This window comes from Epinephelus lanceolatus, chromosome 23 (assembly GCF_041903045.1).
Source record: "Epinephelus lanceolatus isolate andai-2023 chromosome 23, ASM4190304v1, whole genome shotgun sequence".
In the NCBI taxonomy this organism is placed as follows: domain Eukaryota; kingdom Metazoa; phylum Chordata; class Actinopteri; order Perciformes; family Serranidae; genus Epinephelus; species Epinephelus lanceolatus.
In genome coordinates this window covers 30,024,880-30,079,276 of record NC_135756.1, presented here as the reverse complement: position 1 = coordinate 30,079,276, position 54,397 = coordinate 30,024,880, and the positions used below count along the sequence as shown (strand labels likewise).

General features: G+C 40.8%; 3 protein-coding genes across 3 annotated transcripts; 2 read left to right on the top strand and 1 right to left on the bottom strand.

Annotated features, from left to right (window-relative positions):
* The first annotated feature begins 14,695 nt into the window (after positions 1 to 14,695).
* krr1 (KRR1 small subunit processome component homolog) lies at positions 14,696 to 32,564 on the top strand. The gene is made up of 10 exons (XM_033615032.2): positions 14,696 to 14,820; positions 15,653 to 15,828; positions 17,492 to 17,626; positions 18,988 to 19,113; positions 22,594 to 22,677; positions 24,823 to 24,879; positions 28,465 to 28,635; positions 28,959 to 29,036; positions 29,880 to 29,976; positions 30,086 to 32,564. Exons 1-10 carry the CDS (start codon positions 14,745 to 14,747, stop codon positions 30,235 to 30,237), a joined length of 1,152 nt encoding a protein of 383 aa, XP_033470923.2. The 5' UTR covers positions 14,696 to 14,744; the 3' UTR covers positions 30,238 to 32,564.
* Positions 32,565 to 34,839: 2,275 nt separating this feature from the next.
* Positions 34,840 to 43,306, bottom strand: glipr1a (GLI pathogenesis-related 1a). The gene is made up of 6 exons (XM_033614514.2): positions 43,050 to 43,306; positions 38,509 to 38,754; positions 38,280 to 38,398; positions 35,680 to 35,765; positions 35,483 to 35,509; positions 34,840 to 35,267 (listed from the first exon to the last, which is right to left on the bottom strand). Exons 1-6 carry the CDS (start codon positions 43,218 to 43,220, stop codon positions 35,113 to 35,115), a joined length of 804 nt encoding a protein of 267 aa, XP_033470405.2. The 5' UTR covers positions 43,221 to 43,306; the 3' UTR covers positions 34,840 to 35,112.
* Positions 43,307 to 50,941: 7,635 nt separating this feature from the next.
* Positions 50,942 to 53,222, top strand: LOC144461775 (uncharacterized). The gene is made up of 2 exons (XM_078165295.1): positions 50,942 to 51,274; positions 52,049 to 53,222. Exons 1-2 carry the CDS (start codon positions 50,979 to 50,981, stop codon positions 53,097 to 53,099), a joined length of 1,347 nt encoding a protein of 448 aa, XP_078021421.1. The 5' UTR covers positions 50,942 to 50,978; the 3' UTR covers positions 53,100 to 53,222.
* The last annotated feature ends 1,175 nt before the right edge of the window (positions 53,223 to 54,397 follow it).

Here is a 54,397-nt window from a genome sequence, read left to right as displayed (position 1 = left end):
CTATATTGAACTACACAGCATAATTTAGTCTTTGCTGGCCTACTGAATCCTATAATTTCCTGCACACACTAGCTGATAAAACCTTCTTTCTCCAGTTGTTGGGAACAGGAATGTTATTTCTTTACATTTCTAATGCCAGTTATGGCATTTCTTTGGAGTAAGGCAAAGGAACAAGCCGACCATTTTGATGTGGTCTGTGAGCTCCTTCTCTACAGCACCTCCTCTGTGTAGACCCTCCTCCACTGTACCTCGCTGTTTTTAATTTATTGACCTCCTTTCTTTTGATGTCTCTCTGCAGTGTTGACCTCTCAATATTTTTGTCTTTTGCCACTGTTATGATTTTCCACCCTTTGTAAAATTGACTGCTGTCTCCATGAGACAGAAATGGGGTGGGTCAACTTACCCACTGGCTCATGTTACCCCACTGTCCCCTATGTCATATACCCACTAAGAAAGCTCCAGTCGTTCTGTTTAGCCTTATTCGTAGGGATACATAACACTTTACGTACCAATTGTTTTCACAAATACACAGAAGAAAGGTACATTAAAATGAGTTTTGCAAAGGCAGAGTTCAATGTGGACAATGTTGAGCTGAGTACTTAGATGAAACGAGTGTCCAGTACTTTTTACAAGTACGAGTATCATCTGAGTAAAATGTGTTGGGATCTTAACCTTAACATGAGCCTGACCTCGTAACAGATCTCCAATCAAATAGAAATAATAATCAGAAATAATTGATAATAATAATTATTAATTATGTTAAATAATGTGACTTTTGTGAATTTACATTAATCACCTTGTGGGGCACCATTCCTGAAAAGGGAACAATGATAGCCAGTCAGTGATATCAGTCTCATAAAATACACTAAACTATCAATTTGGAACCTATGATTAATAATTAAAATAATAACCTTAACCAAAATGACCATATTAATAGTAAAGGCTGAAGGATTTCAGGGTTCTTGACATAGCAGAGGATGACTCTTCATTCACTCTTGTGCAATATTAAACAAACAGCAGGTATGATGAAGCAACAAAACACACAAATTCTAAGTAACTAACAATACAAGCATGGGTGTGTATATGTGTGTAGGTTTGTGTGTGTGTGTGTGTGTGTGTGTGCGCGACAGAGAGCGAGAGAAAAGGGTGGATGTGTCGTGTGTGAAACAAAGGCTGCCTGGCCTACAAAACAAAATGGCTGACAACAAAGTTTAGAGTTCAGAGTTTAGAGTTTATTTATTTGCACAAAGGACTACAAGGGGATGTCGGGTTGATGGGGGACAGGGCACCGATGTGGCAGGCCTTGGGTATAATAGCTTAAAAAGGATTCAAATTTCGAATAAGTCATCAACCATCTAAGTAAACCTTTCTTATATAGCACCTTTCACAGTTTGAAGTCACAAAGTGCTTTACAATAAAAATACAAACAGTTAAATAAATAAAAAACACAGCAAGTACAAACAGAGAGATACAGTGCAACAGAAACAACAATCTATATACAATCTATATAATTATTTACAATTGTCCAAACGGCTACCTAAAAAGGTGTGTCTTCAATTGCACCTTAAAAATAAGGACAGAGGCTAAGGATCTCAAGGAGTTCCAAAGCTTTGGGGCCATGGATTGAAAAGCTCGGTCACCTCAAGTTTTCAGCCTCATCTGAGGCACAACCAGGAGTCCCTGGTTAGAAGACCTCAGTGACCGGCTGATGACATAAGGGTTGAGGAGCTCGCAAATGTAAGCAGGGGCTACTTTGTGGAGGGCTCTGTATGTCAGGACCAGGACCTTGAATTGGAATATAAAGTGTGCAGGGATGCCAGGATGGGGGTGATATGGCAAGACGTATGTGACCGAGTGAGCAACCTGGCAGGAGCATTCTGGACAAGTTGTAAACGGTCCAGAGATGTTTTACTGAGGCAGGTGGACAGTGAATTGCAATAGTCAAGCCGGGATGAAATAAATGCATGCTACCGTTTTTTTTTCCCGTTAAAGGGTTTTTTTTGCGGAGTTTTTCCTTATCCGCTGCGAGGGTCATAAGGACAGAGGGATGTCGTATGCTGTAAAGCCCTGTGAGGCAAATTGTGATTTGTGATATTGGGCTTTATAAATAAAATTGATTGATTGATTGATTGATTGATAGCCATTTCCAGTTCTGAGTGTGAGACGATGGACCTGAGTTTGCAAGGTTTCTGAGGTGGAAGAATTTTGTCAAACAGCATGTTTTGGTCAAAAATTACCCCAAGGTTCCTTAGGTCAGACCTGATGTTATGTACTAGTGACCCCATGTGGTTGACCACCTTAGAGACCGTAGAGTCATCAGCAGTAATGAGAACCTCGGTCTTGTCTGCGTTTGGTTGGAGGAAGTTGTTGGCCATCCAGTTCTTGATAGCAGACTCTCTGAGGACACAGTTTTGCTGTCTCCTACGATCTCAACCAAGTGGGAGTGGGGAAAAGCCCCTCACTTTGAAACAGAAGTGGATCTTGAGAAATCTGGATTTCCTCAAACCATTAGTGATTCCCCGTAACACTGAGACTAGCCTTGTTGTATCATCTGTGGTGCAGTGAATCCGTTTCACCCAAGCCACTACTAGAGGAGATGACACAATGCTGATTAAGCTGATCGGCTCCTCTAACATCTCGCGGTATTTTTCAATATATATCATTTTTAGTTTGCATGTCAACCGGCGACATTCCCGCGCTGGTGCACAGGAAATGCTTCCTCACAACAAGAAGGGAGGGGGAGGAAGAGCAGAGAGTGTCATAGCAAGAGGTAGAGCGTAAGGTAGAAAGAGAAAGCAACATGGCGGAGAAGCGGCCGAGACACGGTTCAGAAGTGGATCCTACCACAAAGAAAAAGCCTGGACGTTCGACTGAAGGTCTATTAGCAAAGAAGGAAAGTGACCGACGGAGAAGGCAAACAAGGATTTGTATTGGCGTCGCTTTTCCTCGGTGGAGAGCCCTGAAGGAAGAAATTGGGCTGAGGGCAGACACGGATGTTGCCTTGCTGCTGTTGGATAAGTAAGTGACTTGGTTTATAATTATATTATGAGTAGTATGTGTTGCTGTTACATGTACTGGACCTAGTACTTTATTATTTTCTTGGAAATGGTGCTATGAACGTAACGTAATGTTAGCAGCCTGGTGTTCGCCACGTTGTGTAGCATTGTGTACACGGTGTGAAGCAAGTGTTACTCTGTACACGGTGTGAAGCGAGTGTTATTCTGTGTACACGGTGTGTGGCGACTGGCGAGTGTTACTCTGTGTATGGTGTGTGGCGACTGGCGAGTGTTACTCTGTGTAGTGTGTGGCGACTGTTACTCTGTGTACATGGAAGTGCCGCCGGCTTATTAGTTGTAATAACGCATTATCCGCTGGGAGGCGACAGATGTTACGCACTATAGCTTTAATATAAGTAATAATAATAACAACAACAATAATAATAATAATTACTAGTCCATACCCATTGGTAGCTTTGTCACCTTCTACCTATGTCAATCCTCAATGCTTTTGTGAAGTTTCACGTAGATTGACCACGTCAGTGAGTAGAAAAACGTGGGACAGACAGAATGACACTGCAGTTTCCGTGATTATGTACAGCATACCATACCATGACTTAGTCATACCAAAAATTAGGGAAAGAAAACCAACATTCGGCCACAGGAGCAGCCACAGCGATCGGTAGCATTCTAGCCATTTTTAAGCATTTTTCTGTTGTTATAGCGCCACCCAGTTGCCAATTAGAGTTAAATTTCTCCAGTCACCTTGAGGCGTCCTGTTCTACATATCTACCAAGTTTAGTAAAAATCAATATGGCGGTTAGGCCTAGATAAGAAATTAGCTCTCTAGCGCCCCCATTTTGTTTGATCGGGTCAATAATGGAGGGATCTCCTCAGATTACGTGTGGTCATATGCCTACAAAGTTGCGTGGTGATCGCTGAAACCCTTGAGATGTTACACACCTTTATGTGATGAGCCACGCCCTCCGCAATATTCATTGCCTTATAGAAGCTCAGTTTTACTAAGTTTTCCAACTTTTACCAAGAGGGAACTTTAGATATTGGTCCCTAGATTACGTTCACCGAGTTTCATGCAGATCAGTCAAACTTCCTAGGAAGAGATCGATTTTAAGTGTTTTTCAAAAAAATATCAAAATGGCGGAAAATCTATATAACCGGAAGTTATGGGTTCTTGAGGCAAATTTGTCCCTCATGAGGAGAGGCATCTCTGTGCAAAGTTCCATGTCTCTACGACATACGGGGCATGAGATATGCCCATTCAAAGTTTGCAATTTCAATCGGTTGCTATAGCGCCCCCTTTGGCCAATTGATGTAATATTGCTTCATTCGCATCCTCCCATGACCCTCTACCACTGTGCCAAATTTCACATGGATTGACCGAGTCAGTGAGGAGAAACACGTGGAACAGAGACACAGACAGACACACCCACAGACAGAGTTTTCGTCATTATATAGTAAGATTATAATAATTATAATAATAATAATAATGACAATAATAATAAACTTTATTTATATAGCACCTTTCACACAAGAAATGCAATACAAAGTACTTTACAATTAGGCTATTACAAGCACTGAGTGCGTAACATAAAAAATTGACATAATGGACATTGGTCATAAGAGGACATTACAAAACAGTTTAAAACATGGATTAACTGATTCATAAAATCATAGAATTGTAAAACTATAAATCACAATTTCAAGTAAGATTTTTAAAGAGTTTCAGCAGCATGAAGCGTAAAAAGAAAGAGTTTCAGACCTGTATCAGGGACGTCAGAGCTAGTTAAAGACTAAAGTGAAAATGTATTAGCTGTCTTTTAAAAATAATAGCCAAACTGCAGAGTTTTAACTGAGCTGAAGTCTCCCAGGGGTGTTTTTTTGGAGGCCAGGAAAATGTGGGTTACAGTAGTCGAGTGGGCTTGAAATAAAGGCATGAATCAATTTCTCAGCATCTTTTCATTTAGAAATGGTCGTACCTTGGCTATGTTTCTGAGGTAGGAAAATTATGTTTTCGTCACCTCGTTACATTGGGACTTAAAGTTTATCTGATCACACCGAGACTTGTTACTTCAGATTTAATCCAGGGAGTTAAATTACCCAGATTATTAAGCAACATTTCTCTATTTGTTTTAAGGCCGAGAAGCCGGATTTCAGTTTTGTCTTCGTTTAACTTTAATAAATTATTACTCATCCATTTATTTATTGCTAAAAGACAGGTAATACTGGAGTTTATTGCTGCAACACCATTTGGCCTGGCAGAGATGTAGAGTTTCATGTCAGCCGCGTAACTATGGAAACTAACATTCCCTAGTGATGTCACCAAGTGGCAGCATGTACAGTGAGAGTAATAAGGAACCAAGGCTCCCTTGTGCAACCCCAAAACAGAGGTCATGTTTCTCTTTAGGTCTTTCTCCCTTTAATGTTTGTTTTGAACCAGTTAAACACACAGTCAGAAAGACCAACTAACTTTTCAAGACAATTTATTAAGATTTCATGATCGATCATATCAAATGCTGTGCTTAGATCTACGAGGACAAGAACTGAGACCTTATTTTCATCAGAATTTAGTCTTTTTTAGTGAGAGCAGTTTCGGTGCTGTGGTGTGCTCTAAAGCCTGATTGAAACTCCTCCAGGATCCTATTCTCTTTAAGAAAGGAACTTATTTGCAGGTTGGCTATGGGCCTTTAGCTGGTCAGTGCATTTTCATCTAGGTTAAGGTTCTTTAGTATGGGTTTTACAACATCTGTTTTGAAGGCACCTGGGGGTCGCCTATTTGAAGAGATGTATTCATAATCTTCAGGACTTGACCTGAAACACTGTCGAAAACCTGCTTAAAAATGCTGTAGGTACAGGGTCAATACAAGAGGTTGAGGAGTTACACTGAGTGACAGTCTTACAAAGCTCACATAATGTAATACAGTTGAATTTCCCTATGATAACACCTTTTTTACAGGGTTTACTGATCTCATCTGTGTTTACATCAGCAGTAATACCAGCTGTCATTGAAATTATTTTGTTTTTGAAGAACAATGCAAGTTCTTCACACTTTGATGCAGAGAAACTGCAGACAGGTGGGGCCAGTGTTGAGTAGCTGATCAATGGTGGAGAATAAAGCCTCTTTCACACAGAGCGCGATTTTCGATTTCACCGCGGGGTAGGGCGCAGAGCAAGCGGAGAGCAAGGCGCGCAAGACAGGATTTGGGGGAGTACAGGCTCGTTCAGGAGCTACAGCTTCATGGTGACTGCCTCCGGATCTACTTCAGGCTCTTCTCTGCTACTGGACGCGCCGAGGTGTCGTCACAGCGCGTTGCGGTGAAATTAAAAAATTTTCAATTCGAGCGCAGGCTGGTGGCGCGCAGACGCTGCGGCATGCGCCCTCGGCAGAGCGGTGTGCTCTTGCGCCACGGTAGCACATGCACAATGAATGGGTTCGTCGGTGGAGGTCTGCGCTTTGCGCGCTCTGTGTGAAAAGGGCTTAATAGAGTTCCCAGTATTCTCTGGAAGTAATCTTGTAAAAGTAATCCTTTCTTGCTTTGTTATGGGCACTCATGGCTTCTTTGTATATATTGCAGCTAATGTGAGCTTAGTTTTCCTCCATTTTCTTTCAGCTGCTTGAAAGCTTGTCTTAGTCTCTTTAACACTGTTATTGTTTAACCATGGGGAAATTCTGTCATCTTCTTTTTAACCTTTAGTGGGGCAACATGTCATTTACGGAGCAGCCATAACTATATGGCCCTAATGATCTCATTATATTAGAGAAGTTCTTCAGCCTTGCCATCTAGAAACCTCTTTTGAAGCGGGACTTCACCTTTAGTCTTTGTTGAGAATAATTTGATACCAAAAAACACAGTGATGGTCAGAAATAGGTAACTCAGATACTGAGACATTGTCAGTGTTAACCCCAGTTGATATTACTAAGTCTAGAGTGTTACCATGTTAATGAGTGGCTTCATTTACATGTTGAGTAAGTTCAAAGCTGTTGAGTACATTCAGAAACTCAGTAGCTGTGGAATCATTCTAATGTTTATATGAATGTTCAGGTCTCCATTCAAGATTAATCTATCATAGTTAATGATACTTGGTGAGACCAGCTCTAAGAATTCCCAGAGAAATACTCCAGGAATATGAATATCTTGGTGGCCGATAAAATGTATTGATGAGCACTGATAACACTGCTATAGTATTGTCCCTCTTGCATATCTCTGTATTGTCGTTTGGGTACGGCAGCCCATGAGCACTGATAGAGGTAGGCACCCAGCAATCTGTAACCAGTGATGTTTGGATGTTCATTTTCCACCTTTTCTTTCCAGTAAAAACAACATATTCCTGCATATCAAGAGAGTTAGCACCCAAAATGTCCCAAATGCCAACCCTTTTGTCTGATGTAATCTTAGTTGCTTAGAGTTAAAACATTAAATTGATTAGTGTTGTCTCAACTTCTTGTTCAGCCAGTAGCAACTCTGTGCTTAAATCATACCTACCAACACCTACAGTTCCTGGCTCCTCTGCTGTGGCAGTCAGTGAAGATGGCATTACTCCGCCATAAAGATTAATGATTCTCCCTGAAGACCACTTATCATAGTGTTATTGCTGAAAAAAATCCTGCTTTGTCTGTGGTACAAAAGAAACAGATTGTAAGTCAATTTAAAGAGTATCACAAAAACATTACACAAGGGTAGGTCACAAATGTATCTGGTATATTGTAATAGAGCAAGAACACAGTCGTATTTATTTTATTTTTCTATTTGGCACCAATGTAATGAGGGTTTTTCATATCATTGTAAGTAAACTTGTTTCTGAAAACAAAATGAGTCAATTTGTCACAGTTTTGCAGGGTAAGAAAGCAGGATTCAACCTGGCAATTGACCACAACCTCTATGACACCCATGGGCGTGGTAGTGGGGGGAAAAGTGGACCTGACTACCCAGGGCCCGAGTAGGGAGAGGGGCCCATGAAAATCCTGATTTATTTTTTTTTTTTTTGATGTTTTTATTTCGAATGAATTGGGCCCTCCAATTAATTGGTGTCATAATTTATTTCAAATATATTGATAACATCAACTGAGAGAATGAACTTTATGTCACAGTCCTCCCACATATTGGACATTCTGGGGGCCCCCTCTTGGAGGCGCAAAATGGTTTAGTCCGCCCGACAGCGACCGGCGACAAGTGTAACGTCAGTGAGCCCAGATTGAATGACCTGGGGGCTAGATATCATGCTGCCCAAAAAGCAGAAATCGGGGTATCAAAAGAAGAAAGAGAGGAAAGAAAAAGAAAGAAGGCAGAATGAGGGGAGGCAGCTGTTGACTGCTTTCTTTCCCAAAGGTGAACCGAGTTTGTTTGTTATGCAAAGTCCAATTAAAGTTAACGTAGTCCACTCCAGACAGCTGCTGCTGATGTTTGTATGCTCATGTGAAGCCTTTAGCTTAGCTAGTTGCCAATCAGGCTGCTTGCGGCTGTAAGTATAAAGACAACTATGGGCCAGCTAACGTTAGTTGTCAACATTAACCAGTTTCAGAAACAAACAGTGGTGCTGCCGCAGCCGCAGCAGCTGGAGCAGCAGGAGCAGCAGTGGCCAGTCCTGGCGGCTCTTCTGAAGATGAGGCTGAGATTAGAGATGAGCAAAGACAAGGTGAGATCGTTGTTCAAGTATTCAAGGGCGAGCTCCCCCCTCCGACCCCCCCTTACATTGGTATGTTGGTTCGCGAGGGAGAGAGAGAGAGAGAGACAGAGAGAGAGAGAGAGAGTAGCGAGAGAGATAGAGAGAGAGAGAGCGAGAGAGAGAGCTGCTGACTGGTAGAATTGCTGCCTAAATGCGAGTTGTTTACCTTAAGTTTAAAGTAAGTTAGCCTTTTGGTTCAGTGCGTGTGCTATAGCCTATTGTCTACTAACACAGCAGAGCTGAAAGTGAAACTCTGTGCTGAGACTTAATAAATGATCCACCTAGCAATATTTCTGCTGCATATATCAACATGTAAATAGCCTACCAATATCACTGTAGGCTCAAGTGCACACTAGTAATATATTAATTGAGCAATAAAGCAATTTATTATTTTTGTCTGGTAAAAAGCCTTAGCATTGCAGTGCAGTGCTGTGCTTAAAAGCTATTGTAATGCTAAATAAATTCATGATGTTACCAAAGCCAATGAATAATCATGTTAAATAACTGTGATCTCAATATCAATCAAAAATAATTGTGATTAAGATTTTTGCCATACATTTTTGCCATAGATAGATAGATAGATAGAGAGAGAGAGAGAGAGAGAGAGGTGTAGGTGGTGAGAAGAACATAGAAAAACAATTAGCTATTCCTCTCAATCTGGCTGAAAAATGGCTTAAAACATTTTTGCCTCTGCAACTTGCTGACCATGATGAATACTGTGTGTTATAGCAAATAATTAGGCTAGTCTAAGCATCTATTGTAGGAAAGCATATCTGATGTTTACTTCACGTTTGACTTTTAATGAACATATTTGCAACCTTTCACATTATCTTTGTACTTGTTCTAAATGGTAGATGTCAAGCGCTGTCAAGCGCCCTCTTGTGGATACTTACCAGTTATGACTAGTTGACAGCCTTAGAGCTCAGCCCATAGCAACACAAAAATGAGCCCCATTTAAAAGACAATCTGTCAACATAATAAGCAATGCTTGGCCATATGTTTCATTATTTTTAGCAGTTTATCTTGCACTGAAATGGCTCTAGAAATACAAAGTGAGCTTGCTTTAAAAAGTAGGTTGGGTTATTTGTATGTTAAGAGGCTAATACCAATTCTTTATTCTTGTAGATGTAGAGAGTTCTGCATCAGATGCTGAATGCAAGGAAAGGTGTAGCTTAAAACCCTATTTATGCTTTTTTATTTTAAATAAATACCCCTTTTTTTTCTTTTCTTTTTTTTTTTTTTGCTCACGCGCCTCGTGCACTGGCATGGATAGGGGCCCACTGACATTGAGAGTGTACAGGGCCCAGAATTTGGTGCTACGCCCCTGATGACACCAGAATCTGTTTTGCAACTTATGGTATGAGAGATAAAACAATAGACTAGTTAGCACCATTATCTCAACTTCCAGTTCAACCTGTTCTACTGTAGCCAGCAGAAACTTGAGCACCTTTTGTCAAAACACCTCACAGTTTTGAAACGGTCCACTACTCAGTCACTCCATCCATCCATCTGGTTTTACCTGCTTAGCTGGGGCCGTGTCGCAAGGGCAGCAGGATGAGCAAAGGTGCCATGGTTTTTAATTTTTTCGTTTTAAATAAAAAAAACTACAAATGATAAAACACAGCTGTTTTTCCGTTTTTGTTGTCTGAATCAAAAAACGAAAAAATGAGAAAACCAAATTCAAATAACGGTCCGATTTTGGTTTCTTCCAATGCCTGTTTTCATCTTTCCTCTTGAAAAGAACGTGAAGAAAATAAGACAGATGAGCTTCCCGGAAGTCCAAGTAAATATGGGCCTTTCAAAATAAAAGCCAAGAGAATACAATAGCCATTCTATAACGTTATGCGAGCACATACCAGGGTAACATCTGAGGAAAAATACATTAATATAAATTAATCCATCAGACAAATTAATAAGTAGATAAATACACCAAAAAAACCAATGGACCAATGGAAACAGGGATTGATTACATGTAGATAAATATTGCGCATTTGATTCATCGACGCAGCATGAGGAAAGTCTTAGATTAATGATTTGCATTTTTTGGTGCAATACAGTTGGCAATATAGTTTAACCAATAATTACCAGCAATTACTGTGTGTGCAGAGTTGTTACTGTTAGCAGTGATATTTAACTGGGTTTCCACCGTAATGCGCTGTTGCCTGAGCGAAACAGAGTGGAAGTAGGTTAAGCTGACTCTCCACCAGTAGATGGCAGTATGAGTACTTAAATGTATGCCTGGTTTGTTTCTTTGTGAACTGTTGGCTTATTTTCCAGGTTATTGATGCAGATGTATTTAATACTGTTCATTTAATTTGATATTTGATGTTTATGGTTTATTTACAACCTAGCTATAGACAGCATGTATTTACTTTTCATTTCAGAACCACACGTAGGACTACCTGTATGGAAGAATGAGTATGTGTTGATAGTGAGGCAGAAATTAAAATGAAAAATAAACAAAAAATACAGACACATTTGGGTTGTTCTTATCGGACACGATTCAGTGGATCAAGCTTCAGTTACCAGCCAGTCACAGCACCACTTGTACACCATACTTTCATCATTTACTCTCAGCTCAGAGTCAAACCTGCATGTCCTTCTGTTCCAACCCTGCTGTTAGCATCTTAATTTCTTAATGTAGGCTGTTTGGTCTAAAGAATGATTTACAGGACTGCGGAAATAGGACACAGTCAATACAAAGGCACAATTTACTGACCCTCCACAGAAACTGTAGCAAAAGATGAATGAATGATGAGAGGTAATCATAGAATGAGTGGCAGGATTAGTTTGAATTGTTTTATTGTTATTTTATGTGCAGTGGTAGACAACATAGATGCTTTATCTAAGTTCTCAAATATTCTCAAAATATTTACATACAGTTTGACTGCAACTCAAAGAAGAACTCAAAGTGAGACCTGTTTTGTCTGACCAACAGTCCAAACCTCAAATTGATTATTCATGTTTTGTGTGCGAAATGTTGTTTCTGTGAAATAATTGGAGTGGAATAAAAAGTACAATATTGTCAGAAAATGTTGACTTTTTCAACTGTATTTGTTCTTTTTTTTCAGCTGTTTCAGCGCCAAATACAATAAAATTTGAATTTTAATATGAATACTGCCTCAGTTCATGTTCATTTTTATGGTTAATTTTTAATTAATTCACTTACAGCATGGTGCAAACCATGTTGAGCTTCAATCCATCAAGTCAAATCCAACAAGTCCATCACAATTAAAACACATTCCACTACTCTTCTCAGGTACACAATGCTTTATTCAACAAAGACTTTGGGCTTCCCTTCATCAGGTTGGTGTCTAATGCCACTTCTGGTTTTCTTATATACAGTCATTAATTGTGTATGCAAAATAATCATCATCCTTTATTATCATCATTATTTGGAATGCTATATCTCAAGTACACTTTGAGGGAATTTATTCAAATTTGGCACAAACGTCCTAATTGGAAGAGGGCGGTTAAAGTTTAGGTAAGATGTTTTCTTTTATACACAGTGAAAATAAATATTTTTTTGTAAACAGTGGCGGTCTATATGGAGCTTGGGATTAACACTTGGCTGATTAGTCAAACAGTGGTACATATGAATAGTGTTCACAACATATTCGAGTATCACAGCTCATAAATCTGGTACATATAAGCCTGAGCAGGTGATCTCTCTCAGGTCTGCAGTGTTTTCAGTGCTGGATGGTGTCATCAACGCATCAGCAGAGCTCCTTGTGGTGTGATATTGGGCTGGATTAGCAGGATGTGGTGCAGGATGAAGCCTGGTGAATACGAGTGAAGTGTCAGGATGGAAGTCTCTTCATGAAATGATGGTGGAGACAATGATCCTGGAGGGGAAGGCTTGTTTGGGTCTCTGTGCTACTCTCTTCGCAGACTCTGTTACCTTCTGTAGTCTCAGGTCTTTACTACCTGTGTCTGTCTATGTTGACAGTCCTAGGGCACTGGATTTTATAAACTGTGTTTGGGGAAAAGCTGTTTCTCACTAACCAATTTCTAATTTGGTTCAATTAGGATCACAACATCAGCATCACTGGCTGTCTTTTCCTCTCCAAATGTCTTGCTAGGCCGGCTGATGGTGGCCTCCCTGTGTGAGTCAGTGGTAGGTGGGGTGGGGTTGGCCGCTATGGCATGTTGTTGTGATGGCCTGCTGTCAGTCAGGTTGGAGGTGGAGGGCTGTGATTCAGGGTGAAGGGAGCTGTTGGTGGTGATGGAGATTTGTTGCTGCTCCTTCAGGCTGAGGATGGTTTGCTGTCTCAGCTCCTCTCTCATAGCATTGAGTTATCTCCTTGTAGCCAGCCTGTCTGTCCTGCTGCAACTCCTGGACCTGTCCTCTCAGCTCCTGCAGGGAGGCTGTCAACTCATTCCTCAACTGGCTGTTACTGGTCTGCTGCCAGATGCATCAATGGCTGTAGACTGGTATAAGATGGGATCAATCTCATGGGTGTCAGACTTTGACAGCAACCATTTTCAGAGTATACAGGACCAAGAAGCCGCAGAGAGATAATTTGCTCAGCAGTGCCCAGATGTGAGCATACTGCTGGATACAGACAACTCTTAAAGCAGTGTTCACACTATATAGCACAGTAGTAAATCATTCTTTAGACCAAACAGCCTACATTAAGAAATTTCTGATGTAAGCCGCTAACAGCAGGGTTGGAACAGAAGGACATGAAGGTTTGACTCTGAGCTGAGAGTAAATGATGAAAGTATAGTGTACAAGTGGTGCTGTAACTGAAGCCTGATCCACTGAATCGTGTCCGATAAGAACAACCCAAATGTGTCTGTATTTTGTCGTTTATTTTTCATTTGTATTTCTGCCTCACTATCAACACATACTCATTCTTCCATACAGGTAGGCCTATGTGTGGTTCTGAAATGAAAAGTAAATACATGCTGTCTATAGCTAGTTTGTAAATAAACCATGAACATCAAATATCAAATTAAATGAACAGTATTAAATACATCTGCATCAATAACCTGGAAAATAAGCCAACAGTTCACAAAGAAACAAACCAGGCATACATTTAAGTACTCATACTGCCATCTACTGGTGGAGAGTCAGCTTAACCTACTTCCACTCTGTTTCGCTCAGGCAACAGCGCATTACGGTGGAAACCCAGTTAAATATCACTGCTAACAGTAACAACTCTGCACACACAGTAATTGCTGGTAATTATTGGTTAAACTATATTGCCAACTGTATTGCACCAAAAAATGCAAATCATTAATCTAAGACTTTCCTCATGCTGTGTCGATGAATCAAATGCACAATATTAATCTACATGTAATCAATCCCTGTTTCCATCGGCCCATTTTTTTTGGTGTATTTATCTAGCCTACTTATTAATTTGTCTGATTAATTAATTTATATTAATGTGTTTTTCCTCAGACGTTACCCTGGTAGGCTATACAGTGCTCACATAACGTTAGTGTCATAGAATGGCATTCTCTTGGCTTTTTGTTGAAAGGCCCATATAGCCTACTTGGACTTCCGGGATGCTCACCTATCTTACTTTTCTTCACCAAAATCGGACCGTTATTTGAATTCCTCGTCCTCTCCTGACGACCACTCATAATTTAATTCAAATGTAATTTTGGGGAAAATATCCATCTTCTTGGTGTAACGCTATAGTGTCAGTTTGCGTCAGTGTAGCGAGTGTTACAGTTGGTTAATTAACGGTTGTATTTATATTTATAACACCTGTGAGCGGAGTGATTTTACTGTTACAAGTCCCTGTGACGTTATACTCTATATCAGCATATCAGCACTCATGGAGTGCTTCTCGTCCAATCAAATTACTCGGTCGGAACTAACTGTTGTATATATATATATATATATATATATATATATATATATATATATATATATATATAATAGGAAATAACGTAAAATTATTCTTATTTTCTTATTTTCTATTTCTTTTAATCAACATTACATTACATTATACATTAAAGCCATGATAGTACACACTCTGACACAGTAGGTGGCAGTATGCACCTTTAAGTTGGTTTGCGATCCGCCATTGAACACACCGAAGGAGAAAAACAATGGCGACCTCCACGACGGAAGACAGCGTGAGTGAAGCACAAACAGGAAAAAAGTCGAAAAAGACGAAAAACCAAGGTACGTTATAGCTGCTGCCGATTTAAACACGATTAAGTGACACCCAGCGGTGCATTTACTGAGAGGCAGAGCTGAATTTTGTCGGTTAAGTGGCGTGTTTACGTGTCAGTTGCAGGGCACGTTTACATTAACGTTAACGTTACCTTTAAGCTAGCTAGTGAGCCGACGTTAACTGGAAAAAGAGTTCCCTCTGTTGGTGTCGTCTTGATTTAACAACAAGAAAAAAACAGGAAGTTAACAGTCTAAATTTTGTTATTTGTTTGATTATTTTCTTCTGTAAGCGTTTCAAGGACTGTACAGCATCCCCCAAATGCCCGCTGTAAACTAGTTACCATAACTCAGCAGCACAGATGTACTAGGTGACTGTCAAATACTCTTGCTGTCTTGAGATATCGCAAACACACAGGTTGTTGCTTATTGTCACTCACCCATGTTCCCCTTCTTCCTGCAAAGTCGGTGTGGAAATAATAAAGTTTGGTGTTGTTTTATGAAACATGCCGCTTGAAAAGAGGATCCCTACTTTTAGCTACTATTCACCGCTGCTGCCTGACACTCTTCAACCTCCAATCTTCCCCTGTACATATTTGACAAAAAGCTGTAGTGCATTGTACACAACTGTAGGCTCTGGAGTAACTGAAACTTATAATCAAAAACCAGTATCCTAAAGCACACCATAACACGGTGCTGGATTTGTACATTGGTGTATTGGACATGTGGGAAAACCATTTCCACATTGTCAATGTCCCTGACATTGTTACTCAGGAGATAGTAATTGAGTTGTATGGGGAGAAAATGTCAAACTCTCCTTGCCTCTGATGTCTCCGTCATTCAGTGGATGAATCTGAACTCCTGACTGTTCCTGATGGATGGAAAGAGCCAGCTTTCACCAAAGAAGACAACCCCCGTGGTCTGCTGGAGGAGAGCAGCTTCGCCACCCTCTTCCCAAAATACAGAGAAGCCTACCTGAAAGAGTGTTGGCCGCTTGTGGAGAAGGCTTTAGGAGAAGCAGTAAGTTCACAAATAGTGCTGAAAACAGACCACACCATTCCTGAGTCAGAATCAGGTTTATTGGACAAAATATGTTGGCATGCGTAAGGAATTTAAATTCATTGGTCACTTAAAGATACAGTTGTTAACTTTAATGAAAATAACTTTGACTAACTTTATGCTGAAGAAAAGTACATGAGATAGACTGAAAAAAAGTGTCTAACCCAGCTGTAAATCCTGTCAGTCACTCCATGAACTGTGTGGGCAAACAGTTAAACTAATCAGCGCCGAACAAATAAGAGTCAAGACTGTGTTACTGCATTGACTTTTTCTCTCCTCACATGTTTTCATTAACATATTTTAGTGCACTGTCAAGTTGTGAAATGAAAAATTTGGTCCAGCTGAAGGGCTGTGCTTGCTGCTCCCATTTAACTGTATCCAACATGGTGATTGGGTCACAAACTCTATTGTTTTACAGCTAAACAGTACACTAAAATATGTTTGTGAAAACATTTGAGGTAGGCAATGCAGTAACAGAATCTTGATCTGTATTTCAACAGCACTGCCAAGTTTGACAGTTCAAGAGCAGTCTATGACATGACTGATAGCTGGGTAAGAGACTCCTCAGCTCTGATTTGGTTGTTGTATTAAATAGACAGATAATCTGCATAAAAACAACCATCCTCTGCCTATTCTATTGCCTTGTAGCCTTTCTAATGGCCTTCCTACATGTGAATGAAAACGGCCAATGAGAACCGAGGAGTCTAATGCAGCTGTCAATTATGTCAATCACTGCTCTTGAACTGTCAAACAAGACAGTGCTGATCAAATATGAATCAAGAACAATGGCATAACATGTCAATAACAATCATTTACCATCTCTGTTACATGGTGGCTGGTCTCGTTCTCTGCTCAGAGGGTAGGGAGCTCCCGAATGTCATTGTTTTCCCACTTTGCGGACATTTACAGCAGCTATTTTCCTTCTGTGAGTAAGTTGCTAACTGCTAGCAGCTACCTTTTAATTCTCCTGTGGTGGGTTGCACACATAAAATCTCGTGAAAATGTTGCACGTCGTGCTGCCCATGATCCCGTCCTTCCAGCTGTCCAGTTCATACAGACACTACCTCCAGTGGCGACTTTTAGGCGAGACAACTTTGTCCCCCATTCCATAATTGCACCTCATTATGTAAAACAGCGAGGTGGCATAATGGTGTAGTATTCCTGCCTTGAGCAGGCAGTGTAAAAGGGGCTTCTGTTACTGCATTGCCTATTTCTTGCTTCAAATGTTTTCAGAAGTGTGTATTAATGTACTGTTTAGCTGTAAAATGAGAAAGTTGGTCCAGCTGGTGGGCGATATTTGGTACTTAGGTCAACTGTTTCCAACATGGCGGTCGGGTCATAAAATGTCTTGTTTTACACTACTGTACATGTGAGATGAAGGACGCTAATCATTGCTATCAAAGTATCATTTTAGGATACGTATTATTAAAAGATAATTCAAAAATAACATATTAAAAGTAATATGTATTTTAAAGCCCCTACTTGACCCCCAGTGTGCTACTACTTCACCTCCTGTAGGAGTGGTCAGGCTGAATTGAAGCCCCAAACTGTACAGTAAAGTTTTTTTAATTAAGTACCTGGTGTTGTTCCCATCTTTTGTAACATGGATATTTGTTCTTCTCAGCATGTCAAAGCCACTCTGGACTTGATAGAGGGAAGCATCACAGTTTCTACCACTAAGAAAACTTATGACCCTTACGCCATAGTGAGAGCCAGAGATCTCATCAAGCTGCTGGCCCGGAGTGTCCCATTCGAACAGGTAATGACCACAGGACACTGCTGTCATGAAGGTTGTAGTCTGTTGATTACTGTCTGTCTTCATTTTGCAGCATATGCTATATGGAGGGGTGTAACTGTTCACAAATTGCACAGTTCAGTTAGATACAGCTGTGTCACGGTTCAGTAAGTTTTCATTACCATATATAAGTAGAAATGGCAGAGAAATTTTTATGTTATTTTAATTAATTTATTTATTGAAAATTAACAAAGTATGATGTTTTTTGATTTTGAACAATGACGGAGCTATAACTGAGTGGCTGGTAAAACAGCTTTCTCTTCATATGCACCATACGCCTGGAATGAACTCCAAAACACCTTAAATCTGGAGTCACTTCCACCTTTCAGCATATTTAAAAACCTTTTAAAATCAACCTTTACTGAACAGTGTCACTGCTTCTAACTTGGTGCCTTTCAGTAGTATGTCTGTTTTGCCTTTTTATGTGTCTTACTGAGTGTAATGTGTTCTCATTGACTTTGTGTTCTAGTATGTGAGACTTGTGTTCTCGTGGTTTTAGTATGTGTCCATTGTCTTGTCTTTTGTGTACTTGTAACTTTTGCTGCCAGTCTTGTCCAGGACTCCCTGGAAGAAGAGTTACTGTAACTCAGTGAGACCCTTCCTGGTTAAATAAAGGTTAAATAAAAAAAAAAACTGCGCAGAGGCGCATTTTTCAGCTCAGGGTTCATGTATGTTACTGTGCTACTGTGTTAGCTGCTAAGTAGAGTCCGCAGCTGTGGGGCGGCTCATTCTTTGATTCGGTGTGTACTGCCATCGTCCTTGTAATTCACAGCAAAACCAAAGTGGCTACTAACACCAGAGGTGTAGGTAATCTTTTATTCTATTTCTGGTCTGATAATGGTGTTACTAACCATTTTGCTACAAACTAGCTTAGTGTAGCTGCCTCCCAGCATATCTCACTGGAGTAGAATGTTTTGGTTTGGAGGTGGGAGGGGCAGACAGCATGTTGCCTGTTACGTTGTATGGACTGCCTTGTGATACTGAGAACATTGTATTTAGTACGGTTTTAGCTGTATATTTTATTTTCCAGATGTACTGGGATAGTTCAACATATCGAGAGCCTGTACCAGAGCCTCGTACTGTGTATAGTTACACCTCAAGCTATATGTAGATTTTGTTTCCTGAAGGTTGCTCCCTTTGCTTTTAGAAGCACTTTGGGGTTGCATTTTTGATGTATGAAAGGCGCTATATAAATAAAGTTTGATTGATTGATTGATTTAGAAACTTGTGATACTTGATGACAGCAGTAGCAAACACATGAGTGATGCTGAATTCTAATTATTAGGTTATTTTGTTTCTTTGCACATACTGTTTTTTGCTTCCAGGCTGTACGGATATTACAGGATGACATGGCATGTGACATCATCAAAATCGGAACCCTGGTGAGGAACAGAGAGCGGTTTGTAAAACGAAGACAGCGTCTAATTGGCCCCAAGGGCTCCACCCTAAAAGTGAGTCCCACATTTAGATTCAGCTTTTATCCCACTGTTCATCATCATCATAAGCAAATATCAAAGTTAACTATTAATAGCAGTGTGGGCTGGGGAGTTCGCACCAAGTAAAAACAAGTCCAGCTGCTTAAAGATAGAAATGAGCAGCAACATATCGCGTGGGTGCATGCGTCTTCTGTTGACAGTGTCGCAGCTTCAGTTGATCATAATTGACGTGCTCTGCTGACAGTGTGCTGCGGCGAACGTGTGGTGCATTGCGTTCAAATCCTTTGTATTTTATTCGTTATAGTACCACGCTATCTGTTCATTAAAGGTGTGTGTGAAAGTATGTTAAGGTGTGTGGGTATGGGTTAGAAAAGGGGCGAAAAGAAAAGCACTCAAAGCAAAGCAAATGAGCTTAACGAGCCCCACCTTCTTACGTGTCATCAGCATCACTGCAGTCCACACTCTGTAGCTCACCCAACCTTGATAGCCTACCAACACTGAGGGCTGCCCTGCCACAGACGGGCAAAGTGACTTGAATGAGTGGAGCTGTGTGTTAGACGTAAGGTAGCTGATATCACTGAAGTTACAATAAACATCACAATACTCTTTGCTGAAGTTGAGATGATGACCAGATGATCATTTATAGGGTAGGCTAGATAGCGTGGACCTGCTAATGCACATTTAACCCGCATATGGCCCATTTATAATAGTCAGCTGTCCATCTGTTTGTCACTGTCTCTCAAGTCTGCATCATGCACTTGGATGAATGCGACCACCTCTAGTTTTAACTGGCACACTGAAAAGATTGCAGTCTAGAGCCCTGACATTTATTTAAGTACATGCCTACTAACTTAGGTGAATGCTTGAGGTAGTTCAGGGTGTAAACTACTAGTTTAATCATGATTTGATATATTGATTCTTTGGACGATTCAATATTTGTCGATATCACAAAGTCTGTCACGATACGATTTCGATTTGATTCGATTCAGGGGCCTATGATCCATAGAAGATTTTATCATATGCCCATTTAGCACAATGTGTTATATTAGAAGCTGCCACAGCTTTCTTCTTTGCTTTTGGCCATAAAGGACAAAACAGTACATTAATAATAGGGATGGGCAACACAAGCAAAAACACTGTTCGAAAATCGTGGCAAGTATTCGACAATTTTTCGAATGACCCCCCCCCGAGCTACGCACACAGAGATCCATTCATCTTTAAAGGGCCGAACATACTCGGGCGGAACGGACTCCACGGAGGTCCACGCGGACTCAAAGCGGACGTCCGCAAGCCCTGTGCGCGCACACCAGTGACTGCTCGGCATGTATTTTTCACATCGTGGGGATTTTTCACGGACATTTAACTACAACGCGGAAGTGCGCTCGACTATGAAAGCCTGAATGACTGCGGACATACCTCACAGAGTAGTAGTCTCTGCATGTTTCTCCTGTTTGTAGAAGAGCATCTCACACCGCTGTAGCAATCCCAGACTGCCCTCGTGCGGTTAGGAGCTGAATTGCATGTCAAATAAAGGGGGGAAAATAAGACGGCGAATAGTAATAGTTGCATTAAAAAATCGATTTTTCAAAAATAAAACGATTATTCGAAAATCGAAAATCGTGACCCATCCCTAATTAATAATTTAACTGGTTCAGCGCAGTAAAGTTCACTTTACATTGACTTCACTAACACACATTAAACAGCCTATGGGAAAAGTTGGCCTTCAGGGCTTTCTGTCAGAATGACCTTTCTGGAAGAAATCTTCTCGTTTTAATTCAAACCATGATTTTTTTTTCCTAAAACAGGACTGTCTGGCTTAAAGCCCTGAAGGCAAACTTTTCCCAACAGCCATAAACCATAGATTAACAACAGGACCGTTAAAAAAAAGTATTTAAGTCAGCTCAATAATAACTGTCAAGGTTCATAGAGACCTAATATAAGTCACCTAATATAAGCTTAGGCACTTTAACATTGCATAAATTAGCCTAGCAGCTAGTAAACATGTTCTCTACTCATAGCTTTACAAATTACATGCGTTATTTTTTACTCACTGTTAGTCGAACTCGGTGCACCTCCTGACAGAACTGCATGGCTGAATTTCAGCCCACATGCATGGTTTTTCATCCTAACATGGTTGAAACAAAGCAGCTAATGTAGCCGTGTTGCTGCAACACGTTAGCGGGCAAGACGCCCAGCCAAGCAGGTGCGTCGTGTTTCCTGAGTATGTGGCCTTGCTTACATACAACATGTGCTTTGTCTGTTGACCAGTCTTTTCTCTGAAATCCAATTATTTCCACACTGCTGATTTATTCCTGAGTCAATCTTATCCTCATCTTCTCTTGGCTCCTTGCCATTATCTGCCTGGAGCTGTTTGACCGTGACATAGAATTTCAAGATAAAACTGATGATATGGATCAATGTTTTCAGTTTGCATCGATGGTAGTGGATCGCTGATGATTGAATTAATCTATAGATCATGACTAATGGGTTGTTACACCCTCGGAGCTGGTTGTACTTGAGTATTTTCAGTTTATGCTAATTTATACTCAATTACATTTCAAAGGCAATTATTGTACCTTTTACTCCACTGCTCTACCAGGCCTCTCTTTTGTGCATCAGCATGGCGAGGTCCCAACACAAACTCATAGCTGCTGGGAAGCAGTGCTTATCTCAAGACTACTGCCTTTTTAATGTTGGTGATTTGTCAAAAGTTTCACCTCAGGCCTTTCAAGGCTGACTAGGCTCCCAAATGAGCAGTGAAAACACAGTCGAATGCTTGTCACACACCTTTGGAATATAGCTCTATCGCAAGCATCTAAGGAGTCTATAACAGACTTGGAATAAGTGAACACTGTTAATACTAGTTTGTTTTGAGGTCTTTCAAATTGTTTTTCTCAGTAAAAAAAACAACAGCTTAATCAGCTCAACCATCTAACCCTGTCTTCAGGGATGACCAGGAAAAGGCCGCTAATATACAGATTGGAATTGCTGCTGGAAATGGCAGGCCAGAAGGTAGTGATGCAAAAATAACCTTTATAGTGACTTACTTCTGACAGACATACAAAATAGATCTCATGATATGACCTAGACACCTGATACATTCTCCTGAAGGTAAAGGTTGCACAGGTTGACTGTAGAGAATAGTTACAATGAGGTAGTAGAGCCACTGTGGGGAAAAAGATTTTGAGAATAAATTCAGAATATTTTGTGCTTTCTTTCTGAAACTAATACTCCAATACTCAATCATAGGTTGTATAAAGAGGGAAAAGTCTGAACTGTGCTACAGTGTGAACAAGGTAATCAGTAAGCAGTCTGTCTTTGGTAGCTGTGGTGCATTTTAGGATAAATGTCACTGGGTGGCAGTGTTGCTTCAAATCAGCCACATTATCTGAGTGTTTGTATCATGGGAACAATACAGCAGTGCTGTTATCAGATCATTTCTTTTTAAATCATGTGTTGAATTCTTCACTTTGCTTTCCTGTCCCTTTTCTCCAGGCATTAGAGTTGCTGACCAACTGCTATGTGATGGTGCAGGGTAACACGGTGTCGGCCCTGGGGCCCTATAATGGCCTGAAGGAGGTAAGAACTTCACAGAGCCTCTGTCTGTTCACAGGAGTCTACTGGTAAAAATAAAGTGTAGAAACTAAACTTCAGGAGGTGATGATGAGGCAGAAACTACCAGTGGAAACACAGTTCACTGTCTGACCAAAAAGCTAATTGAAAACAAACCTTTACTCATTGTAAGATGAATAATACCCATGAAAATGTGTCTACGCTCAGTAACAGTATATGTGTGCTAACCATCCATAAAATCCCAACAACAAAGAAAACATCTGAAATGTGAGTCCACTGTTCTGTGCCTGGGTGTTTTCTCTGTTGCCTGTGCAACACAAACTCCCCTCAGGGTTAACTAGGCTCTGATGAGCTCATCTAGAGGTGAGATGAAACCATAATTATCCCTGTTTTGAAATCTGGGTGGCTGCAGCAGTAAATAGTTGCAGAAAGACAGACTTAAGAGTAGATCCCAAAAGTGGTCAAGATTAAAAAGACAAATAACTTATTATGAAATAAATAATCCCCCTTTACATACTTTTTATTTCACAATGGCATTTTCATCGCATTTTATTATAGTGGTGTTGTCACTGTCCTCTCACCTTTGAGCCAACCATATGCCCCATGCCTCTTAAACCGGCAAGCTCATCAACCAGTGGTGCCAACTTGGCAATTTTCACGCTAGATTTAGAGACTTTTCAGTACCACTTAGCAACTTTACTCCAAAAGCAACTAGTGACAAATTTAGCAGCTATTCAGACCATCAGGAAAAAAGTGAGAAATATATTCATATACAGTACAGGCCAAAAGTTTGGACACACCTTCTCATTCAATGCGTTTTCTTTATTTTCATGACTATTTACATTGTAGATTCTCACTGAAGGCATCAAAACTATGAATGAACACATGTGGAGTTATGTACTTAACAAAAAAAGGTGAAATAACTGAAAACATGTTTTATATTCTAGTTTCTTCAAAATAACCACCCTTTGCTCTGATTACTGCTTTGCACACTCTTGGCATTCTCTCCATGAGCTTCAAGAGGTAGTCACCTGAAATGGTTTCCACTTCACAGGTGTGCCTTATCAGGGTTAATTAGTGGAATTTCTTGCTTTATCAATGGGGTTGGGACCATCAGTTGTGTTGTGCAGAAGTCAGGTTAATACACAGCCGACAGCCCTATTGGACAACTGTTAAAATTCATATTATGGCAAGAACCAATCAGCTAACTAAAGAAAAACGAGTGGCCATCATTACTTTAAGAAATGAAGGTCAGTCAGTCCGGAAAATTGCAAAAACTTTAAATGTGTCCCCAAGTGGAGTCGCAAAAACCATCAAGCGCTACAACGAAACTGGCACACATGAGGACCGACCCAGGAAAGGAAGACCAAGAGTCACCTCTGCTTCTGAGGATAAGTTCATCCGAGTCACCAGCCTCAGAAATCGCAAGTTAACAGCAGCTCAGAGAGAGACCAGATGAATGCCACATAGAGTTCTAGCAGCAGACCCATCTCTAGAACAACTGTTAAGAGGAGACTGCGCCAATCAGGCCTTCATGGTCAAATAGCTGCTAGGAAACCACTGCTAAGGAGAGGCAACAAGCAGAAGAGATTTGTTTGGGCCAAGAAACACAAGGAATGGACATTAGACCAGTGGAAATCTGTGCTTTGGTCTGATGAGTCCAAATTTGAGATCTTTGGTTCCTTTGAGTTATTATGGAAATAAATGATGAAATGATAGAGGTGGGAATCACCAGAGGATCAAAAATACAGTATTATCACGACACTTTAGTCACAATACAATATTATTGAGATTTAAAATATGTTGTGATATACTGAGTATTGCGATAAAATATATAGCTATATATTCACTTAAGCCATTTTTTTGCAGCTGTATCAAGTGGACTGAAAACACAATTGATTATACTATTATATTAGGCTATCTAAAGTTTAATTTGTATTTATAATACAAATTGTATTCCCCCCACACCCCTGTGAAATAATATTTCATAATATTGAGTTGTTCTTAAATTATTTCACAAGTACATTCTCAGTCTATTTTAATGTCATTTTACTATTTTTGTCTGTAATTATGAAATTGAAATAAAATGTTTACACAAATGACAGAGGATGTAGAACCATGAAATTGTTCATGTTTGTGTTCTCTGTTCAGGTACGCAAAGTGGTGATGGACACGATGAAGAACATTCACCCCATCTACAACATCAAGGTACGTTTAACCTTCTGACAGACACCTTGCTGGTTAGGCAGCATTCCACCAGCCCACAGCTTAAAAACAATACTACTACATAGACTGAAACATTCGAACAGACTGCAGTCATGCCCTATGAAGATGTCTCCATCCTTGTTCTTGATCTCCTGACTGAGATAAATCTCTCTGGGTTTGTACGCCAAGGCTGGCTCAACCTGGAGCTGAGGGCATGAGGGAGCCACAGGTGCTCTTATCTTTGTTTTATAACTTGACTTGATCAAAGAAGACTGCAGAGCAGCCATAGTGTCTGTCTTACAGGGATGCAAACAGCTCGCTTTTCGGTGACACTCGCTTTTTTCATGTCAATTTGGGTGACTTGTGGGAATCGTGTAGATCCGAGGAGTTCTTTTGGCGTGGAAAAGTCTGGTTAATAATTCCACTAACAAACGCAATGAGCAGATGACAATGCTGCACGCAAAAAACACTGTGTAGTGCGCACGCAAGCATGAACCACTTGTTTGGCGTCCACTTTGTTGGATGATGTGCTGCTGGATCAAAGATCATAGAGCGGTCCGTGTATGGCAGGGTTGTCAGGTCTGCTTATTACCCGCGACTTTGGGCTTGTTTTTTTGTAGAGTCACTTACAAATATTGGTAGTCGCGGGTTGCGTTTTTTGGGCTTGTTTCTAAAGTGGAGTTGCTTATTTGGGCTTGCTCTCTAAACGTGGCACTTCTCTATATATATATATCCGTCTAATAAGTTATTTAAACGCATGATTGTATGTCGGACTGCAGGATGTTTCCACTAGGACCCTACAATACCAGAGTAGCGACACACATTGGTCAAGCAGAAAGTTGGCCACTTGCCCTCAAGTGGCGGGATAGCGTGTTACATATCTGACCAAGAACTGACTTAACTTCAGTATTGCTGCATTGCTGCCGACCAGGAATTCTTGTGCGTTTCCAAAGTCAAGCAAACCTAAAAGCATAATCTCCCATAATCTACCGTAATAGGAGCATCGGTGACCCATTGACAGGTAAAAAAAAACAAACAAAAAAAACAGTTGTCTACCATAATGTTACTCTCTACATTTTGAAATAAACAAATTATAAGCATGACTTAATATGACCAAGACACCTAAAAGTAAAAACAAGGCCGTTTTCATCAACTTACAAGCAAGTGCGTGTCAGACATACTGTAAGTGAATGGGCTTTCTGGTCGGAAAGGTAATGCCCTCATGCCCCACTAGAGGGCGCGTGAGGCTTAACTTCAGTCTACCACAGGAGTCAATGGAAGTGTTGTCAATCTGGTGTTGTAGGGTCCTAGTTTCCACAGCTCTGCTCCCTCCACTCCTCTCCTCTCCGCATACACACAGGTGACAGTCAGTCAGTGAGACTTTTCACATTTAAATTGCACAATTAATGGAGGTTCTTTAACTATTTCGCTAACAAGTGGGCGAAATATGGAAAGAATACAATAAAGATTTTTTTAGAAAGAGAGAGGATTAAAAGATTCAACTTCAAGAGAGGGACGATTCAGAGGCATTGTGCAGACAGTGGCCTCTGGCTATTTTTAAGGTTATCATTTTCATGCCAAACAACGCAAACATTCCATAAACATTCCGCATTTTATATAAAATCCAGAGTGAGCAAATACCTTGTAGCTGGTAAAAAAAAAAGGAATTGTGGAAAGAGGTAGGTTGAACCGCACTCTGTTTTGGTAGTTTTGCTGAAACATTCAACTTTGTTCATTTGCAGAACGAGGGAAATTGAGTGTTAGTGTAGGCTGATCAAACGTCCTCTTTTGCCTGGACATGTCCACTTTTCACGTCCTGTCCGGGGGGTGTTTATAAATTGATGATAATATCCGGTTTTCGTGTGTTTTCGTGTGTGTGTGTGTGTGTGTGTGTGTGTGTGAGCGCGCGCGTAATCCCCGAGAGGCTGCCTTATCGGTGGATCTCCAACACTCACAACGAGGAAGCAGCAGACACCGGTGGCGCAGCATTATTCTAGCTTCCAAGATGCCGAAGCGCAAGTGCAGCTTCATAGATGAACTGCAGAAAAAATTTACCAACTTACCGTCCCGACCCGGTCTGGATATATGGGAGGCTGAGTGCACCGTGTGCAAAGCTGGCACATATGATTCTGTGTCTAATAAAGGTGCCGGGGAGCTCAAAGTTAGATTTTCTAATACAGAAGAGGTATTATTTAGAACATAATTTCATATTATTTATTTATTTATTTGTCCAGTAAGATTTGAAAAGATAACAATTATTTTACAAGTTGATTTTTCTAATACAGAAGAGACATTATTTCTATCGTTATTTCATTCCAGAGATTTTACATTGATTTTACATTTATATTTAATTTTGTACAATTGAAACTTGTAAAAATATTATTATTTTAGGCATAATAAAAGCAAGTTGAGTAACCTCTGAGAAGCCTATCCAAATTTCTGTCTCTGAGAGATATTATTTTGTAATATACCTGAATTTTCTATCCATACATATAAACTTTAAATATATTAAAATTATAAGACATCTTTTGAGGCTATCTCGTGGCCGGGGCAAGTGTCCTCTTTTTTGGAAACCAAAATATGGTCATCCTATGTTAGTGTATTTTAATATTCAGAATTTCTTCTTTTTTTTTTAATCATACAGTCCAGATGTAAAAACTGTTATCCACCACTTAACCAAAGATATGCATATGGCTCTTAGTTTGAAACTGACATGTTATTTGTAGTAGGCCAGTCTACCCACTTTGTTCGGTGTAAGGAGCATGAAGAAATGTATAAAGATTTGGACCTCTAGCAAGATGGTCATGATGGCTCAATGGATTTTTTTCTGTTTGGAATACACCATATTCTTCCAAATTAGTGTACGTGTATTTAAATATTTAGCTTCAACAAGCTCTCTCTTTTTTGACCATACACCTGTTTGCATCCCTGGACTTATTTAATACCAGTACCAGCTACAGTTTGTCATGTAGGATAATTACACTTAAAAACAGATACTGTTCAGATACCAAAAAGAGCTGACAATACAGAGGGCTCACACACTATCAAAATGCCTGTAGCTAGATGAAAACATCATATCTCAGCATGTCAAAGCATTATTTTAGAACCCTATGTCTACCAGAGAGAAAAAGTTACATTGTGCTCTGTCTCTATTGTCACCATTTCTTGCGCTTCTTCCGCATTAAAGGCCTACCAGTGCCTTCAGAAGAAACCGCCGTTATTATGACACGATTGCGAAAGCAAAGTGTTAGTATGACCAGTAGCTTTGTCTTTAGCTTATTGCAGCAAATGAATAGTGCAGAAATAGAAGAAATTGGGCTCCTGCTGTGACAACACACTGACCAGTCCTGATAAATGAGGCAATGAAATACATGGGGCATTGTCATGACACCGCATCTGAATGAATGAAGTGGAGACTGTATTTCAGATGGTCATAATAAAACTACATTTTAGTGCAGATAGGGCATATGGCGTGACAGTACAACATCACCTCACATCACGTAGTATTTTTGTTACATGTACTCCCACCCCACCAACACAACTATCCCCCCAACCACCCACCCCCTCCAAATTCTCTGACACCATTAGACACTGATGATCAAACGGGAGCTGTCCAAAGACCCTGAGCTGCGGATGCAGAACTGGGAGCGCTTCCTGCCCAAGTTCCGCCACAAGAACCTGGCCAAGCGCAGGGAGCCTAAGAAGAAGAGCGTGAAGAAGGAGTACACACCATTCCCTCCATCACAGCCAGAGAGCACGGTCAGATGTTTGCTTTTATTTTAACATTCATAGTTGAATAACTGCCGCTATCTGGTCTATGAAGAACAAAGTGACATTAGTTTCCTTGCTTAAGATAACAAGTAGCCTATCACATGTATACACACTTGCTCATATAGTGTTGTGTTGTATCATAAAAACCTCAGCTGAAAGCAGCTATTTTAAAGGTTTTTCTCACAAAAAAGGTTGATGGTAATATTAACTAACAACACAATGGAATGTTTTTTGTCGGACCCTGTTACAGAGACTAATTTGCATATTAAGACTATTTTAACATTGATTTTAACTCTGGATTATCTTTGCAGGTTGACAAGGAGCTGGCCACAGGAGAATTCTTCCTGCGTGAAAGTGTGAAAAAGAGGAAGAAGATGGAAGAGATCAAGGTGAGCACTGAGTGGATTTATCTACCGCTGGGCTGCAGTGCCTCTTCACATGAGTGTTATCACTGTAATGATATTCGGCTGTTTCCTGGCCTGCATTCCTTCTATTGCTTATAATTCTTTTCAGCCAAATGTAACGCGTGTACACAGGTTTCTTAAACACAGGTCAAAAGGCCATGGACTGCCTTCCCAGTGGTAGTAGACCAAAGCTTTGTGCACAACTCTGCAGCAGACAAATATGCCTTTCTTTGGGTGTGTGTTTTGGATTTGTTACATTCAATGTCACGGACAAGGCCAGAAAACAGGTAAGTAAACCATAGAAAGCAGCATGGAGGCCAGTAAAAACTTGATAAAGGTTACTACTTCTTATATATCTCTTAATTATTCAGTCTCTCTGTCAAACTCGGTGCAGACTAATTTGGATGGATGTTTAAGTGCTGCTTGGATGGAGATGGACAGTATTTTGTGGTGGTGCGTCATTGCATCTCCATGTTAAGGGGCTAAAATAAGTACATCACATGGGTGTTGTGTTTCCATCACTGCAGATCAGAGCCAGAGCCGATCAATACCTGTGATCACTACAGAGGCATTTAACCATGGTGTGAATGCTGATTGTAACCTTTCCCATTACATTAAAAAGCCAGATGTTAACAGGTATTAGCAGGTTTCTGTGCAGTGGAAAAAAGGCTTCAGTTACAGTTTCACTGAACAGCTAGATAAACATGGTCTAATTGAATGCAGAGTCTCTAAAATACGGCAGAAACTCACCCTAAAATAGTTAAGAAAGAGTTGCATCATATTCTGAGAACTGACAACTTTGTGACTGTCGTTGTTCCTTTTTATCAGGTGAAACAAGCAGAAGCACTGACCAAGAAGCAGGAAGAGCGGAACAAAGCTTTCATTCCTCCTAAAGAAAAGCCTTTAATGAAGAAAACCACCAAAGGTATAAATGGGGAACAAATCTTTACCTGAGAACAAACAGAAACAAAATTTGCTCTGTAATAATCCAGCTAACCTCTGTCCTCCCCTTGTTAACCTTGTTTTTTCCACAGCTCCCACAGAAGGCAAGCTGGACATCGAAGCCATTAAAGAGAAAGTGAAAAAAGCCAAAACCAAGAAGCTGGGGGCTCCACCAGTAAACCCAGCTCCGCCCACCAGCACCACCGACAAAAAAAAAAAGAGTAAAACAAAAAACAAAGGCTAATCACAGATTAACACCATCACAGTTGTGATGTGTACCATGTAATATGGTATTCGTCGGGCAGTTGGGCAGTTCGAGCAAGATCAAGGACTTTGTAAGGACACTGGAACATGGGATGTCGGACATATAGTGTGTGCTTGGATCAAAATGAATTCCATCACAAACTGTCCTGGATGTTTTTATTGAACTACTTTTGCTGTGAGGATTTCCTGTTGATATTACCTGAGTATAATTTTCTGTCTGGAGACCAATTCTCACTCAAGGTAGATGAACCTATTGTCCAGATTTTGTATGGTCAGTATTTATAGGTTTCAGAATAGGTGTGTACAGGAGGAGGCAGACTCAATCAAATGGAAATGTAAAATTAAAGAAACATTTTTATAACTTAGATCTATTATTTGCAAGTTTTCCGTAATTCCTTTTGTCCTTTTTAATCATTACAGATGTATTATCCTTGCCAGACATTAGCCTGGAAGGGATCATGAGTCTGGTTGTGCATGGATCTGTGTATGTGTGTGTACGCAGTTAATCTTGCATACTACTGGACCAATCAGCCTAATATTTTGTTTGCACATGCATGACTGTGTGCTCAAGAACCTCCCTGGGTTGTGGTGATTCACAGTTGTTGAAAAGCCTGTTTTACTGACTGTTGTATACCATCATGAACTGCTGACTCCTCCTAACTGGCCATTAGGGATCACAAGTATTCCACAAATCATCTCTGCTTAAAACAAGAAGCCTTACCGTCTGTTGCAGGCCACATTTTGGCCTTTGTTGTGGCTCAAAAACTGACATCCATAGAGAAGCCTGGTCTTATTTTGAGCTGGAGTTTTGAAACCTTTGCCACTATCTTGATTGTAAGAGGGTTGAGGGACAATTCCAAGAGGAGTTGGGCCATATTCTAGCTGCCATGGCTACCAGCAGGTTTTGTTCTGGTTGCTGCACAGCGTCATACCACACTAGGAGCGTTTCAGAAGGGGTGCGTTTTCCCTTCCCAGTTTAGTTAATTTGGTCATTATTTCTGTGTACTTCTACCATAAGTGAGTAGGCTGTGTAGTTAAGAGATTTCTTGTTTTTTTTGGATTGTCTGTTTTGGTTGTTAATTGTTATTTCCTACTTTGTTGTGTCGTAGCCTACAGACAAAAGTTAATGTAGTTAAAAAGTTCAGTTATGAACGACATGGATCTGAAATTTGTGGCTGTTTTAATTGATAAGATATATTCATCCTCATAATTACATCATATCTTTATTTCACATACAGTGCTTGTTGGCAGGAGAACGTGATCTGCTTGGCAACACATTGCCCAGAAGTCACAAATAGGCGAGGTGCGTATTTTTAGTAGTTTCTGGGATGGGCTGCAGTGTCTGCTGGAATTTCATGAAATGTCTGGCTGTGATCAGCTTGGGCAGCCACCTGCGGAAATCTGCTCTCTACTGAGTGCACTTTTCTTGTTTCTTTACTTTTCTTTTGTGTATTTACTCATCCATACAGAAAGCAAATGATTGCCATTCATTTGGTGTCTTATTTGTATACACCATCAAGTCCAATATTCACTTGTTTTAGCTCCTTTTTGGTGCTTCACCAGCTCTTGATGGAAATATCTGACGTGTTCGCTGCTAAACTGCGTTCACCAGCTAGACGCTAACTCTGTCTGATGTTTGGTGCTGTGCAGGTAGTTTACACTGAGTGTGTCAAAGTTGCCTGTGGTGAGCAGTGGCAGTGAACCAAGTGCCCTGCAGACTGAGTTAGGTGATAAGCCTGTGGGTTCATCTACTACTTTTACATTTCACGGGTTCATCTACTACTTTTACATTTCACACAGTCCTTTGACCTATTTGTTAAGATACAAATATGAATAACTGCATCTTTAACCTAATGTAACTGTGGGTCAGGGGTGTCAAAAGTACTGCCTGTGGGCTGGTTCTCATGCAGCCCTTTGGATGACTGTATGAAAGAGATGATCGTACCCAGGATATTCTTGTCCACCAATTTCATCAGCCAACCATATTCTGCCATACTATCCTTACAGACCTTTCTTTGACACTTCAGCCACCTCACTAAGATTGAAACTAAAAACCAGCACAAAAATGACAGTTACCAACATAAGCCAGCATGTTCTGAACTGATGCACAAATATATAGACAGGCATGATGGGAAATGAGGGCGGTCCCATCATTACTAGACTCTCAGCACTGGCACCGAGGTGTGCACCACAGCTGAGACGGTGGAGCAGAGTCAAGCCATGTGCTCACAGTTACTGTTGCAACTTCTGAAATACATAACCAGAAAATTAATAAACACATTCAATTTCATTAAAAATCTTTTACAATTCTGCTGCTGGCAGCTGTCATGTCACTCATGCTTATCATATCTGTTTGCAATGTGTTACATTGAATAATGCCTTCAAATGACCCAGATATAGCTGATGGGGGAGTTAGCAATAGACTTAGCAAAGTTAGTGGAAGGATGTGTGGCTATGTTCTGTTTTCAAAGTAAGGTGTTATAAAATACATGCAACATTATGGAAATACAATTAATTGGATTATATTCAGAAGAAGTGTAAAATCAATTACCAGTGTCCCTTATACATTAAAAGTAAAAACCACTAACTTGTTAGGTAAATGTCTTTATTCTTTGATTTTTTTAAAAAATTTAAAAGATTACTTTTGATGTGGACATGTCTGACAGCATACAGAAACAAACTGAAGCATTTAGAGATATTTCCAGAGTAAAAGTCCTACATTTCTACCTTGAAAGTCTGAAACTTGAAGTGTCATTTGACAAAGAAAAGAGGCTCTCTCTCTCTATATATATGTGTATATCTATCTATCTATCTATCTCTTATATACAGTCAGGTCCATAATTATTTGGACAATGATACAGTTGTTGTCATTTTGGCTCTGTACACCACCACAATGGGTTTTAAATGAAACAATGAATACCTGCTTAAAGTGCAGACTCTCAGCTTTCATTTAAGGCTTTTTTCAAAAATGTAGTATGAACCGAGTAGGAATGACAACCATTTCTTCACACAGTCCCCCAACTTTAAGGGCTCATAAGTATTTGGACAAACTAACATAATCATCAATTAAACAGTCAGTTTTAATACTCGGTTGCAAATCCTTTACAGTCAATGACTGCCTGAAGTGTTGGACACATAGGCATCATCAGATGCTGGGTTTCTTCCCTGGTGATGCTCTGCCAGCCCTTTACTGTAGCCGTCTGCACTTCCTGCTTGTGTTTTGGGTGTTTTGCCCTCAGTTTTGGCTTCAGCAAGAGAAACGCATGCTCAATTGGATTCAGCTTTTGCAATATGCTTCAGGTCAATGTCCAACTGCACTGTGAAGCATCGTCCAATGAGTTTTGAAGCATTTAGTTGAATCTGAGCAGATAATGTAGCCCCAAACACTTCAGCTTTCATCCTGCTGCTCTTGTAAGCAAGACAAGACTTCACTAGAATAAATACAGAGGGTTTATCACAAGATGCAAACCATTGGTTAGCCTTAAAAATGGAAGGCCAGATTAGAGTTTGTCAAAAACCATCTAAAAAGCCTGTACAGTTGTGGAACAGCATACTATGGACAGATAAAACAAAGATCAACTACCAGAATGATGGGAAGACAAGAGAAGGAAGAAGGGAAGGAACTGCTCATGATCCAAAGCACACCACCTCATCAGTGAAGCATGGTGGAGGTACTGTTATGTCATGGCCATGTATGGCTGCCAGTGGAACTGGTTCTCTTGTATTTATTGATGATGTGACTGCTGACAAGAGCAGCAGGATGAATTCTGAAGTGTTTGGGGCACCATTATCTGCTCAGATTCAACCAAATGCTTCAAAACTCATTGGACGATGCTTCACAGTGCAGGTGGACAATGACCTGAAGCATATTGCAAAAGCAACCAAAGACATTTTAAGGCAAAGAAGTGGAATGTTCTGCAATGGCCAAGTCATATCATCTGACCTGAATCCAATTGAGCATGCGTTTCTCTTGCTGAAGCCAAAACTGAGGGCAAAACACCCAAAACACAAGCAGGAAGTGCAGACAGCTGCAGTAAAGGGCTGGCAGAGCATCACCAGGGAAGAAACCCAGCATCTGATGATGCCTATGTGTCCAACACTTCAGGCAGTCATTGACTGTAAAGGATTTGCAACCGAGTATTAAAACTGACTGTTTAATTGATGATTATGTTAGTTTGTCCAAATACTTATGAGCCCTTAAAGTTGGGGGACTGTGTGAAGAAATGGTTGTAATTCCTACTCGGTTCATACTACATTTTTGAAAAAAGCCTTAAATGAAAGCTGAGAGTCTGCACTTTAAGCAGGTATTCATTGTTTCATTTAAAACCCATTGTGGTGGTGTACAGAGCCAAAATGATGACAACTGTATCATTGTCCAAATAATTATGGACCTGACTGTGTGTATATACACACACACACACACACCTATCTCTATATCTATCTATATATATCTATATATATATATATATATACATATGTATACATATATACGTATATATGTAAACATGTATACGTGTATATATATATACATACATATCTATATGTATATATTTATATACATATATATGTATATGTATATCTGTATCTATATATATCTATATAATATATATGTGTGTGTGTGTGTGTGTGTATATATATATATATGTGTGTGTGTGTGTGTGTATATATATATATATATATACACACACACACACACATATAAAGAAGTTAGAGGGTAAAATACATGTGCTTTTTGACAGTTTATCTACAGCTCTGATGGTGCATAAAAGCTGTCTATAGACAGGTTTAATTAAACTTGCCTCTTCATTTCAGCATTGGCTGAATTAATCCATATCTGTCAGGTCACCACAGTGGTCTATTCATAGCAGAAGACATCGGGATAAAAGTGGTGGACTGCATATGCTGTGATGAAGGTGAAGATTAGGGCAATAGGTCGGACAACCAAAACAGTCACATAGTTGGAGCCACCGGTAGCCAGGGCAGGGTCCCAGTCTGGGGTCCAGTTGTAACCTGGAAACACAGATTAAGTCAGACAGAGTGGTTTCAGTTTTTGCAGCTACCACAGCTTTAAGTGTGATTTATTCTATACTATGTGTTAGAACTTTATTCACTAACACTATGTTTTAAACAGCAGTACTTTCAAACCAACGTGGGTTATTTTAAACCCAGCTGGATTGCATCTCTGCTTCAAACTGTATTTTTCCAGTTCATATGCCATCACCTACTTTTCTGTGAATCTCGTTCTTGGCTACCTGTTAAGACATTAAGACAGAAATGGTTGAAATGCTTATTGAATGTTTTTAGGGTTAAATGTTTACATTTATTTCTCAGGTTTTCAAGTAGTCTATTAAAGTCAGTGTCAGTAGCAATGCTTACAACATGGAGAAGCTCTATTTTTTGCATGAACAAAAAGTAGACTCACGGCAGAGATTCTCAACACAGGTGCCTTTGCATTTAGAGCAGACTGCCCCTTCATATTCATATGGTCGCCCTCCATTCACATTCCCCCTGCAAAGCAACCGTCATCCAAGTTAAATCACTTTTTCATTTTGAAGGTAGAAAGTGTTGGTTCATTCTGGCATTATCTTTTCTCACAAATTTACACCCTCTTATCTCACTTTTTTTTCTGAAAATGTTCAAATGTAGAAATTGCAAGGAATTGTCACATTTGCTTTGAGATGTTGTCTGTCTGGTCTGAAAAGTGAAACTTAAAGTGACTGTTCAAATTTTTGTAAGTGGGCTTGTATGAGGTATTTATTGTATTACCTACATTGGAAGGCGGTTGGCATGCCCCCAGTTTGGAGAAGCAGGCTGGAGTCTGACACGGAAGCTAAGCAATGTACTGCCGTGGACTGGGTCAGCAATGAAACATATTTTAGTCATGTAAAAAAGTCCTACCTAAAAATCTGTAACAGATTAAATATACAATATACTGACAGAATTTTCACCCCGTTACCTTTCTGTCAGACAGCCCATTCCATTAGGGAAACTGTTTGGTTCCACATCTTACACAAGTCATCAGACTTCACTGGCAAAAACAGTAATTATGGCCCACTGACCACAGGGGCTGCTGGTCTCCAGCTGCCACAATCAGTTAGTAAGTTTGTGTTATTGTGAGACTTTGGAGAATCCAACTAACCATTTTAAATGCCAAAGTCACAGAGTAATACACACACACACACACACACACACACACAGACACACCCAACTGATTGAGGCAGTGGTAGACCAGCAGCTCCTGTGTTAAGCAATATTTAATTACTGTTTTACTGCTGTTTTCTCAGTGGAGTCTGGCTTTGAAGACAGTGATATAATGACTTCACTTCCCTGACGGAAAGCTCTGTCTGATGAAAAGGTGTAGCAATGAAAATACTGTCAATATAGTGTACACTTAAACTGATTTTGATATATTTAGGTGGGACTTTTCTAGGTGGCTAAAATACATTTTATTGCTGACCCTGTCCACAGCAGTACTGAGCCTAGCTTCCATGTTGGACTCCAGCCTGCTTCTCCAAACTGGAGGCGTGTGAACTGCCATCTACTATTGACTATAAGTACCTTATACAACCCCACCTCAAAAAATCGAAACTGTCCCTTTAAAGGATAAGGCTGGAATTGTTTTGTTTCTCATTGTCAACAAACCTCCATTAGAAAGACCAAAACCAATGATGTGTGACTCCATCTCTCAATACTCTGACTTCCCTTACTTGTATGTGACTTTAAATGCTCAGTGATTTCCTTGAACAGCTGGTCACTGTAGACTGAAGTAGTGCCTTAGTTGGAAACTGTTTTCAGGTGCAGATTAACTCTAGTGCTCTAGTACATATTTACAGCAGCAGGATGGTGTGTGTGGGATTGAGTGGAAATAAACTGGGTGCCCAGTGTGTGTGTTCCCAGTGCAACAGTGGGGCTCGTTGTCGTGTTACACAACAATGAGCCCCCCCCAGCATAGGCTTTGCGTGTACCCCACGCTGTAGCCTGACGTGCACCTCCCCAGAAATGTAACTACACATCGCAGCGACACAGACCTCCTGATAATTTTTTTTAAGCTGAAAACCATTTCCCTTAGTGGAAACAAAGCTTTTATTGATTTTTATTTCACAGATATGAAACTTTGTGAAGACAATAAAGCCTCCACAAAAAAGCATTTTAAGTCTTGTGTGTGATTTATCCTGGCTTCATATGCATAAAGGAAATTTCTGATAGTTGCTTGGCTAATTTATACAATGTAAAATGCCATAGACTTGTGCTAATAACAGTAGCATGTTGTATTTTTTTTTTTTTAGAAAATGTGTTTAGTATCAGACAGTTGTTTTATCGGTGAACCCTTCGAGTAGTAATGAAGCTGAATTTTTAAATGTTACCTTTGTTAAATATTGCTGTTGTCCATGGCTTCATATGAGTAGACGAAATGTCCGCTAGCTGCTTAGCTACTATCTACAATGTAAAATGCTATAGGCTTGTGCTAATAACATTAGTGTGTTGGTTTTTGTGGGGAAAATGTGTCCAGCAAAATACAAGTGCTTTGTGTGTGAATGCTGCAAGTTACAGTGAAGCTGATTTGTGTGCTTGTCTTTGAAATTGTCTCTATTAAGCCATGTTTAATGTGTGTTTTGGGTCTTGTTTGAATCAGCTCAACTTGACAGCACTTCACAGAAACCCCACTGTCGACTAGTGTTTTGGAGGTGTAACTGCAGAGGGACACAGACACATCACCACACAAAAATGCTCACAGCTGCATAGGCCACGTGTGTAGGCTAGGGCGTAGGCTCTACAGAGAGCTGACGTGCAAGTATAAAACTGCCTCTATTCTACTGAAACTTGCAAAGTGATTGATGTGAATACCACTTCCTTTACATGACACCAGGGCTGAAACCATGCCTCACCACAGCAGAGAAATGTGAACAAGTAGAGTGTGCAAAGATATCACCATTAACATTTTTTAACCCCATAAGCCCTGGACTCAGATAAATCTCTCTTATAAATCAGAGTTGTAATTTACTTGTACATTGTTCAACTTACGCTGTAGCATAGTTGCATACAAAAAGGACACCCTCTTTGTCAGCAAAGCTGGTGTATTTGACTCCATTCGTGCACAGTTGGACGGCACAACCAACCTTGAAGCTGCTTGCCCACACAACCTGAAAAAACCTAAGGGTTAAACTGTGCAACACAAACCAAATAGAAAACGTCATGAGCAGTTCCTCTTTCTGCATGTTATCAGTATGTTTTAAAACAAAAGTGCACACACCTGTGTGTAGTGGCCACAGACGTTTGTGCAGATGTTGCGGTTGTAGTCATAGTCTTGTTTTTCATCCACCCACCCTTTTATGGCCCTCGACACATCAAAATGGGGTGAGCTGCTAGTCCATATGTTTTCTCCTACAGAGGAGAAAGTAGGGTGCACGCGGCGGACATCTTTGAGGTATCCATTATGTTCAAACACACAGTGTCTTGCCCATGCTCTTGCAGTGATGGCCAAGCCCTCATCCCATGTCTGAATGAATAGAGATAAAGAATATCAAACAGCAGTCCTTTATAATGACTTACCTTTTTAAATTAGGTTCTTAAAGGTTGGTTCATCCAAAAATTGTGGCATTTGTCTAGGTTTTGAAAATGTCACCAGTAGCCTATAATGGAGGACAATGGAATTGAGAAAAATACATGAAGTTGAACAGCAGTGTGTATTTCCCAAACCTATGTCTTGGTTACTGTGGATAATCCACAGACCTCAAAAGCTGAACAAGTTGGTATTGCATTTTTTTAAACAAAAATCTATTCACCTTCAGTGTGGCCTGGTCACAGAGCAGGGCAGCAGGCTATTCATATATTGATATTGTGTTATGAGACTAGATGTCATCTAAGATTTGGGATTTTTTCTTGGTTTTAAAGGCTCCATTACAGTAAAGTGATGTGATTTTCCGAACTTACCAGCTGTTCGAGCCGTTGTGTTATTTGCCCTTAGTCATTATATCCACATTACTGATGATAATTTATTAAAGAATTCATTGTGTTAATATTTTGTGAATGCAGTCAACATTATAATATTGTCGCAATATCAATATTGAGGTATTTGGTCAAAAATATTGTGATATTTCATTTTCTTCATACAGCCCAGCTCTACCTGGTCACACCAAAAAAAATGGCACAGCAAAACTCACTTCACGTCTTTTTGAAAGAGAGACGACTCATAAGGCAAATTGGTGAACTGCTGTAGCTGCCGAGCTAACAGCTAACACGCTAAGAAGCTGGGAACATGCTAGCACCTGTCAGTGAGTAGCTCTCAAGAGACCTTTTGTATCTTCTCTGTACTGTGCTATTTAGGCCTCCTATTCTTTTGTTCTTAGAATTGGTCAGATTTTATTCAGTAGCTATACATTAACTATAGATTTAGGTTACTTTGTGAGGTAGTCGTGTTTCAAGATTCATTCATTAAACTAAATGTTATGGTAGGCCTGACCCTAGGATATGACTAGCTTTCTTTAGGTGTTGTGACAAAAGTTTAACCCTAATTTGATAAAGTTTATGTCTCATTTGGAAGGGATAGAAGCCACTGATTTAAACTACAAGCAAAGAAAGAAAATGCTATTTTACATCAATAGGCTACAACCCTTTTCTTTTTTCAACCCTGGTTTAGAGCCCATTTTAATGTTATTCTCTTGACTTGCCATACTTCCTCTCTCTCTGTCTATCATGAGACCCAACAGTCCTTCTGCCTCCACCACTGCTGTGAGAGTTGGTACAGAATCTGCCTGCACTTACAGGGCTAAAATCACATCACGTTAGCATCACACAGCTAACATTAGCAAGCAGTTATTGGCAGGTTTAAGGCCTTTACTGCCTTTGAAGTGTTGGCATGAATTTTTTTGGGGGCCATTTAATGGCTCAATGTCAGACGTTAGCTGCTGCTGTTGTGTTAGCATGCGCTATAGGCAAACGTGGGACTGACCGTTCGCTCCCTGCCTGAACTGGCTATTACTAAAGGCCCATTTATGTTCACATCAGAGACGGAGACTGACGGAGCCTTCCGTCCATACTCTGTGTTCATTTTGTCTGTATTTGTGCACGTTTCCTGAAAGCTCAGGGATATGGACGAAACTGAGCAGTACCACCAGACATCATGGAGGCAGTGTAGCATAGTTCAAGCGATATACTACAACATTTGTAGATGACAAAGAAATTTAAATAATGGTGGAATGGGACAAATCGATAGCATGGTGAAAAGAATTCTCCGTTCACATGTTGGAATGTATAGCGACCACACAAACCACCGCCGTCGACAACACTGCCTCTGTTTAAAGGTACAATATAACGACCTCCTCCATGGTTGCCTCATTTTGTTGTTGTGTGAAACTTTTGACTCTGCCCTCTAGTGCCATCTATTGACTATATCTATGCCATCATAATAATAATAATGATAATACATTTTATTTATCAGCACCTTTCAAGACACTCAAGGCCACTGTACATAGATGTACAGTACAGGCCAAACGTTTGGACACACCTTCTCATTCAATGCGTTTTCTTTATTTTCATGACTATTTACATTGTAGATTCTCACTGAAGGCATCAAAACTATGAATGAACACATGTGGAGTTATGTACTTAACAAAAAAAGGTGAAATAACTGAAAACATGTTTTATATTCTAGTTTCTTCAAAATAGCCACCCTTTGCTCTGATTACTGCTTTGCACACTCTTGGCATTCTCTCCATGAGCTTCAAGAGGTAGTCACCTGAAATGGTTTTCCAACAGTCTTGAAGGAGTTCCCAGAGGTGTTTAGCACTTGTTGGCCCCTTTGCCTTCACTCTGCGGTCCAGCTCACCCCAAACCATCTTGATTGGGTTCAGGTCCGGTGACTGTGGAGGCCAGGTCATCTGCCGCAGCACTCCATCACTCTCCTTCTTGGTCAAATAGCCCTTGCACAGCCTGGAGGTGTGTTTGGGGTCATTGTCCTGTTGAAAAATAAATGATCGTCCAACTAAACGCAAACCGGATGGGATGGCATGTCGCTGCAGGATGCTGTGGTAGCCATGCTGGTTCAGTGTGCCTTCAATTTTGAATAAATCCCCAACAGTGTCACCAGCAAAACACCCCCACACCATCACACCTCCTCCTCCATGCTTCACAGTGGGAACCAGGCATGTGGAATCCATCCGTTCACCTTTTCTGCGTCTCACAAAGACACGGCGGTTGGAACCAAAGATCTCAAATTTGGACTCATCAGACCAAAGCACAGATTTCCACTGGTCTAATGTCCATTCCTTGTGTTTCTTGGCCCAAACAAATCTCTTCTGCTTGTTGCCACTCCTTAGCAGTGGTTTCCTAGCAGCTATTTGACCATGAAGGCCTGATTGGCGCAGTCTCCTCTTAACAGTTGTTCTAGAGATGGGTCTGCTGCTAGAACTCTGTGTGGCATTCATCTGGTCTCTGATCTGAGCTGCTGTTAACTTGCGATTTCTGAGGCTGGTGACTCAGATGAACTTATCCTCAGAAGCAGAGGTGACTCTTGGTCTTCCTTTCCTGGGTCAGTCCTCATGTGTGCCAGTTTCGTTGTAGCGCTTGATGGTTTTTGCGACTCCACTTGGGGACACATTTAAAGTTTTTGCAATTTTCTGGACTGACTGACCTTCATTTCTTAAAGTAATGATGGCCACTCATTTTTCTTTAGTTAGCTGATTGGTTCTTGCCATAATATGAATTTTAACAGTTGTCCAATAGGGCTGTCGGCTGTGTATTAACCTGACTTCTGCACAACACAACTGATGGTCCCAACCCCATTGATAAAGCAAGAAATTCCACTAATTAACCCTGATAAGGCACACCTGTTAAGTGGAAACCATTTCAGGTGACTACCTCTTGAAGCTCATGGAGAGAATGCCAAGAGTGTGCAAAGCAGTAATCAGAGCAAAGGGTGGCTATTTTGAAGAAACTAGAATATAAAACATGTTTTCAGTTATTTCACCTTTTTTTGTTAAGTACATAACTCCACATGTGTTCATTCATAGTTTTGATGCCTTCAGTGAGAATCTACAATGTAAATAGTCATGAAAATAAAGAAAACGCATTGAATGAGAAGGTGTGTCCAAACTTTTGGCCTGTACTGTATGTATATGTATATATGTATATGTATATATATATATATATATATATATATATATATATATACACACACATATATATAAGCAATACTTTTATTCTACACCATTCTAAAAATTATTTGTGCACATAAAAATGTTTTAACATAACTTCTGAGAGATTAAAATTGAATGTTTTTTAATTTTAGGATTTAAAGTTTGGTGCAACATGATTTAAAGTTAAACTGTGATTTAATCAGGTTTTAAAATCAACCTGGTGCAGCCCAGCCTTAATGTTACAAAAGAGCTAATAAGCTAAGCTTCCTCTATTTTAGATTCTTCTGCCCCTCATTCCCTCTGCAATGTGTTTGCTTTTAATCAGTGTTGCAAATTCATGTATCAGTGTTCACTTAAGTTAAACCTTACATGAAGGTCAATAGCATTTATTTCCTAGATGGTCCAGGGATACAAACCATCAACCTTCCAGTCTCAAGCCACCACTGTACCATGCTAAAACCAACAGAAGGCTGACAAAATAATTACTTCATGAGAAAGGATGTTTTTTACGTCAGAGTTTTAAATCCTTACCCATTAGATGTTCGCATTACTTTCTTGACTGGTTGTGGTGTTAGCGGGTCATTTTACCACTACACATCTTCATTTGTTTCTGATTGTGAGACAGACAGTGAGAAACCAAGGTGCCCATCATACCTACCATGTACAGCATGTCACTTGCAGGGGGACTGACAGACGACCGCGCCCTGTTGTGTTCCCTCACACACTCATCAATGAACTTTCCATCAGTGATTTCTGGCAGTGAGACTGAGCACACTCCCAAGTCCAGGATAATCCAGGCCCACAGTAACATCTCCACCACGCTCTCCATGCCTCAAAGTACAAAGTGCTACAGACGAAAGCGCAGAAGCTGTTTTTGTGACATACACTTGAATCTGTCAAACTTGAACAGGAAATTACACACTCAAGAGGAAGTGGTGCAACTCAGGCAGCTTTCACACCATGAGCTAAGCGAAATTAGTAAAGTGAGTGAGGTGTGATGTTATAAGGTATAAACTGGTGAGAAATGGCTAAATATGCATTGCATGCAAACATTCTTTCAGGTTGTTAGTCAGTTTGACCTGATGGCTTGTGATTTCTACTCCATGTAGTCTGTTGCCTTGTGGTGTGTTTATGTCCATTTGTGGCTAACTGGAAGTGGAAATCAAGCTGGTGCACATTTACACACAATGATGTAGAAAGAGTAGAGCGGTCGAACGATCAAATTTCAATAAATCTTTTGGGGGAGAAAGCAGGTCAACAGTCTAAGTTACATAGAAGTGGAATGTATCACCTGAAACCTGACCTGGAAACCTGAAGATTAATTTGAGATGCAGCTCAGCACTGTTTGTTATTTCTAACTGCTAACAGGCTAACCAGGATCGTGAACTACATCGCTGGGTAGCCATGGCTCCACTTACCTCGCCATCCGGCTGTCAGAGCTGTCTCTCCCTCGGCAAGAAGATCGTTGAGCTGGAACAGAGGATTTCCAATCTCTACAAAATCCAGGAAGGTGAGAGACACCTGGACACTATCCTCTTCGGCCCTGCACAAGTCTCTGCCACTGGTGAAGAGCTTGAGGCCACGGCTCCTTATTCGGCTGATGCCCCCGCTCCTCCAACTGCTGCAGCTCCGGTGACTGGCTATACGCTGGCTGCTGCCGCCGCTCCGGTTCCACGTTCGGCTGTGCCAGCTGCTGCTCCTCCGATGACCGGCTCCATGCAGCACGCTACTGTGGCTCCGGCCACAGGTTCCACTCCACCAGCTGCCGCCTCTGCTCCGGGCTCTGCTATTGCTGCTCCGGTAATCAGCCCTATGCAGCCCGCTGCTACCGCCCCGGCCGCTGGTTTCGCTCCACCCACCCTCCCGGAGGACCCTTCGGCTCGGAGCTAAACCCAAGGGCCCAGTCAGCTCCACTCCTTCACACCGGGAGACCTGGGAGGTTGCTGGCGACCGTAGAAGGAGGGGGAGGTTGCCTTTTCGTACTCCCACAACCTGTGGTATCCAGCTAAACAACCGCTATGACATCCTGGATTTACACGAATTTCCTCCACTGGCTGGGAGCCTACGGCCTTCTCCTTCACCTCCCTTGATTTTAAATAAGTCCAGCGGATCTCCACCGCTCCCGGTCCTCCCGATGAACATACCTGGACGAACCACTCGACCCCCACCTCGCCGTGTGCAGCTAAATTTCACCCTGGTGCCGCGGGGCTCTTCTCCGAGTGTACGGTCTCATCCACCACGGCAAGCTGCATCTCCTGCCACCCTGGTCATCGGCGATTCAATTATGAGGCACGTCAGGAGACGATCGGCGGAGACATTCTTTTTTCCTGGTGCTAAAGTGGTTGACATCCAGGCGAAAATCCCCGGTCTCCTGGCAAAGTATCCCAGCACCAGGAACATTGTTATCCATGGTGGGTGCAATGACGTATCCAGGCAGACTTCTGAAATTTTAAAGCAGGATTTTAGCAGGCTCCTTCACATGTTGAAAGACTGTGGGAAGCGTGTCTTCATTTCCGGACCCCTGCCTCCGCTGAGCCATAGCGTTGGCCGTTTTAGCAGGATCCTCAGCCTCCATTCATGGCTCCAATCTGCCAGTGCAGCACACAGGATGGTTTTTATTGACAATTTTAACCTTTTCTGGAAACGTTCTTCCTTTTATTGGAGGGATGGTGTCAATCCTAGCAGGCTGGGTGCACGTATTTTAACGGACAATATATTTTACTCAGTTTTAAATGCGCCTGCAGTTTGATTGTCTGCTACATGCTCAGATGACCAGGTGTGCTCGTCGCTGGGCATTTCCGGTCACCAGCTACTGACTGACTTCTTCCCTGCACCATTGTCATCATCCAAGTCAGTCATGGGCTCACCAGCTCCCCCTGGTGCTCAGGCAGTTTCAAGTCTAATACACTTTCCTCCACTGGTATGTACATCAAGGCCTTCCTCAGCTTCACAGCCCTTAAAGTCTCACCTCAGTGCTTCTCTTAAGTCTGAGTCTGTTCCACACGCGACCCTTACTCCTGGGTTTAATGCACCTAAATATCAGGAGCATTACTCAGCATGAGAAGCTGGATCAGCTGAAAATTTTAATGACACATACAGATCCTGATATTCTGGTTTTATCTGAAACTTGGTTAAGACACACTGTAAGTGATTCTGAGGTGGCCTTGGATGGTTACAACCTGTTCAGAATAGACAGAAATACTAGAGGAGGAGATGTGGCTATTTATTCAAGAGATTGTCTTGGTTGTACTGTTCTGAAAGCAGTCTCAGTTGACAAATCCTTTGAGTTCTTGGCAGTGAAAGTGGCTATTGCACAAAATAATTCTATTACTGTGGTTGGAATTTACAGACCACCTGCTGCTCCCTCCTGTGCTATTAATGAGATAGCTGATCTTTTAACTCCTTTTACAGATTCTGAATTGATTGTTGTAGGTGATTTTAACTTAAACTGGTTGAGTTCAGTCTCCCAGTTTTTAAAAGAGGTTTGTGGTAATTTTAATCTTTCTCAGATAATTACTGCCCCTACTAGGCCAAACTTGAAGGACCCCTCTAAGTCATCTCTTCTTGACTTAATCTTATCGAACAGAAAAGAAAATATTTCTGACTCAGGAGTATTTGAACTTGGTTTTAGCGATCACTGTCCAGTAGCTTGCATCAGAAGCACCAGATTAAGAAAACAATGTCCCTGTATGGTATCCAGAAGGAATTTTAAACATTTTGATGAACAAACTTTTTTGAACGACCTTCTGGCAAGTGATGTCCATGACACTGCTAAATTCTCAGATGCTGAACTAGCTCTTGACCATTTTTGTAAATCATTCAACTTAATTGTTAATAAACATGCACCTTTTAAAAATCATAGAATACAAAATAGGTCAAGTCCCTGGTTTTCATCAGAAATTTCTTCCTTGATTAAAGAGAGAAATACAGCCTGGACTCTGGCCAGACGTACTGGGGACCCTGGTGACTTACTGATTTTCAGACAACTTAGAAACAAATGTACATCTGTGATAAGGAAGGCTAAATCTGATTATTGTTTAAATCTAATTCCTAAATCATATTCAAATCCTTCTAATTTCTGGAAGGCAGTAAATTCTCTCAACCGCAAGTCCTCCATCTCTTTTCCTCTTCTCACAACAGAAAATGGGCGCTCTTTATCGGACAATAAGGAGATTTGTGTAGCTTTTAACGAGCATTTTGCATCTGCTGGTAATCTGTTTAATGAGACATATACAGGACCACCACTGCCTGCTACTGACCCCATCACCCATAGTATGTCAACTCCATGTTTTTCATTGCAGCCCTTCTCTATTGATGAAGTGGCCAACGCACTCCTGTCTATAGATTCTAAAGTTTCTGTGGGAGAGGACAAACTTGACCCCTACTCTTTAAAGCTTGCTGCACAAATTGTGGTCAGCTACATTACACATATTTTTAACCTTTCGGTTTCGTATGGCACGGTCCCTAAGGTTTGGAAAGCCGCTTGGGTAACTCCTTTGCATAAAGGCGGTGGAACAGCCAACCTTAATAATTACCGACCTATTTCTAAATTATCATGCCTAGCAAAAGTATTGGAATCTCTCGTTAATAATCAGCTAAGATCATTCCTTTCAACACATTGTATTCTCAGCATGCATCAATCTGGTTTTAGGGAAAGACATAGCACCATTGCTGCGGCCACTCTTGTTGTAAATGACATCATAACCGCTTTGGATAAGAAAAAACATTGTGCAGCTCTCTTTATTGACCTCTCAAAAGCCTTTGATACCGTAGATCATACATTGCTCCTAAAAAGACTTAATACTATTGGATTTGATGAATTAGCTCTAAATTGGTTTCAGTTACCTCAGCGACAGGGAGCAGTGTGTCTCTATTGGTAATGTTAAATCTGACTATGTCCAAATAGCAAAAGGTGTCCCGCAAGGCTCAATCCTGGGGCCTGTTCTGTTCTCGCTTTACATCGATATTACCTCAGCTGTCACTGGGTGTAATATTCATCTTTATGCAGATGACACCGTTTTGTATTGTATTGCCAATGATGCACACACAGCCATAACTTCCCTCCAACACTGCTTTTCTGACCTCCAAGTTGCACTCAATAATCATAAACTGGTTCTCAATGCTGACAAAACTAAATTCATGTTGTTCACCAGGTCAAAAAATTGTATCCATGACAACCTCATCATTTCAACCAACAATGGTACAAATATTGAAAGGGTCACTGAGTATAAGTACCTTGGTATTTGGTTAGATGATAAATTAACTTTTAAACATCATGTTTCTAAGCTGGTGACTTCTTTACAAATTAAAGTTGGTTTCTTTTATAGAAACAGACTCTCCTTTCCACCGCATTGTAGAAGAATGCTTGTTGAGGCAACTTTTTTATCAGTGTTGGACTATGGTGATATTTTGTACATGCACGCCTCTGCTACGACTCTTTAGCCTCTGGACTCTATTTACCACTCTGCATTAAAGTTCATCACTGGTGACTGCTATAACACCCATCATTGTGAATTATATTCCAAGGTTGGGTGGCCCTCCCTTGCAGTAAGACGTGAAAGACATTGGGTTTTATTTATTTATAAAGCTCTTATTGGTCTTTTACCTAATTATATCAGTGCCATGCTTTCTTTTAATGTGGGTTCTTATCAGACTCGATCCAGTGATTGGATTACACTGCAGGTACCAACTGTTTTTAGTGAACTTGCAAAATCCAGTTTTTCGTATTGTGCACCTGCAACGTGGAACAACTTGCAAAACCATTTAAAACTTTCATCATTTTTATCCATTAGGCAATTTAAATCTTTAACTGTATCACATTTTACTTCTAGATGTTCCTGTCTAACCTGATTATGGTGGGTTACATTTTAAGTATTTTATTCATTATTGGTGCTGTTTTTTTTTTTTGTTTTTTTTTTTTGCAGTTTTATTGTGTTTTTTATTCTTGTTGCCACTCTTATGTAAGTTTCTCTTTGGTTGTTTCTGTGTCTAAGTGCTTTTATCTGTTTATTGTTTTACTCGGCTACATTGTAAATGAGGTCCCTACCTCAATGTATTTCCGGGTTTAAATAAAGGTTGAATGAATGAATGAATAAATCTGTAATAAACATTGCATGCAAAAAAAGTGCATAATTTGAGCCCAAAACTGTGTGGGACCTATCTGTAAAGGTGAGACTTGTAAGTACCTACAGAACCCATTTTCATTGAGATATCTTGAGGTGAAAGGTCACAGGACCTCTGTGAAATGCCATGCTGTTTTGCCCAAGCCAAAATTTAGCCTGACTTTGGAGTGATATTTAACACCCCTCCTGACAGGTTAGCAGGATATTGTCCCTTAGGTCTCCTGGTTTCAAATGATACCAGTATCATCACTCTAGCTTTAAAACTCAAACATCTATAGCCTCTGCAAGACAGGCAGTGGTGAATAAGGCATTGTATGATTAACGCGATTGAAAACATTTAACACGTTAACCATGTTTTTAGCGATCACATGTTTAGGCGTTAATGCCAACAGCCCTAATAAAAGAGTATTCTATACCCTAATTTGGAAAGAGAGAAGTAACGAATTGTATTTACTCTCATTATTATAGCAAAAATATGTTTAAGTATTTTTTAAAAATAATTTATTTTACTTTAACCTGAGTATTCTTTCTTCTTTCAAGTATTGTGGTCCTTGGAATATGATTTTTTTTCCCCTCAAACTACTGTTTCCACAGACAGAAACAAAGGCAATTGTTGCTTTACTAGACAAATGACAGCTGTCTTGGGGTTAGGGTTAGATTCATTTGCAACATATTTAAAGTTTATGCAATTGTAAGTTTGTTTGTTTTTATTTAATTGTTACATTGCATTGTGAGACATAAGTGCGCAACAGCACACTCACGATGCATTCCAAGTTCTCCTTGGGTTTTATTCCTTCCCACCAGGTATGCATGGAGAGATGCAAGGAAACCATGCAAGGAGAGAATACATGTGTAAATGTGCTTTTACAGAAATGAGGAGTCCTCCTTTCCTGTTAAAACTGAGGTTAAGTTGGTCAGTGTGAGACTTTTGTGAAGGCTGCTTTCATCTATCATAGGTCATTACTCCTGAGAGCAGAAATACGTGATTTGAGACAACCTTCAAGATGGCGCACCAGAACGACTTCTGGTTCAAGTGAAGATTGAGGAGCAAGAAAATATCAAATAACAGACTTGGGGAGCACCCTCGGCATTCAGCGTTTTTTTTTTTTGGTGGAGTTGGCATACTGACTGTTTTGAGTATTTGAGTAGTACATTTCCAGTGTGAACATGCCACTGTGGATTCTTAAAACATGCTTGGAATATTTGGAGTAATTTTTACATATTCTGCAATTAACCAGTCGTTAGTCTTACAGCATCAAAGTTACAGGTTTCTTCAGTCCAGCCACACAGTACAACATGGCTTAAACTCTGAACACACCATGGCAGCTTTTCCATCTGTTCTTTTGTTCTCTTACACCAATAGCAGTAACATTTAACAACATGCAAGTTTAAGTCCTGAGGCTACACACTCCTGATATCTTTTCAGCAGCAATGCACTTGCTGTCATCATTATTAACTTCAAGCATAATGTATCTACAGTGGATTTACTGGATTATTGATCAGGTACCAAAAACATATAGGGTCAAGCTGCTTTGCACAATGCTGTTCTTCCAAAAAGCCATGCCAGTGTGCATGTCTCCTCTCTCATTTAGTGAAAGGTTCTACTTACTTGATAATGGTGTTCCAGCTCTGGGGAAGATGGCATCTGTCAATGTCTTTGCTGGATTTTAAACCAAACTGTGACATAGTGCCTCATGTGACCATTATGTCACATTGCCTGTATTTTACCAGTTGGTTTAACTGCAGCTGGAGCAGCTCCGTGACCCACTGTCTAACTACATGACTCAAATTGCCATGACATGAATTGCTATATTAGTGATTAGCTAGCTATAAAGTATTACATTTAAAGAGAGGTGGTTAAGATTAATGTAGCACCTTTAGTCTTGACTTTTAGGTTTAATGGATACTCACATCGCTCTAGGTCCAGTAGGAGTTGCACCAGGAAGTGACTCACACAAGGGAGCGGGTGTTGGCATTTGAACAGGTGATATTTTAATATCAATGCAAAACAAATCATAAACATCAACAGCTTGGCTGTGCATTTATTTACCAAAATAAGGTGCCGTAAAATAAAAGAAAACAAAAAGAAGAGTCCATAGAATTCGAGCTCTCCTGCTCGACGGTTCTGGTAAGGGCAGCTCAAGAAAAAGGATCCAATGTGTGTGTACGTGTGTTCTGTGTATCAGTGTCCATTCAGTTTCTTTTGTCCTCAATTTCTATAACTACTACCCGGGTAGGTGAGGAGTGTGTGTGTCTTATCTGTTCTCAGAGTGTGAGGTCGCTTTCACACCTAATAGTCCGGACCAAGGTCCGGACTCTTTTCTTTTTTTTTTTTTTTTTACATGTTTCCATTTAGTCCAGTAAAGTCCGCATTCACACTGCCATTATGCCAGCGGACCAAAGGATCTACCTACGTCATGACGTCATTACCCATAAGGGCTGCGCCGTCAGTGATTGGCTTTTGGATGAGTGTGCGTCTGACGTCAGCGCGTAGGAAGTGCTCTGAGGCAGGAATAGTTTGTTTACCGTCTCCCACCACAATGGATCCACGGATTCACTCCATTCCACTGGCACTACTTTGGCTGCGCCTCCAGCAACAGCAACAACAACTACAATCGCAATACGCGAGACTAGTTCGAGTCAAACAGATTCATGTCCTGATGCGCTTGCATTTCCGACGTAGACAGGCAAGAAGGCGAAGAAGGCGAAGACTGCGAGCTAGCCTGCAGGCATTAGCAGCGTTCCGGGGGAGGCAAACAAGGTGAGTGGTAGTGTGTTTCAAAAGATGAGCGATCATGATGGAATGAGTGCTGTCTGTTTTGACGGTTGTAACAACAACAACAACAACATGAACATTAGACTGTAGATTTACCCCCTCACGATCTTGTATTGTCTTGTTAGCAGCTGTTAGCAACTTAGCACTCGGACTAGCCTCCAAACTGTTCCCTAGACAGCAAAATCCCAAAAGCATTGTCTGTGTTGTGGCATAAAGAATACACTTCCAATGCGACATACAATGTACCGTAGTATAATACAGTATGTCTCAGTCCTATAGGAATTTAGGTTTCTGCTGTACAAACATTCCAGTGTTCTGTATTTTTAAAGAGGCTAAACAGAAAATAGACTCCTACTATACCCTGATTCTTGTTTTTGTTCTTGTTCTGTGATGTCCTATCTGTAAAGCACTTTGTGCATTTGTTTGACAAGTGCTCTATAAAAAAAAAAAAACATTATCATAAACAAATACATTCTTGATTACAGATGCTCACAGCCAGTCACAACTAACAACACAATGATGTGAGAAAAGCATTTAAACATTTCAAACATTCTCAACTGTGTTGAGAGAAGCTTTCTGGACTCTTTTACCTGCAAAGCCACCAGAAACAGATACAACACCAGACGACTAGGTTACTCAGTACCTGTAGCTTTCAAGTACACCATTTGCACAATTGTCATTGTGTGTCAAGGTAGGGTAAACACAGGTGTGACCAAATGACATTAACATTTGTATTCATGTCCCTCCCCCCTTCTACAGGAACATTTGGGTCAAACCACGGTGTCATGAATGGTGGCAGCAAGTGTGTGACAGCTGGACAGAAACTGATTGGCAGCGGAACTTCAGAATGACAAGAGCTACCTTCAATGTACTGTGTAACATTCTTCGAGGACAGCTAACCAGGCAGGATACCAGATTTCGCAAAGCGGTATCAGTGGAGTTGCGTGTGGCAATCTGCTTGTGGAGGCTCGCAACCAATCTCGAGCTCAGATCTCTCTCTCACCTCTTTGGTGTGGGATTGTCAAGTGCCTGTTCCTTCACACAAGAAGTTGTCAGTGCCATAAATGAAATCCTGGCCCCACAATACCTCCACACACCTTCAGCTGCTGAACTTGAAGGAATCGTCAGAGGATTCCGTGAGAGATGGAAGTTTCCACAGTGTGCTGGAGCTGTGGATGGAACTCATATTCCCATCCTGGCACCACCTAACAACTCAGCAGATTATTACAACCGTAAGGGGGTCTATTCTGTTATCCTCCAAGGTGTTGTTGATCACAACATGAAATTTTGGGATGTAAACATTGGCTGGCCGGGGAGGGTTCACGATGCCCGTGTGTTCTCAAACTCGTCCCTTTACCAACAAGGACAGAATGGAACACTACTGCCAGGAAGGAGTGAAACCATACAGGATGTGGATGTCCCTCTAGTTATCCTAGGAGATGCCGCATATCCACTGCTGCCATGGCTAATGAAGCCATACCCAGAGGGCAGAGGGACAACACAGGCACAAGCGGCTTTTAACACCTGCCTGAGTCAAACCAGAATGACAGTGGAGAGGGCTTTTGGACGATTGAAGGGAAGATGGAGGTGCCTATTGAGGCGATCAGACTTTGAGGTCAGTTTCATCACTGACGTCATCTTCGCCTGCTGTGTCCTCCACAATTTTTGTGAGAGTCACAACGAAGAGTACATCAGTGATGATGAAGATGATGAACATGATGGGAGACCAGACCCTGCTGACCATTACATTGGTGGTGACAGTGGGAATAACATCAGGGATGCCTTGTGTACTTATTTTTCTACTCTCTAGTTTGAGCATAATTCACAGTTTGAGCGTGTTTATGTTGTTTGATATTTCTGTGTTCAGAATTACACAAGTGTCATATTGTGCTATGAGAGACAGCCCTCAGGAATAAATATTTTTGTTTACCATAGCAATTGTTTATCTTGTGTTGTTGGTCACGCACCTGCCATTTCAGTACGTTTGATTGAAGGACAGAAACAACATAATGTGCAAACATGTCATCAAAATTTATTTAGAAAAATCAGGATGTAGTATGAAACTTCAACAGATTTGGTCATATAAAAATAAATATTACATTAAAAATGAGTCTTTAATTACAATAACTTCAATTAAATAAATTGCTCTCAGAGGCAGGAGAAGTGGAGCCAGAACGGCTCAGAGCTCACAACAACAGAACAGCCCTCCTGTGACCATCTTTGAAAATAAAATTTTCTGCTCCTGACTTGACAAAATGTGATCACCATACTATAGTGTAGTGTACCTATCCTCACTCTCTCCATCTCCATATAGCAGGTCTCTCCTCTGCTCCAAAAGGTTTGGAGTGTGGGCCCGGGTAGGTGGGTGTGGAGGGTGGGACTGCTGTGCAGACCACCCAGAAACACGAGGAGGAGGAGGAGGTGGGTGATATAAGGGTTGCTGGGGAGGATACAAGGGGCCCCAGGATGCTGAAGGTTGTGGAGGTTGTTGGCTCATGCTTTGCATGAATGTCTGCATGATGTTCATGAACATGCCATTCGTGGCTGCCTGTTGCTCCTGCAGCATCCTGAAGCGCCTCTCTTCAGCCTCCTGCTGCATTCCCATCCACCTCTCCAGAGTGGCATTCTCCCTCTCCTGACGAGCATCCTCTGCCCGGTTAAACTCCTCCATCATCTCCGAGTGCATCTCCTTGGCCCTCCTCTTGCGAGCACGGCGAGGTGCTGCTGTGCTTGGCCCATTCTCAGCAGAGCTGGAAGCAGCAGTTACTCCTGTAAAAAGAGTAGCAATGCAGTTATGAATTTATAAAAATGTCTTCACAATATTCTGCAGTAGCTATACGATATGGCCACCCACAAACCTAGAATAGTAAAATCAATCATGTCATCATGTGTTGGCTATAGAGTTTCATTATATTCTATCCTATCTGTATGTGCTGTGTTATGCGAGTCAAGTCAGGTGTTCCCTTGGGGAAATATGGAAGCAGCAACAACATTTGGAGGGGCCCAGTCAGGACAAGAAAAAAGTAATGATGACAAATAACAACTACAACTGATAGCTTGTTAAAGGTGGTGATAGTTATGGTAAAATGATGCAAGTGTTTTGGGGGT

Coding starts and splice junctions, on each gene's coding strand:
- krr1 (XM_033615032.2), top strand. CDS start 14,745: ATGGCGACCTCCACGACGGAAGACAGCGTGAGTGAAGCACAAACAGGA. Junction 24,880..28,464: donor ACCCCATCTACAACATCAAG/GTACGTTTAACC, acceptor TGACACCATTAG/ACACTGATGATCAAACGGGA. Junction 29,037..29,879: donor AGAAGATGGAAGAGATCAAG/GTGAGCACTGAG, acceptor CCTTTTTATCAG/GTGAAACAAGCAGAAGCACT.
- glipr1a (XM_033614514.2), bottom strand. CDS start 43,220: ATGGAGAGCGTGGTGGAGATGTTACTGTGGGCCTGGATTATCCTGGAC. Junction 38,755..43,049: donor CAAGTGACATGCTGTACATG/GTAGGTATGATG, acceptor CTATTCATTCAG/ACATGGGATGAGGGCTTGGC. Junction 35,766..38,279: donor GTATGCAACTATGCTACAGC/GTAAGTTGAACA, acceptor GTTGCTTTGCAG/GGGGAATGTGAATGGAGGGC.
- LOC144461775 (XM_078165295.1), top strand. CDS start 50,979: ATGAGTGTGCGTCTGACGTCAGCGCGTAGGAAGTGCTCTGAGGCAGGA. Junction 51,275..52,048: donor TTCCGGGGGAGGCAAACAAG/GTGAGTGGTAGT, acceptor CCCCTTCTACAG/GAACATTTGGGTCAAACCAC.